At 45.5% G+C, this 71839-nt stretch overlaps 1 protein-coding gene across 2 annotated transcripts; it reads right to left on the bottom strand.

Moving 5' to 3' along the window:
* Positions 1–3675: 3675 nt before the first annotated feature.
* Positions 3676–23143, bottom strand: LOC123594053 (ubiquitin-conjugating enzyme E2 variant 2-like). 2 transcript variants are annotated; one of them, XM_045470637.1, is made up of 3 exons: positions 22659–23143; positions 11900–11904; positions 3676–3687 (listed from the first exon to the last, which is right to left on the bottom strand). In XM_045470637.1, the coding sequence occupies exon 1, from the start codon at positions 23121–23123 to the stop codon at positions 22686–22688; it is 438 nt and encodes a 145-aa protein (XP_045326593.1). In that variant the 5' UTR covers positions 23124–23143; the 3' UTR covers positions 3676–3687; positions 11900–11904; positions 22659–22685. The 2 variants fall into 2 exon arrangements, 1 of the variants encoding a protein (XP_045326593.1); XR_006710652.1 differs by lacking the exon at positions 11900–11904 and having other exon boundaries at positions 22391–23143.
* Positions 23144–71839: the final 48696 nt, after the last annotated feature.

Genomic DNA, 71839 nt, shown 5'->3' on the forward strand with positions numbered 1-71839 from the left:
TGTAGAGCCTACTTTAAAAAAAAAAAAAAAAAAAAAAAAGAGTTACACATTGATATATGTAGCTCTGGGTCATTTGAAAAGTTAATATATTAGCATTTTACTTCTTCATGTACTACAAAGTATTTATTCAACTATTGATGTGCGTGTAGATTATTTCCGATTTTATCCGATTACAAACAGTGCAATTTTTATGCTAAAAATTCTTTAGCATCTCTTTGCAGCCAATTGTGTATTATTACCTTTACACTATATTCCTATTAGTGGAATTGCTGAGTCTATTTCTGTCCCAGTGTCCCAATCTCATAGTTTATATAGCTTTATAATGAGGAGGGATATCTCATAAGGGAGATCTCCTTTCCCTGATGGTCTCCTTCAAAATGGCTGTGGGGGCACGTGGGTGGCACAGTAGATTGAGTGTCCAACTCTTGATTTCAGCTCACGTTATGACCTCAGGCTCATGGGCTGAGCCCTGCTGGGGCTCTGTGCTGACAGTGTGGAACCTGCTTGGGATTCTCTCTGCCCCTCCCCTGCTTGCTTGTGCGCATGTGCGCTCTCTCTCTCTCTCTCCTCTCTCTCTCTCTCTCTCTCTCTGAAAATAAATAAGCTTAATAAGTTTTGGTACTGTATACTGCCATGACAATTTTGGAATCAAGCTTTCTACGTTCTGCAAAAGCAAAACAAATGAGAGAAACACAAGCTAAATCAATCAAACTCCCTGTGATAACAGCAATAAACATGTTGGGATTTTTTTTTTTTTTTTTTTTTTTTGAGAGAGGGCACAAGTGAGAGAGGCAGAGGGAGAGAATCCCAGGAGGGGTGGGGGGGTAGAGAGAGGAAGAGAGGGAGAGAGAAGTAGGGCTCACTTGAAGCGGGGCTCGTGTTACCTGAAGCGGGGCTTGAGTTCACCCGATATGGGATAGGGATATGGGATATGGGACTCGTGCTCACCGGAGGAGGGAGTCAAACTCATGATCACGACCTGAGCCGAAGTCAGATGCTTAATGACTGAGCCATCCAGGTGCCCGGGAATTTATTTGAATTATAGGAAACGAATTATTTTGGGTTTTCCCCCTTTTTTGTTAATTAATTATATTTATTTATTTCATCTTAAAAATCATTTTAATGTTTATTTTTGAGAGAGACAGAGAGAGAGAGCATAATTTGGAGTGACGTGTCACTTCTGATACGAGGCAGTTAAGAGTTGGTATGTCTTATCCACATGCTCTGTCTTTATCTTCTGATTGGATACAGCAGTTCTTTTTTTTTTTTTTAAATATTTTTCAACGTTTATTCATTTTTGGGACAGAGAGAGACAGAGCATGGACGGGGGAGGGGCAGAGAGAGAGGGAGACACAGAATCGGAAACAGGCTCCAGGCTCTGAGCCGTCAGCCCAGAGCCTGACACGGGGCTCGAACTCACGGACCGCGAGATCGTGACCTGGCCGAAGTCGGACGCTTAACCGACTGCGCCACCCAGGCGCCCCTGGATACAGCAGTTCTAATAGAAGATCACAGATCACAAGGACCTTGAAAATAGAAAGAGATTGGATCTTTGGAAGGTCATGTGGAAAGCTTTTGTTATCCCCCCTTTCCCCACCCCCAGCTTTATTGAAACATGATGGACATACAACATTGCATAAATTTAAGGTGCACAACATGTTGATTTAATATGCTTACATTTTGCAAAATGGTCACCACGATAGGGTTAGCTAACACCTCCATCCCATCACGTAATTACCATTTTGTTTTTGTGGTGAGAACATTCAAGATCTTCTCTCTTAACGGGGCATCTGGATGCTTCAGTCGGTGAAGCATCTGACTCTTGATTTTAACTCCGGTCATGATCTCACTGTGAGTTAGAGCCCTATGTCGGACTCTGTGCTGGTAGCACAGAGCCTGCTTGGAATTCTCTCCCTGCCTCTCCCCTGCTTGTGTGTGCGCTCTCTCTCAAAATAAACAAACTTAAAAATTTTTTTCATGTTTTTTAAGTAATCTCTACATCCAGTGTGGGTCTTGAACCTACAACCCCCAGATCAAGAGTCACATGCTCCATCCGCTGAGCCATCCAGATGCCCCTCCAATTTTTTTTTTTTTTTTTAATTTTTTTTTTTTTCAACGTTTATTTATTTTTGGGACAGAGAGAGACAGAGCATGAACGGGGGAGGGGCAGAGAGAGAGGGAGACACAGAATTGGAAACAGGCTCCAGGCTCTGAGCCATCAGCCCAGAGCCTGATGTGGGGCTCGAACTCACGGACCGCGAGATCGTGACCTGGCTGAAGTCGGACGCTTAACCGACTGCGCCACCCAGGCGCCCTGTCATTTCTGATTCTGTTTCTGGCGACTGCTTTCTTTTTCTGATTATGGATCATTTTGGCCTGCTTCTTTGTATCTGTAGTCATTTTTGATCGAATGCTGAACATTGTGGTTTTTACATTGTGGAGGGCTAGGTCTTGCGTTTCTTTAAAAAAGTATTGGGTGTCAAATGTCCATGGACGGATGAATGGATAAAGAAGACGTGGCATGTATATACAATGGAGTATTACTTGGCCATCAAAAAAAATGAAACCTTGCCATTTGCAATTACGTGGATGGAACTGGAGGGTATTATGCTAAGGGAAATTAGTCAGTCGGAGAAAGACAAATATCATATGACTTCACTGATGTAGACCTTAAGACACAGAACAGATGACGACCAGGGAAAGGAAACACAAATAATATAAAAACAGGGAGGGGGACAAAACATAAGAGACTCTTAAATACAGAGAACAAACTGAGGGTTCGCGGAGGGTGTGTGTGTGTGTGGGGGGGATGGGCTAAATGGGTCAGGGGCATGAAGGAATCTACTCCTGAAATCATTGGGGCACCATATGCTAACTAACTTGGATGTAAATTAAAGAAACTGTTGGGTAGAACTAACTGGAATTAAAATAAAAACAAATAAAAGTGTTGGTGGTTGGGGGGGTGGGGAGGGCGTCTGGGCAGCTGAGTCAGTTGAGCATCTGACTCTTGATTTCTGCTCAGGTCATGAGCCCAGAGCCGTGGGATTCAGCCCCACGTTGGGCTTCGTACTGACTGTGGAGCCTGCTTGGGATTCTCTCTCTCTGATCCTCATGAGGCTTATCTGCAGTTTTATGTGGGTGAATTTCGAAAGCCTTTACTCTAGGGCTAGTTTACTCTCTCTGCTAAAGTATGCTCTTCTGAGGTCAGCACTTAAGCCGTGGATATTCCACGGGAAATTTCTTTAGCTGGTCAGCATTTAAACATCTCAGTCCTGTGTGATCTCTGGGAATTATTCAGATTCCAGCTCCAATTTCTCTTGTGCGCGACATCAAGTATTTTCACCCTATCCACGTGTAACTTAGTGTTCAACGCCAGATTCAATGGCCCCCCGAAGTTTGATTTTGGAGCGATTCCTCTACGCATCCCCCTCTTCCCTGATACTCTGCTCCACAAGTTATGACCGTCTGCGTCTTCCTGAACACTATCTGTCTCTTTAGCAACACCTCCCTGCTATGCTTGGGAATCCGCATCACAGTCTGGAAATTGCCTGTAGGCAGAATACTGGATTGACTATAAGACTCACTTATGCTTTATTAAAAGTTTTTGACGTTTGAGTAATCTCTACACCCTCTGTGGGGCTCGAACTCACTCACGACCCCAAGATCAAGAGTTGCACGCTGTTCCGACTGAGCCAGCCAAGCGTCCCTGTTCATCTTACGTTCCTATGGCAGTGTACTGCCTGGTTTCCAATGTCCAAAAATTAGTGTCTCCTATATTTTGACCAGTTTTGTAGTTGTTTACGGTGGGGGAGGGTATGTAGAGCCCCAGTCATTCCACTATGGCTGGAAGGTTATTCCCCCGTCTTTGCGTCTCTAAAGCCACATTTCTTCATGAAGAGCTTGGATAGAAAGACCAACACTTTTCCAGTAACTCAGATATGGTGTCTACCAGGAGAAAAGCATTGTTAACTATAGCTTTCCTGTATTACGCAGAAAGGTAAGTTTGGAGATTGTGAAAGTGATGAGAGATTTGCTTGGAGACTTTGGAACAGTTCCAAGGGTCATTAGGGTAAAGAGAGAGCATCTAATATAATAAATGCCATTGATATTCTGCCCCATATCCTCCTGGTTTGCTTGAGTCACTTGAAGCTATGGACATTGCAAACAAGCAACTAGCTTCCCACCGCTAGTGGGAACAGATATATATCTGGGTGTTTTGTCAAGGGCTTTCCCTGGCACAGCAAAACTTGCTCATCTCCGTGCAGGCTCAACCTGTACAGGATAGTTGGTGGTCCTAGGGACAGCTCTCAACCAAGGGGTGGGGAATAGGAGTGCTCGATATATTCGTCAGCACCCTCAATCCCCAATGGGACCACTTTTTAAAAACGTTTGTTTATTTTGAGACAGAGAGAGAGAGTGAGCAAATGGGGGAAGGGGAGAGAGAGGGAGAGAGTGAGAGTGAGAATCCCAGGCAGGCTCCGTGCTGTCAGCAAAGAGTCCAATGAGGGGCCTCATCTCATGAACTGGGAGATCATGACCAAAGCCAAAATCAAGAATCAGACGCTTAACCGACTGAGCCACCCACGTGCTCCGAGGCTGCATATGATTTTTAAAAACCAGTTGGAATCAGGGTAAAATTGTCAGTGTAGAAGGACGAAGCATAAAATATCAAGCATTGTAAGTCCAACCACCCTAGGGATAGCCTGATACACGCTCAAGAGTGAGCAAGGTTACACAAAGTTCTGCCAACCGGTAGAATCTCTTACGCTTCCCTGACACTTTTTTTTCTGATTTCAAGTTGAACGTCACACATGTTCTTTACTTTAATTCAAGACTATGGGCTGTTGGGGCTGACTGTGGCGTGACTATTAATAGTGTGGTCAATGTTTTTTGGGGAAGTCATCTTATAATTAATTGTGTGTGACATAAGAAGAAAAATGAAGCCTAAGTCTAGTTTTGATACTTAGAAAAAAAAATCAGCTGCTATTTAAAAAAAAATGTTTTAATGTTTATTTACTTTTGAGGGACACACACATACACACACACACACACACACACACACACACACACAGTGTGAGCGGGGGAGGGGCAGAGACAGAGGGAGACACAGAATCTGAAGCAGGCTCCAGGCTCTGAGCTGTCAGTGAAGAGCCCGATGTGGGGCTCGAACTCACGAGCCGTGAGATCGTGACCTGAGCCGAAGCCGGATGCCTAACCGACTGAGCCACCCAGGCGCCCCTTTTCTTTATTTAAAAAAAAAAATTTTTTTTAATGTTTATTTATTTTTGAGAGAGAGAGAGAGAGAAATTAGCTGCTGTTATAGGTAGTGCAAATTTCTGCAAAAGGGAGTCATGCCCTAGGAAAATAAGGTGTTTTGTTAAAGGGTAGCATGTCCAAAACTTTGTAAATTCAGATTTTTAGAAGATCAATTGTGACTGCTTTGTTCTTTCTTTCTTTAACCCCATAAGGTTGAATAAATACTGCGTTCAAACTAAGGAGTTATTACTTATTATGCAGACATTAGTTGAAATGTCATCTCATATTTTTATTTTTATTTATTTAAATGTTTATTTATTTATTTTGGGAGAGAGAGGACCAGAGAGAGAGAGGGAGACAGGACACAGGGCCCAACGTGGGGTTTGAGCGCACGAACTGGGAGATCGTAACCTGAGCCCAAATCAGGAGTTGGCCGCTTAACCGACTGAGCCACCCAGGTGCCCCGAAGTGTCGTCTTAACGTTTTTAAAGAGCTTTAGAATTTTCGGAGCATTTTTTCATTTTACTCTTTTTGTGACTTCCTAAGAACATGTAGATTGTAAACATGTTCAAGTAAGTAGACCAGGACGATTATAAACAACAGAGTAAGAATGCAGGATGCTGCGGGGCGCCTGGGTGGCGCAGTCGGTTAGGCGTCCGACTTCAGCCAGGTCACGATCTCGCGGTCCGTGAGTTCGAGCCCCGCGTCGGGCTCTGGGCTGATGGCTCAGGGCCTGGAGCCTGTTTCCGATTCTGTGTCTCCCTCTCTCTCTCTCTGCCCCTCCCCCGTTCATGCTCTGTCTCTCTCTGTCCCAAAAAATAAATAAATAAATAAATAAACGTTGAAAGAGCTATTTCATGGATTCAGGACATCACAGTTAGGTCCTTAGTCCATTTAAAAAAAAAAAAAAAAAAAGGGGCGCCTGGGTGGCGCAGTCGGTTAAGCGTCCGACTTCAGCCAGGTCACGATCTCGCGGTCCGTGAGTTCGAGCCCCGCGTCGGGCTCTGGGCTGATGGCTCAGAGCCTGGAGCCTGTTTCCGATTCTGTGTCTCCCTCTCTCTCTGCCCCTCCCCCGTTCATGCTCTGTCTCTCTCTGTCCCCAAAATAAATAAACGTTGAAAAAAAAAAATTTAAAAAAAAAAAAAAAAAAAAAAAAGAATGCAGGATGCTGTGAGAGTAATTCCCGCCCCAGACCGGGTAGAAATCCCATTCGGTTGAGGGAGGAGTGTCATTTGGAGAGAAAATGAGGGGGTTAGAGATAACTGAGTCCGTAAGGGACAGTGGGCCCTGGCTCTCAATCTCTGGGATGGGTCTGGGGTGGGAGGAAGGGATACATGCCTGTGATGGGATGTGAGGGTGAAAGAAAATATGTCACCCATGTCAACTGTGGCCTGGAGACTGCAAACCTTTGAGTAGCTTCTCATTTAGCAAGGCGCCAGAGCAGAGGATACTGATGGTGACCCAGGTCCCCCGGGCAGATGTACCTGATGTCGGCCTCACAGGGGCCCTGCCCGTTGTGAGGAGAGCGGCTGCGTGTTCCTAACCTCGGAAAGTCTGGGAGCGCACTAGTGGGCCTGAGGAGTCTGGTGTCAAGATGGCGAAGGATCGGGATTATGTGTTGGTCGTCAGAGGCCATGATGAGATCCTGGGCTTTAGCAACGAATGCCGGAACTGAATGACAAAGGCCAGACGAGCACGTTAAATTCCAATTCATTCTGGTAAACGGCAGGACCTGTGTATTTGGAAACCCTGATCCTGTTGAAGCCTGATCTGTAGTGAGTCACCCAGGAAGAACCTAGCTTATTTCTGAGGAGAAAGGGGATGTGAGTGTCCATCTGGAAATGGCCGAATTACCTTGGATTGGGCAAGATGACGCTTTCTACTGCTGACGGCCTTGGGGGCTCCATAGCTAAATTAAATATAGTTAAAGAGAAAGAAAGGAAGTTTCGTTTAGTTATTTGAAAGTCCTTTGAAAGTCCTTTGAAAGTGTAACGATTTTAGACAAGATGTATTTAAAACACATTGATTATTTACAGGATTTCTATAGTGATGACTGCAACAGTGAAAAAGTTTCCTATGTAATTAATGAGTTATCTAACTTCCAGCAGGATATTTGCACATTATATTTAGAAGTCACATGTTTCCATACTCACATTTGGGGACTGTGAGTTTCATATGTACTACCTTTGTGCAGTTAGGTCACAGATTTCCCTATCTCACGGAAAAAAGATTTGCTGCTCTTGGAGGGGTGTAGACGGCATCTGTCTATCTGTCTGTATTTTCCTCTCCATCGTTACCTCTGTCTCTGTCTCTGTCTCTGTGTCTACTTCTGTCTCTCACTCCTGCCCTTCTTTCTGTCAAGAGTTCTTGGAGTCTCTCAATGAGCTCCATCCCTGGTGTTCCCAATATATTTTATTTCTTCTTTTAGCTCATCTGCTTTGGTTCCTGTCGTTTGCAACTGAAATTCTGGACTAATTAAAAGAGTCTCGCAAAGGGCGGGGGGGGGGGGGTGGCGCAGGCTGGCTCGGTAGAACGTGTGACTCTTGATCTCGGGGCTGTAAGTCCGAGTCTCAGGTTGGGTGTAGAGATTACCTTAAAATAAAGTGTTAAAAGGAGTCCACTTAAAAAAACAAAAACTTACAAGTCTTTTATGAATGAAAAACTACAGTACTTTACATTATGTTCTAGAAGAAGATCTGAATATAAATGGAGAGATAGAGCAAGATTCAGAAAACTAGAAATTATTCACAGGCATAGTGGTCATCAGAGTTCAGCAACATGGGGCGCTTGGAGGCGGGGGGGCTCGGTCGGGTGAGCATCAGACTCTTGGTTTCAGCTCAGGTCATGATCTCCCAGGTTGACACACCGAACTCCGAGTCAGGCTCTGCGCTGACACACCCTAAGGTGACCGTCCGATGAGTCATGCCCTTGAATAATCACTTTCCTTTGAGTGTGGGTGGAATCTGTGACTTGCTCCCAGCCAATAGAATAATGAAGCAACCTGCTATATCATGAGGGAGCCACATAGCAAAAAACACTAGGAGGTGGGAGCAGCCCGTGACCAACAGCCACCAACAAAGCAGGGACCTCAGCCCTACCGACTCAAAATGCTGAATTTTGCCAACAACCAAGTGATCTTGGACAAGGACCCGGAGACCCAGATGATCATGCAACCCTGGCCAATACCTTGATCGAAGTTTTGGGAGACCCTTGGGACAGGAGCCAGTTACGCCGGCCCAGTCTTCTGACCCAGGGAAATCGTGAGAGAACAAATGTAGGTTGCTTTAAGGTGCTACATTTGTGCTAAGTTGTTACACAGCACTAGAAAGCTAACAGGCCAGGGGCAGCCGGATGGCTCAGTTCGTTGAGTGTCTCATTCTCGGTTTCAGCTCAGGTCGTGATCTCATGGTTTGTGAGTTCGAGCGCAGAGCCTGCTTGGGATTCTCTCTCTCCCTCTCTCTCTGCCTCTCCCCTGCTCACGCTCTGTCTCTCTCTCTCAAAATAAATAAATAGATAAAAACTGAAAAAAAAAAAAAAAAGTAGCAGGCTAACCATATTCCTGCTGGGATTAAAACCCTACAAACTACATTCCCCAAACTGCCTGTTTAGTTGGCTTTCTGTTGTGTTTTGCTGATGGGAAATCATGGCGGAAATTTTAAAGGCAGCGGACAAGTCCTTTCTTCCACTCTTGGAGGAAGTCTCTGACAAGAGCACCACCGGAGAAAAGAACTGAGAGTAACCAGAGAAGGCTCTGGGCATTAGTGCGAGTGTGGGATACTGGTTTCCTGCTCAGCCATAGTGCAGTTTCTTTTCCGTGGTTTCTTTCTTAAGTAGGTTTCACCCCCAGCGTGGAGCCCAACGCGGGGCTTGAACTCGCAACCCTGAGATCGTGACCTGAGCTGAGGCCGAGAGGCAGACCCTGAAAGGACCCAGCCACCCCGGCGCCCCCAAAGTGCGGTTTCAATGGCAGTGGCAATACTGTCTTCAGAAGCTCGACGGTGACCACAGGCTCATGGGCCCCAGCTCGGGCACAGGGGTGCTGTACTACTGATCTCTGACTAACACTCTACGCACAGTTCCTGCCTCGCCCTTTTTCTCTGGCCTCCTTCTTCCTTTTGCTCTTTCAGCCCTTCCAACACCCTTGGAAGAAATTCCTTGTGTTAAATTCCCTCTGCTTGAGCGTCCAGGATGGTTTCTGATTTTTCAACTGAGCACCGAGGGGCACAAAAACTGTAGTTATGCATCTTATTCTCTGGCCTCTCTTCGTGTTTGCTTTCCTTCCAGACCTTGGTGTTTCCTAAGTGTTCTGAGTTCTAGAAGATCTCTACTATCATTTCAATATATTCCTTTTGTATTTAAGTTAGCCGGAATCTATTTTTTTTTAAGTTTTTACATTTATTTTGAAAGCAAGAGCAGGAGAGAGAGAGAGAGAGAGAGAGAGACAGAGCACGAGCAGGGGCGGGGCAGAGAGAGAGAGGGAGACAGAATCCCAAGCAGGCTCTGCACGGTCAGCGCAGAGCCCGATGTGGGGCTCACACCCACAAACGGTGAGATCATGGCCTGAACCGAGATCAAGAGTTGGACACTGAACGGACGGGGAGCCACCCAGGCACCCCTAGCTGGAGTCTGTTTCTGTTGCTTGCAATCAAATATCCCAACTGTTCTAGAAATTGCAATAATGTAGAGTGTATCAATTTCTCTTGCTACAAGAAAATTACTAAGCCTTTACTTTTATTTATTTTAAAACTTTATTTTATTATTTTTTTAGTATGCTCTACACCCAACATGGGGCTCAAACTCATGACCCTGAGCTCAAGAGTTGTGTGCTCTTCTGACCGAGCCAGCCAGGCACCCCTGAAATTGCTACAACTGTAGCGGCTTAAAACAACATTGGTTTATTTCTTTTTTTTTTTTTTTCAACGTTTATTTATTTCTGGGACAGAGAGAGACAGAGCATGAACGGGGGAGGGGCAGAGAGAGAGGGAGACACAGAATCGGAAACAGGCTCCAGGCTCTGAGGCATCAGCCCAGAGCCCGACGCGGGGCTCGAACTCACGGACCGCGAGATCGTGACCTGGCTGAAGTCGGACACTTAACCGACTGCGCCACCCAGGCGCCCCTGGTTTATTTCTTTATAGCTCTACTGTTGAGAAATTCAACTTGGCCTTCACTGGGCTAAAATAAAGGTGTCAGCAGAGCTATATTCCTTTTTAGAGGCTCCGGGAGACAATCCATTTCCTTGCCTTTTTCAGCTTCTAGAGGCCACTGCATTCGTTTGCTCACGGTCTCCTTCCTCCGTCTTCAAAACCAGCAACATTGCACCTTTCTGACGCTTCTTCCAAAGTCCTAGCTCCCTCTGACTCTGGTTTTCTGCCTTCCTCTTTGACTTTTAAGGACCCTTAACGATTACTTTTGCCCTACCCAGATAATTCAGCAAAATCTATCTGAAGGTCAGCTGATTAGCGACCTTCATTTCCACCTACAACTTTAATTCCCCTTTGCCATGTAATATAACATATTAATAGGCTCCAGCATTAAGACATGGACATCTTTGGGGGGACATTAATCTGCCTACCGCATAGAACTGTCATTTCCCCCCAGAATTAACGCATAAATTTAACGCAACGTTAATTAGAATCTTGATAAGGTGATTCTGAATGTAATGTAAAAGAGATAATGTACAAGAATAACAAAGAAGTTTTTGGAAAGTAGGGATAATGAAGAAGGACTTGCTCTGCCAGACATAAAACACGTTCTAAAGCCAAAATAGTAAAAATACTTTGGCATTGACAGCCAAAGTAAAACCCTTCTAGGTCAAATACGAAATAAATTGCAGATGAATTAAATGGCTAAAGGTTAGAATAGCTTTGGAAGTAGTAGAAGTGGGGAAAAGTATTTTTAAAAGCCTGGAATCCAAGAAGGGAAAATATTGACATATTTGAATAGATGCAAATGTCACAGTTTTGTACATTGAAATATACCATAAACCGAGGTAAAAGTTAAGTGACAGGATGGGAGTGTATTTTAAATACATATATGAAAGGATTAATACCCATTGTGTGTGTGTGTGTGTGTGTGTGCGCGCGCGCGCGCGCCAAAGGAAAACAATGCAATTAAAATTGATTACAGGAAATATTCATTTATTGAAGAAGAAAATTCAATGTCCAATAAACGTGAGGACTAATGCTTTTTTGAAATCAGGGAAATGTAAAAAAAGCTATAATAATCTGTTTCTAAGAAGATTAGGGAAAAATATGTAAAATATCTAGTATTCACTAGGGTGGTGGAAATGAACCTCTATACCCTCTTCGGAATTGCATTTTTTTTTTTTTTTTTTTTTGGGATAGTCAATTTGGGAGTAATTTTGAAAATTAACACTACGTCCATATCTATAAATAGAAGTGATCTCCGGGTGCCTGGGTGACTCATGCGGTTAAGCATCCGACTCTTGACTTCGGCTCAGGTCGTGATCTCACGGTTAGTGAGTTCGAGTCCCACATAGGGCTCTGCGCTATCAGCACAGAGCCTGCTTGGGATTCTGTCCCCCTCTCTCTCTCTCTGCCCATCCTCAGCTTACTCTCTATTTCTCTCAAAGTAAATAAAAATAAACTTCAAAAAACAAATGCTCTCACATTTATAATACTCTATGTGTAATTACATTTGCTGAGGCACTTTAAAAAAAAAGTATGCGCATGATTATGTTGCAGTAAAAATTTAAAAACAGTCTAAGTGGCTATGGATAAGAGAAGGGTTAAAAATAACATGGTACATGCACTATTTGCATAGTTTTTAAAAATGTGGCAGATCTGGGGCACCTGCGTGGCTTAGTTGGTTAAGCTTCCCACTCTTGATTTCGGCTCGGGTCATGATCTCGCCGTTTGTGAGATTGAGCTCCCGAGTCGGGCTCCACCCCTGCTTGGGATTCTTTCTCTCTCAGTCTGCCCCTCCCTTTCTGGGACTCTCTCAAAATAAATAAATACGCTTAAAAAGAAATGTGTCAGATCTATATGCCCCAATATGCAAAAATCTCCAAGACATAATGTTAAGTGAAAGAAAAAGGTGCAACAGATATATCTAGAACTATCCCATATATGTAAAACAAAAATATATAATATCTGCATATAAGTAATAAATAACTTATAATGCAATAGATTGTGTATGAACTATGTGTTTGGAAGAGTACACACCATATTGATCTTTTTAAAAGAACCTTGTAAGCCTTTGATTCTTTGACTTTTCTTTTAAAATTTTAAGTTTTAAGCAATCCCTACAAACAACGAGGAGCTCAAAGTCACAACCCCGGGGATCACGAGTTGCATGGTCCACCAACCGAGCCAGGCAGGCACCTCTCTTTGACTATTTATAACAAATATGTGCTCATATATACATTTTTAAAGTAAACTGTACACCCCTCGTGGGGCTGGGACTCATGACTCCAAGATCAAGAATCACGCGATCTACCAATTGAGCCAGCCAGGCACCCCTCTTTGACATTGTATAATAAACATGTGTTCACCTATTACATGCGTGATTTAAAAAAAAAAAAAAAAAAAACATAATAAAAGTGTGGTTTTTCTTGATTAAAGAAAAACCCAGGATAGAGAAAATAGATAGGAAAAAAATGCCCCCAAATTAACAGAAGATTTTTTTGGGACAATAAGACCTTGACTGCATAGATAATCCTTTTATGCCATTTGTATGTATAGGTGTGAAAAGAAAGAGGAAGGAAAATGTTTCACGATACCTAACTTAAGTTCATTTCTGCTGGATGGTAACGGGTAAAGTGGTGAAAACAAAGACGTGCTTTAGGCTTTGAAGTCCAAAGACCTTCGTCTATACCCTTGTTATTATATCTTACTCTCTTTGAATTTAGTCCAATTATTTACCATCTTCAAGCGTTAGTTTTCTCATCTGTAAGGTGGATTGATAATGACACTACTTAATAGGGTCATTTTGAGGGTTAAATGAGCTAATGTATGTAATTAACTAGGGGCATTGCAGGTGCTCAATAACCATTCATTCCTTCCTCACGTGACAAACGTCAGGCTGCCTTAGACACTTTTGTGCTGCTCTTCCTGTATTTTCCTTAGGCTACGTTGCACTCCTCACATGTGTGTAATTATAATGACAGCTGAATTTTGTACAGTTTTAATGTTTACAAACATTTTCACATACTATTCTTTGCTATACATCTTGAATCCTTGTACAGATCTGGGTCGATCTTTTTTTTTTTTTGAAAGAGAGAGCGCGCACGAGAGAGAGATAGAGAGATAGTGAGAGAGTGGGGAACAGGGCACAGGATGAGAGAGAGAGAGAGAGAGAGCGCATCCCAAGTTGACCCCACGTTCAGCACCGAGCCCGATGTGGGGCTCGATCTCACAACCCTGGGATCGTGACCTGAGCCGAAATCCAGAGTGGAATGCTCAACCAGCTGAGCTACCCAGGCGACCCCCAATTGGGTCAATCTTATTTTTAGCTTCCTTCCACTTGGGTGCTCAGGAGCAAAGAGGGTGGTATGTATATCTCTAAGAATGTTTCTACAAGAAGAAAATTCTAGCGCTCCCTCAGTCCCCTCATTTTACAGCGTTACAGAGTGCTTACGTGTTCTAAGGGCCGTGGTGTCAGTGAGCTTTGGCTGCATCGCAAGTACCCTAAATCTTAGTGGCTCCAAGTAGCCATTTATCTGGCTCTTCAGCGCGATGGCAGTTTTTATGACCTGAAGCAGTGCAGCTTTTCTGGACTGGGCTCCCTGCTGTGCCTGGAACCCTGGCTGGAATGGCTGGCGTAGCTAGATCGATCGCCTGTCTACACGGCCTCTTCACCTCCAGTAAACTGGTCCAGGTCTATTCACTTAGTGGTGTCACCTTCCAAAAGCAGCAAGACTTACAACTCACATGAGGTCACTTCAGTTGCCGTCTCGTAGCCAAAGCGAATCTTGAGAACAGCTACGATTTTAAGGGCGGGGCAATTTTTGATGGTTGAAGCTGAAACGGGGAAAAGCGACGGTCCGGGGTTTTTTTGCAGTCTATCCTGATACATAGCTAATTAGTGGCTATGCTTTGAAGAGAAGTCAAATCTGATGAGTGTCGAGCCAGCAATTCCACTTTCGGGAATATAGCCAAAGAAAATGAAAACACCACGTTAAAGGGATATCTGCAGCCCCAGATTCACAGCGGCGTTATTTACGATAGCCAAGTCATGAAAGCAACGTAGAGGTCCATCGATGGATGAATGGATCAGCAAAATGTGAGATAGGGATACATACATCATTCAGCCATCCCGACGTTTGCAACAGCATGGATGGTCCTTGAGGGCATTATGCTAAGTGAAATAAGTCAGACAGAGAAAGACAAATACTGTGTTCTCACCTACACATGGTATTTGAAAAAAAAAAAAAAAACACACCAAAAAACTCGTTGAGGGACACCTGGGTGGCTCATTGGGTTAAGCCTCCCACTCTTGGTTCCAGGTCAGGTCATGATCCCACGGTTCATGAGATCGAGCCCCGCATTGGGCTCTGCGAGGACAGCACGGAACCTGCTTGGGATGCTCTCTCCCTCTCTCTCTCTGACTCTCCCCTGCTCATGCTTGCTCTCTCTCAAAATAAATAAATAAACTTAAAAATATATATATACATAGCTTATTAGCTATAAAAAAAACCAAAAACAAACACAACACCTCGTAGAAAAAGAGATCAGACTTGTTACCAGAGGCAGGTGGTGGGAAATGCAGGAATTGAAAGAAAGGGGCAAGCGGTACAAACTTCCAATACTAGGTTTCTCACCAAACAAACAAACCCCAGATGACTGATGAATCTAGACCCAGTGCCATCTATTTTTGTAACAACAAATACCGAAATCTGAATGCATTCTTAATTTGCTCTTGTCCTCTTAATGCCCTTAGAAATGCACGAGTTTCACAGGTGCCTGGGTGGCTCAGTTGGCTCAGGTCCTGATCTCACGGTTTGTGAGTTCAAGCCCCGCTTCGGGCTCTGTGCTGACAGCTCGGAGCCTGGAGCCTGCTTGGGATTCTGTGCCTCCTTCTCTCTCTTCCCCTCCCCCACTTGTGCTCTGTCTCTTTCTGTCTCTCAGAAATAAATAAATGTAAAAAAAAAAAAATGCACGAGTTTCAGTCAAAAGACTAAACGGGAGATTTTCTTTCCATAGGATTTACTAATCATGGAGTTAGCCGTCTCAGAGAAGTAGAATGACTTCTTTGTGACATTCTTAAACAGGGACAGTAAAACTTGTCTTCTATAGACCGAATCTAGGACAAAATTGTTGAAAAAGATGAGGGGGTGATGACAATATACATAAGGCCTTTAATGTCCCTGAGTCAGTCACGAATGGAAAGTTTAAAAAAAAAAAAAAAAAAAAAAAACCAACCCACAATACTTGAAAAAGTCCGCCTCAGGCAATCTCAAAATGTTTGACATTTCATTTATTGGAAAAATGTAGCTTTTTGTAATTAAAAAAGTTTTGAAACTGAAAGTGACTTTAAGACCTGTTCAAATCAGGTCAGCGAGGCTGCTGCTGATATCTAGGTTTTTATCCTAACGTTGAGGGCTTGGAGGCTGTGGTTTTGGATAGGGTACCGCAGAGGGAAAATGCACATTTTTAGATTGTGATGATGCATAGGGTTGCCGAAGCCTAGGGGATCCAAAAGAAGTTTTATTCGTGTCCTACTTTTACATGGCAACCCTGAAAGAAATAAGCCCTATTAAGGTAGTGTTTTAAAAAAAATTTTTAGGGGCGCCTGGGTGGCGCAGTCGGTTAAGCGTCTGACTTCAGCCAGGTCACGATCTCGCGGTCCGTGAGTTCGAGCCCCGCGTCGGGCTCTGGGCTGATGGCTCAGAGCCTGGAGCCTGTTTCCGATTCTGTGTCTCCCTCTCTCTCTGCCCCTCCCCCGTTCATACTCTGTCTCTCTCTGTCCCAAAAATAAATAAACGTTGAAAAAAAAATTAAAAAAAAATTTTTTTTTTTAATGGGTATTTATTTTTGCGATTGAGAGAGAGACAGAGCGTGAGCAGGGGAGGGGCAGGGAGAGAGGGAGACACAGCATCCGAAGCAGGCTCTGGGCGCTGAGCTGTCAGCACAGAGCCCGAAGCGGGGCTTGAATTCACCAAAGGGGAGATCGTGATTACGGTAGCATTTTGTTGGAAGTAAACCTTATTTGATTTGTCAGCTCTGTCAACAGCATCTTGACTGCCGTGGTCGCCTAGTGTCCACGGGATCGAGATGAGCTTCCGACAGCAGCGTGAAGGCAAGAAAAGGATTAATTACGCCAGCGCGGTCCTCCCCGCCCCTCCCTTCCCCTCCCGTGTCTAGGTTCAGCGCATCCCTTATTTGTGTCCACACTAGTGGATGCTGGGATGGTCCAATCACTGCGGATAGTTCGCTCTAGATACATAGCCTATGCCACAGCAATTGCGAAGGAAAGGTGGTCTACTTCTGGAACCGCCTCTGAGTGATTATCGGACCATAGCTGTATTGTATTTGCACAGCTCTGCAGTCTTCAGCCTCCTTCAACGCGAGCTCTCCCTGTTCTCGTAGCTTCCTGCGGCCCGCCTGCTCTAGGGCCAGGGGAGGAGTGTGCCAGCTCTTTTCATGTGCCAGGGAAGGCACTTGCCACTAAGGGTTCTTCACAAATAAATCTTTTGCACGCTCAGTTTCAGGTAGACTTTCTTCTTTGGAGGGAAAGTAACTGACTCCCGTCCGCTTAAATGATAAAGGCCTTCATTGGGAAGGTACGACGTAGCTCACCGAACCAGAAAAAAGGCTGAACTGGCAAGCCTTAGAAAAGACGAAAAAAGGCTGAACTGGCAAGCCTTAGAAAAGACGGGAACCGGGGACACTCCAGGAATCAGGCGGCAGGAATTAAGGCGAATCCTTGCAAATTCCAGAGCGGGGAGGGGATCGTATTGGTCTGGCTTGTATCAAATTGGCCAGGACAGGGGCGCCTGGGTGGCGCAGTCGGTTAAGCGTCCGACTTCAGCCAGGTCACGATCTCGCGGTCCGTGAGTTCGAGCCCGGCGTCAGGCTCTGGGCTGATGGCTCGGAGCCTGGAGCCTGTTTCCGATTCTGTGTCTCCCTCTCTCTCTGCCCCTCCCCCGTTCATGCTCTGTCTCTCTCTGTCCCAAAAATAAAAATAAACGTTGAAAAAAAAAAAAATTAAAAAAAAAAAAAATTGGCCAGGACAAGGGCAGGCCATCTTGATCGACACTCCACAGAGACCGTAGGTGGTGTGGGAGGGGGTGATCGCCCAAGGAAATTGGAGGTCCTTCCCTCTAAGTGAGGGGGCAGGGGGCTGCCTGGCTGGTTGCCTCAGTGGGGAGAGCGTGCGACTCTTGATCTCTTGGGGTCATGACTTCAAGCCCCGCTTGGAGTGTAGAGATTACAAAAAACATAGATTAAATAAATGTGGCAGGAGGGCACAGCAGACGTCCCTAGGAAACCTAGGTACCACAGTGCTCTGGTCAAGCACCCTCTCTGGGTGAGGAAGTACCGGGATTGGTTTTGTAACGTTCCATCCCTGAACCTCATGGAACTGCTCTTGAGTAGAGAAAGGGGTAACATGAGGCAGGGATAAATGAGGGACCTTCAGGGAGGCGGACCGCAGGTACCCCTGGGAGGGGAAGGAGAGGACCTGTCTGGGCTAGATGCCGTGCATGAAGTCTCACAAACTTTCTGATCAGGTCCCAAGAAAAAGCCCAGGGCAGAAACTGTCTGTGGCCACCCCCTCGGGTCCCCTCTCACTCTGGAAAACTTTACCCTCTCCCTCGAACTCTATCGCGTTGCTCACTCGCTGTTGTGTGCGAGGTTCATTCTTCGACTCGGTGAGACAGGGACCCGTGTCTCCGCCACCCTCCTGTAACACTCTGGGCCACATTTATCTGGATTTTGGAGCCGGTATGCCTGGATTTGGAGCCCGGTGCTGTCGTTTCGTAGCTTTGTGAGCTTGAGACGTAACCTGTCCGGATCTTGGTTTTCTTATTTGAAAAATGGAAATCATACAAACATTTTCATCACAGTGTTGTTATGATGATTAAATACATCATATAAATAGATGGGTGTCTAACATCTCTACTTCCTGGCTATAATTAGGGAGAGATCATGCATTGTTGTGTTGTCTGAGATCTTTAATTATGGTTTAAAATATTCATTATTCTTGGGGCGCCTGGGTGAGTGTCTGACTCATGATTTTGGCTCAGGTCACGATCCCTGGATTGTGGGACTGAGCCCCACATTAGGCTCCGTGCTGAGTGCAGAGCCTGCTTACGATTTTCTCTCTCTCTCTCTCTCTCTCCCCCCCCCCGCCCCTCTCCTCTCTGCTCTTGCATACGTGCTCTCTCTCTAATTTTAAAAAAGAAAGGCAAAAAATTATGCTTATTGAAGCTATGAAGTGGCCTTCCTCTCCTGGCTTCCCAGGTCATAATATTCCTGCTGGATTTTCACCACGTCAGTTTTCTTTGCTGCTGTAATAAATGAGCACACGTTTACTGGCTTAAATATATGTTTATTTCTTGCAGGTCTGGAGGTCAGGGTCTCATTCCTTTTGGAGGCTTTAGGGGAGAATCTATTCCTTGCCTTTTCAGTTTCTAGAGGTTGCCTGCATTCCTTGGCTCCTGGCCGCTTCTTCTGTGTTCAAAGCCAGCAATCCTCTCTGTTTTCTGGCATCGCATGACTTCCCTTTCCCTTATAGGGACCTCCTCCCTCTTTCCCTTACAAGGACCCTTACATTACCTTGAGCCTGCCTGGATAGTGCAGGATAATCTCTCCATCTCAAGATTTTTTTCCTGTAAAGACTTTATTTATTTTTTAAATTTTGATTCTTTATTTAAAAAAAATTTTTAATCTCTATTTATTTTTGAGAGAGAGAGACAGAGCATGGGGCGGGGGAGGGGCAGAGAGAGGGAGACACAGAATCCGAAGCAGCCTCCAAGCTGTCGGGACAGAGCCTGACGCGGGGCTCGAACCCACAGACTGCAAGATCATGACCTGAGCTAAAGCGGACGCTTAACTGACTGAGCCACCCAGGTGCCCCAAGACTTTATTTATTTATTTATTTTTTTAAGTAATCTCTACACCCACCGTGGGGCTTGAATTTACTACCTTGAGATCAGGGGTGGCCTGCTCTCCCGACTGAGCCCGTCAGACACCCTTCCACCTCAAGATCCTTAACGTAATCACATCTGCAAAGTTCCTTTTGCTTTGCAGCTTCTGCGGATTAGGACAGGGACATCTTTTGCGGGGACATCTTTTTGCAAGCACTTAGTAAACAGGTGCTACATTATAAATTTCTAATTAGTTCTTATCAAGAATGGTTAAGCCTGTTCACCGAAGTCGACATGGCTCCTTTGTTGACCTCTTCTATCAGATAGATCTTGGCTAGAGTTTGAAATGCCAAGATTTGAAATGCCAAAGCGGATTAAGAAAAGGATCCGCTTCCAAATATAGTATTGGCAAGTTTGACACCTTTGAATTAAGGAAGTGTAATCCTTGGGGTTTGGCCCGGGGGGGGGGGGGGGGGGGGGGGGCGGGGGGGGGAAGGCTTGTGTATTCTGTGTCAGGTTCTAATTAACAGACTCTTCTCTGTAGCTTACCTGTGAATGGCTTTGTGTCTCCCGCAGTGCAGTGGTTCTGGATGGGGGGGGGGGGGTGATTCTGCTTCCCTCCCTCACCCGGAGGCTATTTTGATTGTCAATGACAGGGTGGGTGGACATTTGGTGGGCAGAGGCCAGGGATGCCGCTAAACAGCCTACAATACAGGGAACAGCCCCCCACACCCCGCAAGAAAGAACGTTCCACCCCAAATGTCCCTAGTGTTGAGGCCGAGAAACCCTGCTTTAGTGAGTATTCCAATTTTGTCCCTTGACTATTTTTTTCCCCTTGATTATTTGATTCGTTCTGAGACAGTACCTTACAGATTACAGGAAAGGTTGTTTTAGCCAATTGAACTTAGATTTTACCGAACCACGTTTTCCTATCATTAAGCAAGTATAATTTTGTCTGTTACAAAAAATAACCTATACTTTGTGATGATTCTTTTAGAAACGTCATGATATAAGACTAAAACATATGCTGGAAATAAGAAAGAAATTCATTTTAGACTCAGTGTTTCAGCTTTTTTTTTTTTTTTGTAACTCTTTCGTAACATTGATTTAAATAAAACATTTATTTTCCTTTCTGTGGGAGGGGAGCCCGACTATAACTGCACATGTTTTCTCAGTGGAGGGTTTGTGAATCCTTTAATGAACTTTCCGATTTTCTGCATCAATCTGTCATGTGACTCCCTGATTTTGTAAAGGCAGCCTCTATTTTGGAGTTTTCTTGTGAGGCTATAGATTCAGTACCTGACCGAAACACACGGGGCTGTGCAACGTCTCTCTCCGAGCCCTCAAGGACCAGGGGGAAGAACGAGCTCTCTTTCCCCGAATGACGAAGGTGATGTTAATCCAGAGCTGTGACTTTTCTCCTGGCAGCTGGTGATGGCAGTAGCAGGCAGGGATGGAGATGTTTTGCCAAGCAGCCCCAGCCAGAACGCTGGGCTCCTGCCGGGATCTTGGTCTGTCTGGACAGGTGGCCGTGGTGGGTCCTTGTAGCCGCAGAGGGCTGCTCTTGCTGGTGTTGTCCCGGTGAAATTCCACCTTCGCTTTCTCTCAAGTTTAGTTGTCAAGGGCTGCCTGAAGTCCTTTTTGAACAACGTCTTGTGTAAGTGAACGAATACGGAAATAATATTCCCGGGGCTGGCTACACGCTACTGCATTTGAAAACCTATTGAATTGCAGGCACGGTATTCCCAGGACTGAGGTCCAAAAGGTAGTAAGAGCGAGTCCTTGGGCTGGAGAGGTTTCAAAACACACAAATCAAGGATTTCAGCATAATGTACGACGAGCGGCCTCGTAACCCAGTGCTATCAACGCCGGGGGATCAGCTTAACCCAGCCAGAGGGGTAAGAAAGCCTTTCCCGAGGAGATGGCATCCGGCCTGAGTTGAAAGGAATAAATAAGAATTAGCCAGGTGAAGAAAGATAAAAAGAGTGTTCCAGGGGCGCCTGACTGCTTTAGTCGGCAGAGCGTCTGACCCTGCATCCTGGGGCTGTGACTTCTAGCCCTGTGTCCCCATGTTGAGCATACAGATTACTTAAAAAAAAAAAAGGAAAGAAAAGAAAAAGAAAAAGGGTGTTCCAGACAGGCGGCACAGGATGCGTAAAGATCTATGGGTGGGACACATCATGACATTTGTTTTATTGCTGGATCGCAACACGGAAGCCAGGGCGACTGGAGAGTTAAGTAGCGACCAAATCGAGGAAGTGCTAAAACATAAAGATGCTTTGGTATTAAAGACGTCAGTGGTATATGCAGCGGACTCATCTGGGGGTCTCGTTTTCAACCGATTCCCTGGGTCCATCTGCAGAGATTTCTCCACACCCCGCCAGCTAGTGGACCTCGTGTTGGAGTTGAGTGAATCTTGTTCCTCAGTTCAAAGCACGTTGACATCTGTCTGGGCAAAGTTCTTCCCTTTGATGCTTGCCTGTCTGTCTTCTTACTGTTTACCAATTTCCCCCCCTTTGCCCCTGATCCTCACTGCCATTCCACTTCAACTCTGCTCCCCTCTGTATTCGTGGATCTTTATTTGAAAAGGAGTAGCGTGTTTAGAAACATACTCATTTTTTTTTCCTGAGGACACGTTCCACATTTTATTTACATTTTAAGACTAACTTTAATCTCAAAATCACATATCCATACACCTGATTCCTTTTTTTTGTTGATTTCACTTAAATGCATGGTTTGCCAAACAAAGACTGTAAACAGATATTTACCATGTCTGTTACATGGAACACACAGGAACGGCTTTTAACAGATACTCATCGGCCTCCCCCACGACATTTTTTTTATCATAAATACAGGTATCAAAACAACCCTGAACTTATTTTTCATATTTCTCGCAGTCAGCACCCACACCGCTTCAAAAATTAACACAATTTGTGACAAGATTCATTGTACCTGCCACTTTAGACCATTTCAACTTGAAGCTCTTTCGCTAAGCAAGATGGATAAAGCATGCCATTTCGGTTTTTCCTTCTTGAGATTTTTTGACTTTTCAGAAACATACATGCTTCCACAGCATCTGACTCTTCTCTCCATGCTTTCATCTTGTAAACCTGAATTCTATTTTGAGTACTCCAGGTTTATGCTTAAATGACAGTGCCTTAACAAGAGAAAAAAATGGTGCCGCATTTTTCCTCCTGTAAGCTGAAAACGTAACGGTGTACATACATTCAATATATTCTTACAAATGTCCAGGTCATGTTTACCAGCTGGAATTCTTTTACTTAATGTGTGGGTATTTTGCATTGTGATATTTAATCAAGACATGAACATGAGTAGAAGGGCTGTTGATTTAAGACAAGTTTGAGATCCACTAAAATTAATTGTTGTATGTTTGTCCTTCTGGTGGCTGTGGAAGCTTCATATTTTCTTTGGACATCGTTAGACATCTTAGCTCTTGAAGTACAACTTTAATGCTATATGAGTTTTGCCGTTTTGCTAACACTGCTATGCTCCGTGCATCCACCATTCCACTGGAATTATTAATTCCATTCATATTAATTTTGGTTACAAATCTAACTGATGGAGGAACTTCTGGGTATTTAGGACCACATTCTACTTTCAGGCTATATATTCTGTTTTCATAATTTGTCCTTGGTGGCCCAGTAATCATGCCTGTCCACCTTGTAAGGGTCATATCTTCATCATCTTCAAGGCCCCAGCTAACCGTACCATCGCCTACTCCTTTCTGTCCTTCTTCAGGGTCTTCCAACAAGTGAAAATTACGAGGAACTTTAACTCCTGGCGAGACCGCCATCTTCTCCTGCGGCCCGACGCCGAAACATACTCGTTTTAAATGTACAAAATGTTACTGTGCTCCACATCAGGTCTCTTGCAATTTTTGTTCAACTCTTTGTTTTTCTACCCTTGTCACCTTGCTCTATGGTACATCCCGTTCCTTGCTTGTTTCTTTTTTTATTTTTTAATTTTTTTTTTCAACGTTTATTTATTTTTGGGACAGAGAGAGACAGAGTATGAACGGGGGAGGGGCAGAGAGAGAGGGAGACACAGAATCGGAAACAGGCTCCAGGCTCTGAGCCATCAGCCCAGAGCCTGACGCGGGGTTCGAACTCACGGACCGCAAGATCGTGACCTGGCTGAAGTCGGACGCTTAACCGACTGCGCCACCCAGGCGCCCCAACCTTGCTTGTTTCTAACTGCAGTATGAGTGCACACATTTTGCTTATCCAAGGTATCACGGCTGTTACATTGTTTTTCCAAATCCTTCCATGGCAAACAGCTCTTTGATGAGCGTTCTCATTCACACCCCCTTACGGACCAAATAAACACTTTTCTGCCTCCCAAAGTCCTGATTCAATAGGTCTGAAGTGGGTCACAGATAATTTTTTAAAAATTTATTTAAGGGGTCCCGGATGGCTCTCTCGATTAAGCATCCAACTCTCTTGATCCCAGCACAGGTCACCATCTCACGGTTAGTGAGTTCGAGGCCCGTGTCTGGCTCTGTGCTGACAGCGTGGAGCCTGCTTGGGATTCTCTCTTCCCCCTCCCTCTGCCCCTCCTCAGTTCTCACTCTCTCTCAAAATAAATAAACATTTAAAAAATTATTTAAAAAAATTAAAAAAAAATTTTAAAGTAATCTCTATAGATGCCTGGGTGGCTCAGTTGGTTAAGCATTCGACTCTTAGTTTCAGCGCAGATCATTCTCTCGTGGTTTGAGCCCCTCATGTGGTTCTGGGCTGACAGTGCGAAGCCTGCTTGGGATTCACTCTCTCTCTTCCTATCTCTCTGCCCCTCCCCTGCTCTTGTGCATGCGCGCACGCTCTCTCTCTCTCTCTCTCTCTCTCTCTCAAAAGAAGTAAACTTAAAAAAAAAAAAGTAATCTCTATACCCAACATGCTGCTCGAACTCATGATCCTGACATCAAGAGTTGCGTGCTCTTCGGACTTTGTTTTGAGAAATTATATTCACCTCTTGTTTGATGCAGTTCCTAGAGAGATTGCCCCTGGATAAGGTATGAAGGTCAGCTTGGCTGTCGCCCCAGCTCTTTAGTGCTGCCCCAGGACAAGTAACAAAACGGTCGGAAGATCTCCCTCCCTTCAAAAAGGCAAGCTGGCGGACCTCCAGGGCTTGGCTGTAGAGTGAGGTCAGTCCACTCCTCAGATCAGGTAAACTGAAGCAGCTTGTGAGGCAGAGCAGTTCACAAGTCGGAAGACGAAGTCCGTCTGCAGCAGAAGGCTTGAAGCTGTGCAGCTAACACACTACTTGCCATCCCTTCTGGAATGGTCTGGCGCAGGCAATGAAGTTAAAATCAATCCCACAAGCACAAATAAGCGAAGCGAACCACTGGTGTTCAGAAACGTCTATCTTGTTGATTTTAAAGAGGCTCAAAACACTGTCGGGTCCGGAGAAAAGAGCCATGCCTAACTTTCGCAAGGATCTGAACCCCGTGTCTGAAACGAATCCGGTGTTATATGTCAAAAATACCTCAAGTGCAACACAGAAAACAGAGCCCCGCCCCGCCCTGTTGCGTCTTTCCCTTGAGGCACCTTGGACACCCTCTTCCACCTGCTTGAGCAGGGAGAAACCAAGAAGGAAGCATGGGGGAGAGAACACCGTAGTTCCCATCTCGGAAGTATTATCCATCCATGCCTCTGACAATATGTAAACAGATTCTGTGCATGAAATTCCTCAGAACACAATGACGCCCTCTCCTTGTATATTACATAAGTATGTACACTTCTTTAGTACGATTCAAGTGGAAACGTTCCTCTGCACGGAGCTGAGGCTTATGCCTCTTCAAGGTAAGCGCAGGGGGAGATTTCGGAGGTGCATGCACTCTAGGGAGTGTGGAGCAGCTAGCTCTTGCCTGACACAGCCCCAAGGAGGAGTATCAGCGCCCCCAGCAGGGGAAAATAGGGGATGCAATGAGTAAACAAACAACTGATCACCATTTCTTACGTATGCTACATGTTTCTCTGACTGCTGCCCTTGCACACAGCCTGGAACATATCCGCCCTCTATCCTCTTCCTTCTAATCTCCAGCTTGAAATTCTCCGCGACCCGGCTGATAGAGGTTTCTTCCGTGAAGTCTTACTTGATTCTTCCCATCCCCGTCCCCATCCTGATTTACCAACTGGCATCCTTCTCTCTCTGGCTCTGTCTCTCTCTCTCTTTTTTAATATTTCCTTATTTTTGAGAGAGAGGGAGCGTGAGAGTGCAGGAGGGGCAGGCAGAGAGGGGAACAGAGGATCCGAAGTGGGCTCTGTGTGGACAGCAGCGAGCCCAAGGTAGAGCCAAACTCAAAAACCGTGAGATCGTGACCCGCGCCGAAGTTGGATGCTCAACTGACTGAGCCACCCAGGCGACCCAGTGTCTGGCGTTTGGTGCCGTTATTTGTGTCTCTCATAGAAAGCCTGTGCCTTTCACTTTTGGGGGGAACATTTTTTTATTGTGGTAAAATACACGTAACATGAAATTTACCCTTTTAACCGTTTTTAGGTGGACAATTCGGTGGCGTTACGTGCATTCACAACAGCCACCACCACTTTCCATTTCCAGAACTTTTTCATCATCCCACACGGAAACTCTGTACCCATAAAACAATAACCACCACCCTCTACCCTTGGTCACCTCTATTCTACTTTCTACCTTTATGAATTTGCTTATCCCCGATACCTCGTACAAGTGAAATCATACAATTTTTTTTCCCCGGATCTGGCTTATTTACTTAGTATACTGCACTCAAGGTGCATCCGTGTTGTAGCATGTGTCAGAATTTCCTTCTTTTTTAAGGCTGAGTAGTATTCCGTTGTATGTGGATATCAAATTTTTATTTATTTGGTTATGTAAGTAAGCTTTATGCCCAGCGTGAGGCTCAAATACTCACAACCCCAAGATCAGGAGTCGACATGCTCCACTGACCGAGCCAGCCAGGGACCGCTTGTGTATATCACATTTCGTTTATCCGTTCATCTGTTGATGGATGTTTGGGTTGTTTCCACCTTTTGGCTGTTGTGAACAAAGCTGCTATGAACACGGGTGTGCAACTCTATCTGTTTGAGTCCCTGCTTTTAATTCTTTGGGGTGTATACTCAGAAGTAGGATGGCTGGAGCGTAGGGTGCTTACTTCCATGTTTAACTTTTTGAGCAAGCATCCTTCATTTTTTAGCCTACGTAGACAAAGGGAAAAAACAAGAGCCTGACTAATAATGTCTGTGATACCTGGCTAGAGCTCCCGGCTGACTTCCTGGAGCTCTATCTCCTGAGAATTCAGTCTGGTCGATCCAATCCAAACCCTTGCTGCTCTGAGCAGCGCATCTACTCCAAGAGGGGAGTGTGGGGGGGGACTCCGAGCAGAGGGGCATTTTATCACGTCTTCGGTAGTGTGATTCTCACCCCAGATCTCTGCTATTTTGTCTTCCCTGGCTCTTGGGTACCCTTGCATTTGTGGTATAGGGCTGCTTTTTTAGTTTCAACTGTTGATTTGTTCCCCTATTCCCAATGAGGAACACAGCACTTTCTGAAGAGGACGATACATCCTACCTTCCCCATCTGCAGTCCCCGCTTTGTATGTTCTCTTTCAGCTGCCGCTGAGTAATTGACCGTTGAACATTAACAGTTTGCCAGTTGCACCATAGGTAGCCTTGCTGGGCCCAAGACGGCTAGCGTTCACCAATCTGGCCCTTCTCTAGGCTGGGCACACAGCTAAACCGAATTTCTCAGCCACCCTTGCATCTAAGAGCGAGGCCATAACTGAGTTCTGGTCCGTGGAATTCGGGCAGAATGGATGTATGCCGCTTCTAGGCATAACCTACGTATCATTCCACCTAATGGTCTATGTATACCTCTCGTCAGCTGTTAGCTAGATGGCCCCAGGGGTACCGAAGCCACAGAAAGAAAGCACCGAGTCCCTGAGTCATCATTTGGAGGACAGCCGTCCGGGAGAGCTGCTCCGACAAGAATGTCCACTAGCCCTTGCAGGGAAGAAGAAAGACACCTGTGACCGCGTGAAGCCACTGAGATCACCTACTCGGAATACATTTGCATTTCCACTTTGACGACTCCACTTCACAAAGACCTAGACGAAGACCATGGGAAGCTGTTCCGTATAACCTTTTTTTTTTTTTTTCCCTGCAAGAATTTTAGCAGCACATGACCATTCGCTTTGCATTTTTTTTTTTTTTAATATGAAATTTATGGTCAGATTGGTTTCCATACAACACCCAGGGCTCATCCCAACTGGTGCCCTCCTCCATGCCCATCAGCCACTTTCCCCTCTCCCCCTCCACCCCCCCTCCACCCCCAGTTTATTCTCAGTCTTTAAGAGTCTCTTATGGTTTGCTTCCTTCCCTCTCTGTAAATCGCCCCCCCCCCCCCCCCATGGTCTTCTGTTAAGTTTCTCAGGATCCACATAAGAGTGAAAACATGGCATCTGTCTTTCTCTGCCTCACTTATTTCACTTAGCATAATCCCCTCCAGTTCCATCCACGTTGCTACAAAAGGCCAGATTTCATTCTTTCTCATTGCCACGTAGTATTCCATTGTATGTTCCGTTTAATCTTACTATCTTCCTTCATTCCTACTCCTATGTCTCGAATTAGGTGCGATCCTTTGGCTCACCACCCTCTTAGGCTTTTCTACTTTCCTGGACATTTTTTTTTTTTTTTTTTTCTGGGGGAAAGAAGGCAACCCTGTAGCAGATTCTTTCTGAAAGAGTCTTACGCCCAGCACTAATCCATTCTTGGGCTGCAAAGTACTTCCCAAAATTCTTCCCGGAGGATTTAGGGACCATAAATAACTAAGACATCCAATAGATTGTGACATTTCCGTGGATTGACTAAGTATGCAGTAAGTAAGTTTGATCCTAGGGTACTCTTTTATTATTTATTTCATAATAGTTGGTTGAGTACCTGTCCTTTGTTTTTTGTTTTTTGTTTTAAATCGCCACTAGCCCCCCAGGCCCAAAAGGGTTAGCAGGAACTTGAGAGTGGGGATTTTGAATTCATCTTTATATCTCTAGTAATGCCCAACACGTTATCCTTCAGATTCAAGCTGTCAGTAATTGTCTGTTGAACTTGATGGGGCGGATCGCCGGAGTTTTATCCACATACCCATGGCCTCACTGATTCAGCGGCTTCCTCTAAACTACCAATACGTGAACTTACAGACAGGCTGATGTAGGATCCACTGCGTACTCTGGGCAACATTTTCTTTTTTTCTAAACTCTTGCCCAGAACCCAGCGTGAATTTTTCAGCCAACCTTATCGAGATACAATTTACGCACAATAAAACGCGTAGGTATAAAGTAAATAGTCTGATGAATATTGACAAATATTAACAGCCCTGAAACTTCTACATCAATAAAGATCTAAAACATTTTCACGACACCAGAAAGTTTCCTTATTCCCCTTGAAAGTCAACACTGCCATCCCTGTTCCCCCAGGGAACACATGAACTTTTTTTTTTTTTTTTTTTTTTTTTAGTTTATTTGTTTTGACAGAGAAAGAGCACAAGCAAGGGAGGGGCAGAGAGAGAGGGAGACCGAGAGAATCCCAAGCAGGCTCTGTGCTCCGCACTGAGCTCCACGCAGGGCTTGAACTCGCGACCGTGTGATAATGACCTGAGCCAAAATCGAAGGTCGGATGCTTAACCGACTGAGCCCCCCCGGGCGCCCCGAACTTTTTTCTGTAACCATAGATTAGTTCTCTGTGTTCTAAAACTTTATACAAATGTAAACTGTAGACTCTGTGCTCCTTTGTGTCTACCTTCTTTCACTCAGCACAGTGTTGGTGAGATTCATCCAGCTTAGTGTTAGTATGAGCAGTTCGTACCATTCGTGTTTACTGCTGGGCAGCGATCCGTTGTATGAACGCGGCACAATTTGTGTATCTATTCATGTGTTGATGGACGTAAGTGTAGTTTCTAGTTTTCGGATGTTAGGAGTAAAGCTGCTCTCACATCTTATATAAGTCTCATTCTTGTCATCACTTGGTATTGTGGTTGCTAGTATAAATTTACTTGTAACAAATGCTTCATTCTAGAAGGAGAGAGGGAGAGAGAGAAAGGGGTTGGGGAGGGAGAGAGAAGAGACAAGGAGCCGGGAGGAGGGGAGAGGGGAGAAAAGAGGCAAAGAGAGGAGAAGAAAAAAAAAAAAAGTGCAGTATTTAAGACATAGAGTCATAAATACAATCAGGTTTTCCCGGGTCTGCTCTGATCTCTTATCAACTAGGCTGCATTGCCTTTCAAGGGAGAAATATGAAGCCATATTCTTTCTGTTCTTGAGGGGGTGGCCTGAGCTGGACATTATGTAGAGTTTATTCTAGGAAGCCGGTGGTTTTTCAAGTATAATTTGGACAGGAAAAACTGCAATTCTAAAAGAATGATCTGCGTGTCAGGAACTGGTAATAATGTTGAAGTTCCTGGTCACGTTGTAAAACCTGGCTGTTTTGTGCTTGTGGGAGGAGACATCTTTTTTCTTTTGTTACTGCATGAAAACGAAGCCTTTATTCCTTGCAGGCGCGTTCAAACTAATGATCAGCAAAAGAGGCAAAAGCCAGTAGCTATGACAGATAATATGGGGAGAGAAGGGCAGGACATACATTCTTAAACTTCACTTTTACCTAAACAAGGACAAAGCTCATCTGGCTCAGTAGGAAAATACAATGAGTGTAATTATGAGGTATGATTCAGAGAACTAGTCTTTCTAGGGTAAAAGCGTGATCCTTCTGAGAATGATGAATTTGAATACGGAGAGCAAAAGAGGCATTCTAAGTAGCGAGACCAAAAAAAACGGATTTAAAAAAATTCATTGGAAATGACCACCGTTATGAAACTGTATTGAAACTGTTCTCCTTATTGAGACATAAGTTAAAAAAATTTTTTTTTAATGTTTATTTACTTTTGTGTGAGAGACGGCATGAGCAGGGGAGGGCAGAGACAGAGGGAAGCACAGAATCCGAAGCAGGCTCCAGGCTCCATGCTGAGAGCAGACAGCTCGTTGTGGGTCTCGAACCCATGAACCGCGAGATCATGACCTGAGCCGAAGTCAGACGCTTAACAGCCTGAGCCGCCCAGCCGCCCCGAGACGTAATTTTTTTTTAAGTTTGTGTATTTATTTTGACAGAGACAGAGACAGCACGAGTGGAGGAGGGACAGAGAGGGAGAGAGAGAATCCCAAGCAGGCTCCACACTGTCAGCGCAGAGCCCGACGTGGGGCTCATATCCACGAAGCTGTGAGAGTGTGACCTAAACCGAAACTTATAGGTGTAAGTGAACCGACTGAGCCACCCGGGTACCCCGAGACCTAGTTTGATGTCGCTCGTCTGCTCCCCGGTGCGGGACTCTGGATCATTAGTGCCCATCGGCTTTAAATCTAGAATACAGTGAATGAGAGAGGTGTCCCCAGCTTTGTCCCTTCGGGGTCCTTGCTGTGCATTCAGTGGGCAGCATCGCCCAGGGACAATCGGTCGGGAGTTCGCCTTAAAAGAGACATTTGTCTCACGAACCACTAATCAAGTCTTACCCAGCGCCCTGACCACCACGGCCGAGGCCGAGATGGTGAGCCAGCCCCCGCTCTGGTACGAATTTTATTAAGGCGCCTGTTGTCTGGAATACACGCAGTAAATGTGAGCTTCTTATCCTTCACTCACTCATTCACTCATTCATTTCTGTACTTAGTATTTATCGAGGTCCTGCTGTGGACCGGGTACATGTTCTAGGTGCTGGGCGTACATAGTAATGAATAAAGAGACAAGAATTTCTGCCTTCGCACCAGCAGGGGGAGACAGATAATAAAAATAATAAGCAGGCAAACGATAGAAAGTATTAGGAAATGGTGCATACGGAGAAGAAAAAAAGCAGGATAAAGGGAACGGGGGTTTTGGGGGCAGAGAGGGGGTGCCGCTGGGAGAATAATAAGCCGTTACTACTGTCACGTTTATTGAAGCCAGATTTCCCCTGGGCCAGAGAGCGGGATTTCTCTCACTACCATGACAACCTAGAACTATGTCACAGTGATTCTGGATGGTCCATTCCGCACTCTGGAGGAGGAGCCTGAATTGGGACGTCACTGTGTTCAGTGTAGGTGATGACATCACCGTCACGCATCTCAGTATCTCGTGGTTATCAGGTGATAGGCCAAGACCCGGAAATAAGGTACCAGGGCCACCGCATGCCGTGGAAATTTTGGAGCGAATCCTGCCACCGCCCCAGGGCACATACAGTGCATCTATTGACTGAGCGCCCGCTCTTTTTTCCTTTTCGTATAAATCGCATATCTTTCCTCAGGCCTAGAAATATCTGTTATGACACGGATTTATCCCTGGCATGGTATTTTCCTTTGTATGTGTTGTGATTTCTGAACAATTCTTATTTTACAAGATCTGGTTAATTTCCAAAATGTCACTGTGATGAAATAGTGTCACATGTAACTTTGGATATATCTGTGGTTTTGTCCTTAAGCTGATTTGCAGAAATGAGTTCGGAAGATAGGCAGACTTTTAACATTTTTTGATGCAAGTTACCAATTGCCCACTAGAAAGCGTGAATTTGGCCCCACCTGGCCAGCTGTGGATGAGAACGTTTATTTTCCTATATTCTTACCAATGTTTGTGACACCATCCTTTTTACTTCATTCGTTTTCTTTTTACTTTATTAATTTGAAGGGTGATACTTGGTATCTCATTAATGTTTTCAATTGCCCTATCTTGGATTGTGAGGTTTACTGGGATTTATAGGTTTCCTTTTGGAAATTGCTCATTTGTAACTGGGGTGTTTATCTCTTACTGATAGCTAAGAGCTCTTCCGATATTAAGGGTATCAGCCTTTTTTGGCCATATATGTTGCAAATATTTAACCAATTTAACAATGTGCTTTAATTTTATTGATAGAGTTTCTCAAAGATATTGATGCTTTGGCAAGTAAAATATCTTAGTTAAATTTATTATGGCTTTCTTCCTGTGCTTTTTTTTTTTTAATTTTTTTTTTTTTTTAACGTTTATTTATTTTTGAGACAGAGAGAGACAGAGCATGAATGGGGGAGGGTCAGAGAGAGAGAGGGAGACACAGAATCCGAAGCAGGCTCCAGGCTCTGAGCCATCAGCACAGAGCCCGATGCGGGGCTTGATCTCACGAACCGCGAGATCATGACGTGAGCCGAAGTCGGACGCTTAACCGACTGAGCCACCCAGGCGCCCCTTCCTGTGCTTTCTTGATAAGTGCTTCTTGTGCCCTCCCAAATTATTTAAATATTCATTCAAATTCTCTTCATTTTCTATATTTTTAACATTTAGCTAAATGGTGATATGTGGAATTTATTTTTGTGTCTGGATTTATATAGGACTCCTGCTTTCCTTTTTCTCAAATGCTTGTCTGATAGTCTCAGGACCATCTCTTTTTTAAGAAAAAAATTAAAAAAAAAATTTTTTTTTAACGTTTTATTTTATTTTTGAGACAGAGAGAGACAGAGCATGAACGGGGGAGGGTCAGTGAGAGGGAGACACAGAATCTGAGACAGGCTCCAGGCTCTGAGCTGTCAGCACAGAGCCTGACGCGGGGCTCGAACTCACGGACCGTGAGATCATGACCTGAGCCGAAGTCGGCCGCTTAACCGACTAAGCCACCCAGGCGCCCCAAGAAAAAAATTTTTAATGTTTTTATTTATTTTTGAGACAGAGAGAGACAGAGCATGAGCGGGGGAGGGGCAGAGATAGAGGGAGACACAGAATCCGAAACAGGCTCCAGGCTCCCAGCTGTCAGCACAGAGCCCGACGCGGGCCTCGAACTCACGGACCGCGGGCCTCGAACTCACGGACCGCGAGATCGTGACCTGAGCCGAGGTCGGCCGCTTAACTGACTGAGCCACCCAGGCGCCCCTAAACAAATTTTAAAAAAATCATAAGAAAAACAAGCTCCGTTAAAAAAGAAAAAAAGATTTCAAATGTGTGTAACGAAGACATTTTTGCTGGCAAGCATAAATGAAGTTGACGTGAGGTAACGTCATTGGGTGGGGTTGACTCTCAAGCCTTTTTTCCCCCCTGAAAACAAACGTAAATGCTGCATTTTCAAAATATAAGAGTCTTTCCCCTCGTGGACTTTTGGGCCCACTTCGACACCAGCCGAGTTGGCTCACTGAGCAGAACTCTCCTTGTAAGTTCTTTCCTCCTCTCTGTCTTTTCCCTGCTGGTCTCATTATTAAAAACATGCTACTGTCAGGGATAAATGATGTTCCTCACTAAGTCCGCTCAATAATAGCATTTTTTTCCTTTCCCTGTGTGTTTCCTCCAAATCTAACGATGAGCCATCTTGCCTTAGCGAAAAAAAGATCCCAAGCCTCTGTGACTCTTCCCGGGGTTGCGGGCTGGCAGGACTGGTGGTCTGAGTGATTGATCCATAACCTTTGGGCACGCAGGCAATTATAAGTTGCCCATAAGCTTTGCTGTGCCAGCAGCTCAAGTGAAAAACTTGGGGATCTAATTCTGGATCCGCCGAGCTCTCTTTGTGTGATGTCACATGAAATAAGGGGAAAGGGGAAGGAAGCAAGGAAGGAAGCTCCACTGCCCATCTCCCGATCCACTTACCTACCTACATCTAGTATATTTTTTCCTCACATGTATTTATTTAATTATTTATTTTTTTTTAAATTTTTTTTTCAACGTTTATTTATTTTTGGGACAGAGAGAGACAGAGCATGAACGGGGGAGGGGCAGAGAGAGAGGGAGACACAGAATCGGAAACAGGCTCCAGGCTCCGAGCCATCAGCCCAGAGCCCGACGCGGGGCTCGAACTCACGGACCGCGAGATCGTGACCTGGCTGAAGTCGGACGCTCAACCGACTGCGCCACCCAGGCGCCCCTCCTCACATGTATTTAAAGTGGAGATACGATTCACATGCCCAAATACCCATCCTTTGAAACGTATACGGTTCAGAGGCGCCTGGGTGGCTCCGTCATTAGAGAACAAGGAAAACTGTATTTTCACTTCTAATCGTCATGAAACGTGATACTGATTACTAATTTGTGCTTCTCTGCCCATGCCTAATTTTTTTTCCTACTTCTGACCTTCAACATTTCCTTCTAGAGCCTTTCCACTAATTTAGGAACACGGGGCAGAGAAAGCCAAGTTTCTGGTGTTCGAAGAAAAATGAAAGTCAGAAATAGCCCGTGTAAATCAAAGTCTCAATATTTCCTTTCCCACAATCCTGGGACTTGTCAATGATTTTTATTTTCGCTAATGAGGCAATAACTCACGAGCTGGTCCTCTTCTGTCAGGAGACAAATATTATGAAACAGAACTGTCATTTGTCTCTGAGCTCTGCTTTATGCAGGGGCGTATTGTGTGAGCTTGTAAGGAAAAAGGGCATTTTCTCAGCCAAGATAGAATGAGCTGTAATAGACTGATTACTAAATGGTCTATCGTAAAAATCTCCGTACTGGAAAAGAACATTAAAGGTCATATGGTTCAATCTCCGGTCTACAAATACGCTCATTCAAAGCTTAAGGGCCACGTGAACATGTTTTCAAAGCTGCTAAACACTATCATCATCTAATTGTATGACTGCTCTCTTCCCAAAATGTTCTATGACACATGGATTTTCAAATCGATTGTCTAGAATTTTGTGACATTGAGAGAAATTGCGGACGTCCTAGACTAGGTTATGATACTCTTAGGAAAATGATTGTTTTTCCAGAAGCAGAACTGGTTCACTTTTCTGTTTAGTTTAAGCTATTATTTACTGGCTGTAGGAGGAAAGCGTTGCTCCTAATTTCCTTGTGGTTGAGGGATGGTTAAATTAACGGCCCTCCAGGCATCACCTGTCCCTGTCTGCCCTTACGTAGTCCCCAACCCTCTCCACAGACACTAGGCTTTTGTCGTGTGACATCTTTTGACCAATGGGATGTTAGCGGATATGACACAAGCAGAAGCGAGTAAAGTGCTCGTGCATTGGCATTTGCTTACTCTCTTGTTGCTTTAATTTATTTTTATTTAAAAAATTTTTTTTAAATTCACATCCAAATTAGTTAGCATACATATATGTACCACATCTTCTTTATCCATTCATCCATCGATGGACATTTGGGCTCTTTCCATACTTGGGCTATTGTGGATAGTGCTGCTATAAACACGGGGGTGCATGTGTCCCTTCGAAACAGCACCCCTGTATCCCGTGGATAAATGCCTAGCAGTGCCATTGCTGGGTCGTAGGGTAGTTCTATTTTCAATTTTTTGAGAAACCATACTGTTTTCCAGAGTGGCTGCACCAGCGTGCATTCCCAACCTGTTGCTTTAATTAAAAAAAAATTTTTTTTTTAAATGTTTATTTATTTTTGAGAGAGACAGACTGAGAGAGAGAGACAGAGTGCGAGCTGGGGAGGAGCAGAGAGAGAGGAAGACACGGAATCCAAAGCAGGCTCCAGGCTCTGAGCTGTCCGCACAGAGCCCGACGCAGGGCTCGACCTCATGGACCACGAGATCATGACCGAACTAGTCACCCAGGTGCCCCTCTCTTGCTGCTTTTAGAACCCAGTTTTCATGTGAACAAGCCTAGGCCAGTCATCTAGAGACGAGAGGACCAGCGAATAGCCAACATCAACTGCCGACATGTGAGTGAGGCCATCTTGGACCGGCGAATAGCCAACAGCAACTGCCGACATGTGAGTGAGGCCATCTTGGACCAGCGAATAGCCAACAGCACCTGCCGACATGTGAGTGAGGCCATCTTGGACCATTCAGTCCCATTTGAGCCACCAGATAACTAAAACTGCTTGAGATGAGACCAGCAGAAGAACTACATAAGCTGAACTCAGCCCCGATTGCTGACCTACAGCATCCTAAGCAAATAAAATGGCTGTTGTTTTAAGTCACTTTGTTTTAGGGAGGTTTGTTTAGAAGCAATCCATAACTGCTGCCTTCCTGGTATATAGTGAAGCCACCTACTTCTCTGGGGTGAGATTTTTCAGTTACCGTGTGAGGAAGAGACCTTGTGAAGTCAATTGCCATTGGATATCCCTTAGGCAGTTACCGTTTACAATCAAAGCAGACATTTTGGGAGAGATTGTTACTTTTCTTTTGAGCAACAGAAGGCTGGTGTTTGCGGCCGTGTGACGTGAAGCACCCATCCCGTATCTTCATTTTTTTTAATTAATTAATTTATTTTTGAGAGAGAGAGAGAGAGATTGAGAGATGGAGAGTGAGCAGGAGAGGGGCAGGGAGAGAGAGAGAGAGAGAGAGAGAGAGAGAGAGAGGGAGAACCCCGAGCAGGGCTCCATCCCAGGAACTGTGAGATCACGACCTGAGCCGAAATCAAGGGTTGGATCCTTAACCGACTGATTGACCCAGGTGCCCCTCTGTATCTTCAAATATTTGTTTTCCAATCCATTGGATCGTCACCAGAATCACTCCTCTCTTGCAAATGCCCCAGCCCCTCGTGCCTTTTCCCCTCCTCATGTTTGCCTAGCCAGATTCTAACCCCGGTCACAGGCAATTGTCCTACTCTGCATCGGTGGTGGAGAAACTGAAGTTTGCTGGAGAAAATGCCACAGTCTCTGTTGAAGATTCTCGCTTTAAGTGTCCAGTAAGCCTTCAGTACTCCTGGCCGGTCCTACTCTATTGCTCTTGTAAACTCACTTTCCAAACGTGAAACAACTGTTTCACGCTTTCTTCTCTCGTCTTTCATCTCCAGTATCCCCTCCTTCCCCCAGCACCGAGTTTAGGTGCCAGGTTCAGTGATTCCTGACAATCGGATGTACTCTGTCACCACCACCATGATCCAGTTAGAGAACACTTCCATCATCCCAGAAAGTTCTTCCATGCCTTTTTATAGACATATGTTTTTTGTTTCTCTCGAGTACATACCTGGAATGGAATTGCAGGGTCGAATTTGCCGCCACATCCAAGCACTGATGAGTTTGGCCAGCATCGCCGTAGGCAGCTTTGCGGTGACTTTCTCTGGTAACTGATTTGCTGGCCATCCCAGGCCTGGGCCACCTCAGCGAGCTTCCCTGTCATCAGAGGGACCATACCCTCTCCAACAAGGTTGTGAATCTCTGAAACGGTGCCCTTCTCCCGGTTTGTTTCTTCCCTGGCTGCTCTCCCAAAGCCTTAGAGACGGTGGCTGCTTCCTTCACTGCTGTGCCCGTAGAGTTAGTTTCACTCTTCTTTGTAGTTAAGCCCCTGTTACTGGTGAATGATGACTTACACTGAATTTTCCGTCTGCAAATGATTGGTCTGGGTTTTGGGTTTTTGTCTCCTGAGTGGATCCTGATCTTTTCTACTGTACCTCAAGAACGTGTCCTGAAATACCCACCCCTCCCCGTTTCTATTGCTAGCAGCCAAGACCAAGCCCCCAACATTTTTTCTTGAACAAATGCAACAGCTTTCTATCTGGTGTCTCTACTTTTCTATTGTCCTGTCCCCAGACTTCTACAGTCCATTCGTAGAACAGCCATAGTGAGCCACCCCCCCCTTTTTTTATAGTAAGCTGCACACCCAATGTGGGGCTTGAACTCATCACCCTGAGATCAAGAGCCGCGTGGTCTACATACTGAGCCAGTGAGCTTTCAACGTAAATTCAATCATACTACTATACTGCTTAAAATCCTCCGATATGAACTTCTGGTTTTAGCTTAGAGATGGAGACAGCTGGCATGAGGGTCTCTCCCATCCACCCAACAGAAAACCTGGACAAAGTGGAAATGAGTGGTTTTTCTTGAGTGAGCCAGAAGACTGAGGTCATAGGACAACCACCTAGCCTGAAGGTGCCAAGTTCTTGCAGGGATATATGGGACCTGCGCGTTGGCTTATCCGGGGCCGAGGCCGTTCGACTCCACACGAGCTGGCCAGAGGATTCCGCCAACAGTTCTTAAGAAACTGCTCGAGGCCAAGTGTGGGCTGGTTTGAAGACGTCACCCTCTTGCAGGATTTTCCTCCACCAACCCCAGCACGCGCTCCTAGGGAAGTTCGGGGAGAATTGTGACAAAACTTCCCATCGGGCTGCTGGCTGGCAGAAGCTTACTGTCGGCCACAGGAGCCATTGCTGACGCTCTGCTCAGCCCGTCTTTCCTACTTCCCCGTGGAAAGTAGTTAGCTCAGGGCACTGGTGAAAACCCACCGTAGTTGAGAAGCCAGAAGAAAAAAAAGAAACTCTACCTCTGAAGGAAAACCGAGAATGTGTACTAGGTAGGGGCGCCTGGCTGGCTCAGAAGAGTATGTGACTCTTGATTTCTGGGTCCTGAGTTCGAGCGCCACACTGGGTGTAGAGATTACTAAATATATATATATATATATATATATATATATATGTCAATAAACTTGCCAAAAAAGAAGAATGTACATTAGGCGAAAACTACAGCTGGAGAGTCCAGAGCTCTTGTGAGACTCAGAGACTCTGCCTAAGACCGATGCTTAGTCAGACCAGCAGAGAATGCTCTTGTCTCCTGCCCCTCATCACAGGTCAACAGGCAACATGTCAAAATAACAGTACAATAGAGTGGGGGGCGTGTCGAGGGGGCATTTGCAAGAGACCCACACTTTCAGTGCCATGGCACACATGGGAAATCCAAGGCCAGAAGAGGAGACGTTGAGAAAGTAACTCGGGCAAACCAGCCCACATCAAGCATTTTCCAAATGACCTTACTTATCTTGCTCGTTGTTGTGTCTCTGGGACGTAACAGTCCGGGTGCTTTGTAAGTCCTCACCGAACGACGAGCGAATGACCCTCTCTTAGCTGCTGCATCCAGAGACCAACTGAGAGAACATCAGATTCATATCCTATCTCATTGAATGAAACGGTCGGAATCCGCTGATATTTAAATGCCAATTTGTTTCCATTTAAATGTATTCACATAAGCAATATTTAACTTATTATCATTTCTGTCTTTCATTCTTTTTTAACGAATGTAGTTTAACCCGTGTAAGTGAAATGAATAGGTGATGAAGTCCCACCGTGGTACCTCTTTCCTTTAAGCAGCGATCTATGCCCTAGAAACCCCGTCAGAATTGCAACCGTGCAAGCTACGGGCTGTTGGTTGCTGTATCTTCACCTGAAATGACTGGTTTTCAAAATTATTCAAATGAGGATTCGATCAAGGAGATGGCCTCATTCATAAACAGCTGGCTGAACATTAATGATGAATCAAAGCCAATCTGGAAAAAGCAAGCTCACTATTTTGGGGATCATAATAGACACAATCCCAGAATCTTCACTCATTTAAAAAATGTGCAGGGGTGGGGGACGTTGGGAGGGGAACCCAAATATCAACGAAATCCCTCATCTTTGTTATTATATTGTCTTACGGGGTAACCTTCAGCTCGCTGGGCATCTGTTTCTTATCTGTAAATTGGTAGAATTGGACCAGTGACCTCTAGGTCTTCAAGTTGCTAAAGAAAATCAAAGAAAAAAAATCTAGAATAGATAGCATTGCCGAACTGAGAATTCTACTACACTCCTCTCCACACACACACGTGCACGCGTGCACACCTTGTTGTCTTGGTGATAAAACAATTTCTTTTTTAAATGTTTATTTATTTTTGACAGAGAGAGACAGAGCGCGAGCAGGGGAGGGGCAGAGAGAGAGAGGGAGGCAAAGCATCCGAAGCAGGCTCCAGGCTCTGAGCTGTCAGCACGGAGTCCGATGAGGGGCTGGAACTCAAGAACTCCGAGATCATGACCTGAGCTGAAGTAGGAAGCTTAACTGACTGAGCCACCACAGCGCCCCAGGTGATTTTTTTTTTTTAATTTTTTTTTTTCAACGTTTATTTATTTTTGGGACAGAGAGAGACAGAGCATGAACGGGGGAGGGGCAGAGAGAGAGGGAGACACAGAATCGGAAACAGGCTCCAGGCTCTGAGCCATCAGCCCAGAGCCCGACGCGGGGCTTGAACTCACGGACCGCGAGATCGTGACCTGGCTGAAGTCGGACGCTTAACCGACTGCGCCACCCAGGCGCCCCCAGGTGATTTTTTTAAAAATATACCTGACTCTGAAGAAAAGGCTACATTAGCTTCTTATTTCAACTAGCTTCTATGTACTTTTGGTTTAGTTATTTTTTAAGGATTTTATTTGTAAGGAATCTCTACACCCAACATGGGGCTCAAACTTATAACCCCGAGATCAACAGTCACATGCTCTACCAACTGAACCAGCCAGGTGCCCCTACGGTTTGGATTTTAAAACCTTATCTTGTTTCTTGACTGATTGATAAATATGTTCACCGAGTAAAACACACATCTGTGGAACACTTCCTGTGTGCCAAGCGTTAGTTTCAGTCATGGATGGCATGTAGTCCCCGACCTCACGAAATTCGGGATGGAGTGGGGATGGGGTAGGGAGGGTAATCTAACAAACTAGCATAATAATGTGTTTGAAAATTTGGTAGAGTGATAGAATGTTGCCTAGTAAGAAAAATAAATAATTTTAGAAACAATGTGTAAGAATCCAAATGATCTTTTCATTTGTTATTACTAAAGACTTAACTCGTAGATGGGTGCCTGGTTCGCTCAGTCAGAAGAACTGGGTGACTCTTAATCTTGAGGTGCTGAGTTCGAGCCCCAAACTGGGTGTAAAGATTACTTAAAAATAAAGTCTTAAAAAAAAAAAAAAAGGACAACTTATAGAGATCACTGATAATGTAGAATATATTTATTTAAGGGTTGAGAGTTTTATTTTTTTTAACTTTATTAACGCACAAATATAATTTGTTTATGTGCTGATTTTATTTTCCTTTTCAATTTAGTTATTCTTTAAATTAAAATGTACCTGCCCGTGATTAAAAGCAGTGGTTCTCAAAGTGTGGTCTGCTGACCCCTAGGAATCCCCAGGATACTTTCCGGGTGCCCATGGGGTCAAAATAGTAACACTAAGACTTTATTTGTACTTTTCTCTGTGTTGCCAGTGCATCCATGGTACAAAAGCAAACGTGGGCAAAACTTCTGACTTCTTAACACAAATTAAGGAACTGACACCAAACTGTACTGATAGTCATTATATTCTTCCGTTGCCAAAAAAAGGCAGTCGCACCTCAAAGGTCCTTGAACATGCAGTAAACATGGTTAATTTTATTAGATTTCGATCCTCGAACGTGTATCTTTTTTTTGAACACATACCTTTTTAATAGCCCGTGTAACGAAACGGATAGTGTGCCAAAGGATGGGGGCTGTCCCAAGGAAAACGACTTGTGGGATTGTTCGGGTTCTAAATTGAATTGGCTGCTTGGTTCAGGGAGTGCCATTTTTACTTCAAAGAATGACGGGAGACAAACTACGGTATTTCTGATGTGGATATTTGGGAGACATTTTCTCAACAATGAATGAAGTCAGCCTGTCACTATAGGAGACTCAGCTGACAGTATTTGTTGCCAATAAAAACTTAGTAACTCGCCTTCTTGTTCTTTTTCAACATGTCCGTGTCTCCTGAATGTTAAGGAATTTGTGAGGTGGACCCAAAGACCTTTGGAATTTGTTGAAAGACCACCCAGTTTCCCTGAGAAACAAAGTAAAGAAATCTATTTGTGATTACTTGCACATTCCTGTCATTGGTAACCAAGTTTTGCAGGCAGTTAAATGCGTCGTGAGTTTACCCACATATTTTGTGTCTTTTCTTGGAGGGATTTCAGTTGTGTAAGGCAATTGAGCTCATTAGAGAAGAGATCCCTTCCTTACCGTCTGCCATGATCTATTCTACTATTTCACTAGGAGGCTCATATCTGTAACCGCAGAAGACATTTACGTGTATACACAGCGTGGTCAAAGTATGGGAATAGATCGTATGAGAACGGGCGGAACTGTTGGCAGACACACTTAAAAAAACCCCACATAGTACGTTTGTAAAGTTAGTTTAAAAGAGTTTTCTAGTGTAGAACATTTACGATCTTTAAAAAATGATATATTTTCTCATCACATAAATAACACATACTCGTCTTACAAAATTTGGCAAGAAAGAAAATCGTAAAAAAGATAATGAAAATTCTCCATAATCTCACTATCCAAAATTCACCACAGTTAATGATTTGGTGGGTTTTCTGCCAGGCTTTTTTCTCACCAGAGTCTGGACGAGCTAGAAGGGACCTCAGAGACCATCTAGTCCAACCTACTCATTTTACAGATGAAGAGAATCCATTAAAAGGTTGACGCTCTTTCTGGTTTTCTTTCAAGTCGTTTCAGCAAGAACCGTACACTTATGGAAAAACCCCGGGTTGTATCTTGGGTGAGAGCCAGACAAAGAGCCTGATGTAACCTAGTTGGCTTCTCAGGCCTTCTTACTTTGATCATTGCCTGGGATGATGTGACATTTGGAGCTGCAGCAGTCATTTTGTGACCTAAGGTGACAAGCCTGAGGATCAAAAGCTCAGACACTGAAGGTGACAAGACTGGCACGATAGAAAGAACATGGGTCTTTACTGATATAATTGAGCTGCCAGACTAACCCTAGAAAGGCACATCCTCAAATGTCTTGGTGAGGAGAGTAAATACTTGACTTGTTTAAGTTCCTTTAAGTTGGGTATTCTGTTACTCAGAGCCCCCCAAATCCAAATTCATAAGCCCTGTGACCTGGAACACATACAAGTATTAACTATTCTCTGCCTAGGTGGCTCCATTGGTGAAATAGAGGTAATACACACACACACACACACACACACACACACACACACGTTACAAAATTATACACAATCATTTGTATTCTATTTCTGCCCTATAACATTGTATAGTGAGATTCTCCTCTGTTCTTCAAAATTCTTCTAAAAGCACAACCTTTGATGGCCACAGAGATGTTTGTCCTAAGTTTTTCTCCAAATGCCCTTACTCTTGAGCATTTACATTGCCAGTAAATTTTCTTTTGCAAAAGGAAAGGCTGCAGTGAATCCTCCTTGTACGTGACGTTATGTACCTTCGATTCCTTTTTGAGGATGAATTTCTAGAAGCAGAAATCCTGTGTCACAGGTTTAAGGCTTATGATATCAATTGCCACGTTGGCTCCCCTCTGTCTCTCACAGACTCAACTTTGCTTTAAAAGTGTACGTGAGTGGCACCTGGCTGGCTCAGTTGGTAGAGCCTGGGACTCCTGATCTCCGGGTTGTGAGTTCAAGCCCCAGATTGGGCGTAGAACTTAAAGGAAAATAAAATAAAATAAAGTAAAATTAAATTAAATTAAGTGGGAGCACCTGGGTGGCTCCATTAGTTATGCGTCCAACTTCAGCTCATGTCATGATCTTTCGGTTTGCGAGTTTGAGCCCTGCACCGCACTGGTGGCGTGGAGCCTGCTTGGGATTCTCTCCCCACCCCCCCCACCCCCCCGCTCCACCCCCCGCTCCTTCCCCACGTGTGATCTCTCTCTCTCAAAATAAATGAGTAAACTTTAAAAATAAAGTGAAAAGTGTACATTAGTGGGGAATATTCTCTTTAATAAGTAATGCATTTACATAGTTCTAAATTCAAAAGTAGGGTCATGTGGGTGGCTCAGCTGGGTGAGTGTCTGACTCTTGATTTGGGCTCAGGTCATGATCCTAGGGTCATGGGATCGGGCCCCACATCAGGTTCCGTGTTGAACGCGGAGCCTGCTTGGGATTCTGTCTCTCCCCCTCTGCCTTTCTCCCCCGTTTGTGTGTGCACGCTTGCTCTCTAAAATAAGAAGAATCAATTTATTTTTTTAATTTTTTTTAATGTTTATTTATTTTTGAGACAGAGAGAGACAGAGCATGAACGGGGGCGGGTCAGAGAGAGGGAGACACAGAATCCGAAACAGGCTCCAGGCTCTGAGCTGTCAGCACAGAGCCCCACGCGGGGCTCGAACTCACAGACCGCGAGATCATGACCTGAGCCAAAGTCAGCCGCTTGACCGACTGAGCCACCCAGGCGCCCCAAAAAGAATCAATTTAAAAGTATACCCTGGAAAAATTTCCTCCCATTTCTTTTCCCTAGCCACCCAGTTCCTCTCTCCGAGGTTTCTGGGAAAAACGCCCAAATATATTCTAAGCATATATGGGGCCCTGGCAGGAAACAGATCTTACAGTCAAATTAATCAATTTGAGGAAAGACATTGTTTACAAAGTAAAGAGGGGTGTTGGGGAGCCCACTAGTAACGGGACTCGGAGGACTAACGGGGTGGGGAGGGGCAGGAAGTGACCCTCGAGGCAGAAAGGCTGTGTGGCGAGGACTGCCTTGACCTTCAGTGGAGACACAGCTAGCCTGTGGCAATCCCGCAGGGAGGCGCTGGGTGAATAAACCCCCTGAGTTCACTGGTCTCCTGTTGGGGCCCCATTCTGGTGGAAACCAGACGGCCAGGGAGCCCACTCCTGGCATTTCCTTTCAGATCAGGAAGCCTGATTTCGTGGCAGTACCTCCTGTTCTCAAGGTTGGTATACAGAGAATGGCTACACTGAATTTCTCAAAGCAAGTGTTGCGCTTACCGCTGATGCCTTCTTTCTTCCTTTAATGAAGGAAGTGTCCTGTGGGCCCTCCCGGGGAAAAGTCGGGGGACGAGGCTCTCCAGTTACTTCTATTAATCCGTTCCTACGTTCTCCCTCCCTCCCGCAGGAGAGTACCTCAGTGACATTAGGTTCTTTTCCATCCAGCCTTGTAATCCACTCTGGGGGTCCACTCCCACCGATCCCAGTTATTGTGCCTAGGATTCTTTAGAAAAGAGAGCCCGATTCAACGCTTGAATCCAAGTGCTTTATTCACCGTGCAATTTGCCTGTGACTGTCCAGGTTTTAACACTGATTGTCCCACATCCCTGCAGCCCTAGGCAAACCTGGCTGATCTGTTACCCTGAGCAAGAGGTCAAATCCCAGGGCAGCAGCGATGAGGGAAAAGGGAAAGAAAGCAAGGCACGGAAGCAAGGACCAAGGGAAAGCGAACGCAAGGTGGCGTATTAACAAACTGGCCAGACCTTCGAGAGAAAAATACAGCCGATCGCTTGGTCGTGCGACTTCTCTCCAGACAGCCTGTGCCAAACCACGGCTCCGGGGCTCGAACTCACAAACCGCCAGATCGTGACCTGAGCTGAAGCCAGACGCTCAACCGACTGAGCCACCAGGCACCCTCCACCATCTTTATATAATCACTATCATTGCACGGCAATCAAACTCCACCGTCACTTGCTCTCACAAAACCTTGCCCTTTCATGTACACTGTGTGATAATTCGAATGATTGCGACGTCGCTGAATCCATAAAGATTACCAGCGTCCCAAGGAAGGGCTCTATGCACACTTCGAATTTGTGATCCATCGTATCCCAGAATGCCATTTTAGCGTTCTGTGTCTTAGGTCCAATTCTGGTACCAAATACTGGATCATGCAGGGTCCCAGCATAAACCATACGGCACATTTCAGCCAGTTAATTGAGGTGAGTTAATAAAAGGGCCATTTAATGGGCACCCGGGCGGCTCAGTCCGTTAAGTGCTCGACTTGGGCTTGGGTCATGATGGCACCGTTTGTGAGCTTGAGCCCCACATCGGGGTCTGTGCTGGCAGCTCAGAGCCTGGAGCCCGCTTTGGATTCTGTGTCTCCCTCTCTCTCTGCCCTTCTTCTCCTCACACTCTGTCTCTCTCAAAAATAAACAAACATTAGGGGCGCCTGGGTGGCGCAGTCGGTTAAGCGTCTGACTTCAGCCAGGTCACGATCTCGCGGTCCGGGAGTTCGAGCCCCGCGTCGGGCTCTGGGCTGATGGCTCAGAGCCTGGAGCCTGCTTCCGATTCTGTGTCTCCCTCTCTCTCTGCCCCTCCCCCGTTCATGCTCTGTCTCTCTCTGTCCCAAAAATAAATAAACGTTGAAAAAAAGATTAAAAAAAAAATAATAAACAAACATTAAAAAAATATATATTAAGAAAAGAAAGGGGCCATTTACCAAGTGGAGGTAGGGCTCAGAGAAGAGATGGTGTGATACTCCAGGGCTAGCAACAGCATGAGGGAGCAAAGGGAGGGAAGAATTACCAGAACCAGGTGAGAATAACTGTATGGAAAGGGACACTAGACAATTTTTATGGCCTTTGGTAGAAGGATATGGCAACTCACAGTCCAGCAGAAGAGGAGTAAATACCCTGTCCTTACTCTCCTCCCACCTTCCAATCTCAAGATGACGTTGTTCAGTTTCGGGGGCACAGAGCAGAATATGGATAGGTAGGGAGTAGACTGGATGGCCAAATGGAAACATCCAGCACAACTCTAAATCCTGTACTTGTTATCGCTATATCTGAAGACACTGGCCCACATCTATTGTTTGTAGTATCTAAATAACGGGAAGTCTAGGAAAATGCCACTGTTATTTTATTTTATAGCCATCATTTCATAAGTCGCGTTGAGATTCCCCAGTACAGATGACTCTCACCATAGAGTTTCGAGGGCAGTGTTACATCTACTACATTTTTAAAGCATATATATTTCATACACTTTTGATATATTAAATTAAACAATTTAGTTAAAAATTGTGATATTAAATGGGGTGCCCGGGTGGCTCAGTCGGTTAAGTGTCCAACTCTTGATTGCGGGTGAGGTCACGATCTCCCGGTTCGTGAGTCTGAGCCCCGAGTCGGGCTCTGTGCTGATGGTGCGGAGCCTGCTTGGGATTCTCTCTCTCCCTCCCTTCCTCTCTGCCCCTCCCCTACTCGTTCTCTCCCTCCCTCTCTGTCTCTCTCAAAATAAATAAACTTAAAAAAAAAAAGAGAGACCTATTTTGGACATGTTAGTTTGCTACCCATGTGGAGATGTCTAGCATCTTGGTGCTTGAAGTCTGGCGTTCAGAATAGACGGCAGGTTTGGGGGTTCCTGGCCGGCTCAGTCAGTGGAGCGTGGGACTCGATCTTGGGGTTGTGAGTTTGAGTCCCGCGCTGGATGTAGAGATTACTTAAATAAATAAACACTTAAACTTAAAAAAAAAAAAAAAAAAAAAGAACAGGTTTGGAGATACAAATGTAAGAGTGACGAGTGAACAGGCAGTTTAATGCGATGGGACAGGATGAGTTACGCAGGCAAGTAGTGTAACATAGAAAAGCCCAGAGGCTCTGCCGTTAAAGACCAGAAAGAAGAGGCAGAATCAGAAAAGGAGAGTGAAAAGGGCCGGAGCGGTAGGCGGGGGGAGTTTGGTTTTCTTGAAGCAGGTTTGAGAGAGTGGAGCAGGCAGAAATCCAATTAAAGATTAAGGATATTCAGTAGAAAAAAGGACGTGCAGATAACGAGTATACACAATTCTTTCGGCAAAGTTTACTGTGAATGGAACAAAGAAATAGAGCTATACATTGTTTAATCTTTTCTTTTTTCTCTCTCTATAAATGCAGTGTTTAAAGAGTGATACCTTTTATGACACTTAAAAGAATTTTTTTTTTTAATTTTTTTTTTCAACGTTTATTTATTTTTGGGACAGAGAGAGACAGAGCATGAACGGGGGAGGGGCAGAGAGAGAGGGAGACACAGAATCGGAAACAGGCTCCAGGCTCTGAGCCATCAGCCCAGAGCCCGACGTGGGGCTCGAACTCCCGGACTGCGAGATCCTGACCTGGCTGAAGTTGGACGCTTAACCGACTACACCACCCAGGCGCCCCGACACTTAAAAGAATTTTAAAAGCTTAAAAGGGGGTTACCTGGGCGGCTCAATCCGTCAAGCGTCTGATCTTGATTTCAACTCAGGTCATGATCTCACAGTTGTGAGAACACAGTTGTGTTCATCTGTGCTGATCGTAGAGCCTGCCTGGGATTCTCTCTCTCCCTCTCTCTGCCCCTCCCCAGCCCACACGCGGGCTCTCTCTCTCTCTCTCTCTCTCTCTCTCTCTCTGAAATTAAATAAAACTTTTTAAAAAGGGCCTCAAGGGTATTTTTCATAATGGAAAGTATTTATAATTTCCTATTATTTCGCTGGCAGCCCTTCTGGTCTGGGGAACCTAGGCTGAGGTTGGCTCATTGCGGGTGACTCCGTTCACGTGTCTGCTTATGTCTCTATGTCGTGTGAGGCAGGGGATGGTTTGACCACATGTCTCATTATTCAGCGGACTAGCCTGGGCTCATTCACTTGGTTGTAGTTAGAGAGTACCCGAGAGCAACACACAAATACTTTTCAAGTCTTTGCTGGTGTCACATTTGCTATCGTTCCATTAGCAAAGCAAGCCACGTGGGCAAGCCAAGCGTCAGTGTCGAGGGCACGGAGAGAGGAAGGAAATTATTCCAATTCTTTTTGCAAACAATCCCCTACAACTATTAGTGAATCTCTAATGATGTGAATTCATCCTTTGAGTTGCTCCCCTTAGAAACCTCAATGTTGTTTTCTACCTCTTTTTCTTCTCCTCGTGTCAGATGGAAATTCTTTAATTAGCTAAGTGAAAATGTATTTGGTGGGAAATCATTTTCTCTCAGTACATCAATAATCCAAACACGAATATAAACTTTGATTACAGACCCATTACTATTTTAATTAATTGCATTCAGAAACTGGAAAGAAAGAACATAATTGGCAGACGAAAATATAAAATTTATTTAAATTCCTTACAACAAAATGTGGCTACATATCCCGGTAATACGTTTCATTTTATTTGTTTTCTTACAAATATGCAGAGGTAATCACCGATAAGTGGTGATATTTAAACACTTAGAAAAAATATTAAGTGGTACTCCTGCCTTAGATGATTGTGTATATGCTTCTTATCTGAAGTTGGCAGCGGCTGAAATTAAGTGGTTTTCCAAATGACTGCTTTGTCAGTCCGTTTTCTTTCAGCTAATTGACTGATTTCTGTCATTGCTGCCTCCCCAGGGGGTCACTTGCACTCACTCGGAGTACTGACAGTCCCGTGTGGTGCTAAAGCTTCCCACAACCATCCGTCGCATCCGTGGATACAACCCTGTTAGGGGCCTTTAATTAATTATTAAAATTTTATTTTAATTCCGGTGCCGTCGACATACGGTGTTATAGTTTCAGGTGTACAAGGTAGCGATTCAGCAATTCCGTATATTTAATGCTCCGCGCTCCTAGTGATAAGTGTACTCTTTCGCCCCATCGTCCATTTCACCCACCCCCCAGTGACCTCCTGTCTTTTGACCGTCAGTTTGTTCTCTGCAGCTAAAAGCCTGTTTTTTGGTTTGTCTCCTCTTTCCCCCCTTTGTTCAGGGTTTTGTTTCTTAAAGTCCACACATGAGTCAAGTCATACGGTGTTCGTCTTTCTCTGACTGGCTTATTTCGCCTAGCATATGTTCTCCAGCTCCAATCACGTTGTTGCAAATGGCACGATTTCATTCTGTTTACGGCTGGGTAATATTCCGTTATATTTATATATAGCACATCTTCTCTATCCATTCCTCTCCTGATGGGCACTTGGGCGGCTTCCATGATCTGGCTGTTGTAAGGAATGAATGGTGCAATAAACATAGGCGTTCACATGTCCCTTCGAGTTGGTGTTTTCGTGTTCTTTGAGCACGTACCCAGTAGTGCAATTACCGAATCGCAAGGTGGTTCTATTTTTAACCTTTTGAGGAACCCCCTAACTGTTCTCCGCAGTGGCTGCACCAGTTTGCTTTCCCGGCAACAGTGCAAGAGGGTTCCCGTTTCTCCGCATCCTCGCCAAACACTTGTTTCCCGTGTTGTTGATTTTAGCCATTCTGACAGGTCTCAGGTGGTATCTCTTGGTAGTCTTGATCTGCATTTCCCCAGTGCTGAGCGACGCGGAGCGTTTTTTCACGTGTCTCTTGGCCCTCTGTACGTCTTCTCTGGAGAAATGTCTGTTTGTGTCTTCTGTCTAGGGGGCCTTTCAGAAAACACTGAGCAGGGATCCTTTCCTACCCAGAGAGCTGCACGAGGACACGAGCATGGCCTTCTAGAGGCATCTTATTGGTCTCCGTTCAAATCAGCTTTGTTAACAACCTGGGCCTTAGCTGATTCATCTGAAAGCCGGGGGATTACCTTTAAAGTCTTCCTTCAACCTGCGGCATTCTGAGTCCAGGGGGGCTCGGTTGGTGCGATGGAATCAGCACTCTACTAACCGTAGAAACGGAGGAGGGGCCCTGAACACCCCCCCCCCCCGTTCTGATAAATACAGGAGGCAGAAGCAATCACGAGTTTACCTTCTGCCGACACAAATCCCAAGTTCAAGTGACACAAGTAACAGCAGGGTAGGACTCCAAAACTTCACCAAAGAGTTACAATCATCTGTGGCTGCTGTTGGTTGCATAACTGAACCCTACATCCTTTTTCACGTTAGAAAATGTCTGTGCAGCATCACCTGGCGGCTGAAATGACTGTCCCCCTGCTCTCTGCAGTTCATCGGGGTGACCAGATCGGGAGGGAGCGTCCACCACTTTCTGGGTCCCAGATGGCCGAGAAGCTGTACGGGTCCCAGGTGCGGGCAGTCCTCCGTGTAACGTGCACATGCACGGGGCCACGCCTCGCGGGCAAATGATCCAGAAGGCTTCCTGGGTCTCAGGTGCCGCGGGAAACCTGCTTGCCTGGCTAAGCGCTCGCTCCCCTTCCTACCGCCGACCTGTGTCAGGACCCCAGGCCTCCCTGGCTCAACCCCAGCTGGCACCCACGTCACTCAGGCTGCTCATCTTGAAAGTAAATGCCTCATCTCCAGGTACATTCTGTGTCCCCTTCTGTTTGCTTTTTCTCCACAGGCCTCAGGGCTTCCGTGTTGAGTAAACACTTTGTCAGTCTAGTGTCGCCCTCAGAGAGTTTAGAATAGATCTGGGAGTCCCAAGTCTCATGGTCCTTAGAGCTGAGCCCTCGACTTTGCTCTGAAATACCCCCATCTCTTCCTTCCTCCCTCTCTGCCTCCCATTCTTAGAACCACCAAGAGCCAAGGGCCCTCCAGTTCCCCGACTGCCATGCAAAACAGCCTTTTTTCCTGACCGCATAGGACGTCTGTGGTATCGTTGTTCAAAACTCTCGGGGCGCCTGCGTGGCTCAGTCGGATGGGCAGCCGACTGCGCCTCAGGTCATGATCTTGCAGTCTGTGAGTTCGAGCCCTGCGTCGGGCTCTGTGCTTCCGATTCTGGGCCTCCCCCTCTCTCTCTGCCCCTTCCCTGCTTGGTCTTTGGCTCTCTCTCTCTCAGACATAATAAACATTAAAAAAAAAATTTTTTTTTTAAACTCTCGCCACGAGCCGCTGAACAACTGCGGCCCTCACGGGGGCAGGGGGCTCTATCAGCAGCCCTTTAAGCTGCAAGTAGAGGAAATCCCGCCTTACGGCAGCTTAAATAACAAAGAGAGCGTATTTTGTTTCCCTCAAAGCAGAAAGTCTGAATGTAGGTGGTTGCTTGCCTTCATCCGGGATCTCAAGGACTTTGGAGCCAGCAAGTCTGTCATCATTGGAGCCTTTCCTTCTGTTTGACCCCCTACGGTTTTCATTCCGGCTTTGTTGAGATAGAATTGACAGAGCGTTGTGTAAGTTTAAGGCGCACAACGTGTCGACTCGATAGGCTTCCGTATTCTGAAACGATTACCACGGTAGGGTTAGTTCACCTCGCACAATTATCATTGCTTTTCTTTCTGGGGTGAGAACATGTAAGATTTATTCTCAGCAACTTTTAACTATGTAATACGGTATGGTTAACTGCAGTCTCCAGGCTGTACGTTAGCTCCTTAGAACGTGTTCATCTCATAATTGACAGTTGGTATCCTTGGCTGACACCTTCACCGCCCTGGCCCGGACCTGCCCCCGGCACACCGGCATCCCACCCTCGGCTTCTCCGAGGACGACCTTTTCGGATTTCACCCAGGAGCGATGGCATACGGGATTTTCTTCGTACGGCTCTGAAGATCCAACCGTGTTGTTGCAAATGGCAGAACTGCCTATATTCTCGTGGCCGAATAATTACCCGTTGGATACGTGTGCTGCCCTCTTCTTCACTCGTCCGCAGAAGGACAACGAGCTTGTTTACATCTCTCAGCTCTTCGTAAACGATGCTGCCCCGAACGTGGGGGTGCAGGTATCTCTTTGAGACCCTGATTTTATTTCCTTTGGATATGCACTCGAAGGGGGGATTGCTAGATCACGCGTAATAGTCTTTTTAGTTTTTTGAGGCCCCTCCATACCGTTTTCCACGGTGGCTGCGTTAATTTCCATTTCTGCCAATGGCGCCCAGGACTTCGTGTTTCCCCACATCCTTGCCAACGCTTGTTGTCTCTTGTCTTTCTGATAATTGCCACTCTGACGGGCGTGAGGTGACAGTCTCCCGGTGGTTTTGATTTGCACCTCCCTGACGATTAGTGGTGTGGCGCATCTTTCCGTATATCTGTGGGACGTGTATCTCTTCCTTGGAAAAATGTCTCCTCGGTGCCTCTGGCCGGTTTTCAATGGGATTGTTTGTTTTTGTTTTGTTTTGTGCTTGCTTTTGAGTCGCATGAATTCCTTACATATTTTGGACGTCAGCCCTTTATCAGATATGTTGTTGGCAAGTATTTTCTCCCATTCTGGAGGTTGCCTTCTCATTTTGTTGATTCTAGGCCTACTGATTTATTTTTGCTTTGGTTGACTGTGCTCCTATTCAAAATATTGCTGCCAATGGGGCGCCTGGGTGGCTCAGTCGGTTGAGCGCCCAACTCCGGCTCAGGTCACGATCTCACAGTTCATGAGTTCGAGCCCCGCATCGGGCTCTCTGCTGACCGCTCAGAGCTGGGAGCCTGCTTGAGATTCTGTGTCTCCCCCTCTCTGCCACTCCTCCGCTCGTGCTCTGTCTCTCTCTCAAAAGTAAACATTAAAAAAAAACTGCTGCCAAGACCAATTCCAATGAGATTTTTCCCTATTTTTTCCTTCTAGGAGTTGTATGGTTTCAAGTCTTAAGTCTAAGTCTTCATTTTGAGTTAACTTCTGGGGGTGGTGTAAAATAGGACTCCATTTTCATTCTTTTTGTGTGATTATCCACTTTCCCCAACACCACTTATCGAGGAGACTATCCTTTCTCCATTGAATGTTCTTGGTTCCCTTTTCAGATATGAATTGTCCATATATGCTTGGGTTCATTTCTGGGCTCTTGATTACGTTCCATTGGCTTAAGTGTCTATCTTTATGCTAGTACCGTACTGTTTTCATAATTATACTTTTGTACTTGATGGTCAGGAAGTGTGATGCCTCCAACTTTATTTTTTTTCTTGGGATTGCTTTGGCTACTTGGAATCTTCTTGGGTTCCCTATGAATCTTAGAATTGCCTTCTCTATTTCTGTGAAAAATGCCAGTGCACTTTTGATAGATAATGACGTTGAGGCTGGAGATATTTTCTGGCTCATATGGTCATTTTAACAATGTTAATTTTTCCAGTCATGAGCACAGAATATCTGTCCTTTTATTTGTTTCTTCTTCAACTTCTTTCATCAAGGACTCAGTTTTCAGAGCACAAATCTTCCACTTCCTTGGTTGAATTTCTTTGTAAATATTTTTATTGTTTTTGATACTCTTATGAATGAGATTGTGTTAATTCTTTTTCAGATAGTAGGCTGTTCATGTTTTGACGTGAAACTGATTTCTCTATGTTGATGTTCTATGCGCAACTTTACTGAATTAGTTCATTAGTTCTAACAGGTTGTTGTTGTTTTTTTTTTTTTTTCTGGTGGAGTCTTAACAATTTTCTCTATATAAGATCGCATCGCTTGCAAACACAGCCATTTTTACTTCTTTCTTTCTTACTTGCATGCCTTTTATTTCTTGCTTAATTGCTCTGATTAGGGCTTTCAGTATTGTGTTGAATAGGAGAGGTAAGAGGGGCCCCCCTTATCTTGTTCCCAATCTTAGAAAAAGAGTGTTTGGGGGCGCCTGGGTGGCTCAGTGAAGCATCTGACTTCGGCTCAGGTCATGATCTCATGGTTCGTGAGTTCGAGCCCCGCATCAGGCTCTGGGCTGACAGCCTGGAGCCCGCTTCAGATTCTGTGTCTCCCTCTGTCTGCCCCTCTGCTGTTTGCACTCTGTCTCTCGCATTGTCTCAAAAGCAAATAAACATTAAAAAAAATAAAAATAAATTAAAAAATAGTTTTCAGTCTTTCACCATTGAGTGTGACCTTAGCTGTGGGCTTGTCATATATGCCTTTACTATGTTGAGGTACTTCATTTTGTACCCAGTTCATTAAGCATTTTTATCATAATAGAACTTAGATTTTGTTAAATGCTTTTTTGTGCATCTATTGAGATGATGCTGAGATCTTTTTGTTTTCTTGTTTTTTTTTTTAAGTTTTTTGAAGTTTATTCTTGAGAGAGAGAAAGAGAGACTGTAAGCGGAGGAGGAACACAGGGAGAGGCAGACACAGAATCCGAAGCAGGCTCCAGGCTCCGAGCTGTCAGCACAGAGCCCAACGCGGGGCTCGAACTCACGAACCGCGAGATCAAGAGCTGAGCTGAAGTTGGACGCTCAACCGACTGAGCCACCCAGGTACCCCCTCCTTTTCTTGTTCATTAAGTTTTTATTTTAATTCAAGTATAGTTGATTTTGAACTTTGACTCCTTTAGTGTGGTGCCTCATGTTGATTGATTTGCATACTTTGAACCATCTTTGCATCCCAGGGATGAATTCCACTTGGCGGTGATGTGTGATCCTTTTCATGTGCTGTTGAATTTGGTCTCCTAATATGTTTTTTTTAAATGCTTCCAATAATTTTATCTTTTAATGCTTATAACAATTTTATTTTTTTTTACTGATTTTATTTTTTAAAATGGACATCCAATTAGTTAGCATATACAGTCTCCCAATATTTTGGTGAGAATGTTTGCATCTATATTTATCAGATACTGGTCTGTGGTTTTGTTTTCTTGTAGTGTCCTTATCTGGCTTTGGAATCAGAGTAATGTTGGTCTTGCAAAATTAGTTTGGTAATGGAAATTCCTCTTCAATTTTTGGAAGAGTTTGTGAAGGAATGGCATTCATTCTTCTTTAAATGTTTGGTGTCATTCCCCAGGGAAACCATTTGATCCTGGGCTTTTCTTTGTTGGGAGATTTTTGGTTATTGATTCAATTTCCTTCCTCATTATTTTGCTCTGTTTATGTTTTCTATTTCTTCACGATTTCGTTTTGGAAGTTGTATGTTTCTAGGAATTTATCCCTTCCTTCTTGCTTGTTTAGTTGGTTGGCATGTAATTATTATTATTATTTTTTTTTTTTCAAAGTTTATTTTATTTATTTTTGGGACAGAGAGAGACAGAGCATGAATGGGGGAGGGGCAGAGAGAGAGGGAGACACAGAATCCGAAACAGGCTCCAGGCTCTGAGCTGTCAGCACAGAGCCCGACGTGGGGCCCGAACTCATGGACTGCGAGATCATGACCTGAGCCGAAGTCAGACGCTCAACCGACTGAGCCACCAAGGCGCCCTGTGTTTGGCAGAATTCTTAAGCTTGGATGCCTTCTCTTGATCTTGCAAAGTGCCGGGCTTGTGCGCTGCTAGCCTCCCTTTTGCCTTCCCAGGGACAGTGCTAAAGCTCAAGTTTGTGGGCTCTCCCTGCCCACACATTTAGGCAGGCTTTCTTGCACATGCTCACTAGCATCTGCAAAGCTTGCTTTAGATGATCAGAAGCATGGAGAGGGAGCTGGTCACAGGGTCACAGGGGATAAGGCACAGAGCACAGGGCTCATTGCAGGGATCTGTGGGTGAAGTGTTCTGAGCTGCACATGGGTGGGCTTCTGGATGGAAGCCTTGATGCAGTGATTAGGATCTGCATCCTTTAATGCCCTCTGAGTGTCCCGTCAGCTGTTCTCCCAGTCTCTTCCCTCCCCCAGCCATGCAGGTCACAATTCTGTGCTCTTGATGGGGCGTGGGAGAAGAATACATCTCTTTGGCAGCATCCTGCATAGTTGGAGAAACTGGGTACTTATTCACATACTTCCCGTGGGAGAAATCACGGATTGGGAAGGTCTCCTTGGTATTGAGCTATGCCACCCAAGGGGTGCCTGTGTGGCTCAGTCGGTTGAGTGTCCGCTTCGGCTCAGGTCATGATCTCATGGTTCGTGGGTTCGAGCCCTGCATTGGGCTCTGTGCTGACAGCTTGGAGCTTGGAGCCTACTTCAGATTCTGTGTCTCCATATCTCTCTCTCTCTCTCTCTCTCTCTCTCTCTGCCCCTCCCCTGCTTGTGTGCTTGTTCTCTCTCTCTCTCTTTCTCAAAAATAAATAAACATTTTAAACCTGGCTCTGAGCTCCGCCACCTGGAGAAGGGGGACACGGGTAAAGTCAAACTATTCCTTTTACCCTCTCCAATGTGTCCAAAGTCGTATTTTTTTTCTCCAATGGTGTGCTGGAAAGTCTCTTCTGGAAACCTGAACTTGCACAAAGGCTCTCTTGTCCGTGAGTGATTATCTGAGACTGTGTTCTCCAAGGGCTTCTGGACCATGGCCAAGATGGAACGAGTTCATGGGCCCCTGCAGAGTCCACAGCTGAGACCAAGGTCTGTGTACTCATTACCTGATGCATGGATGGGTGATACTTCTCCCGAGTCCCTTGGCACACCGTGCCGAATCACACAGCTCCCACAAAGGCCCTTTTGTCCGTGGAAGGATTCCAAATTGTTGTTGTTAAAGTGGGGATATGAACGAAGGACATCTTATTCAGCCATGATATCACTTGTGACTTTTTATGGTTTTAAGATGGCCGTCTCAGTTCCGTATTTTCAGCAGACCCAATGTAGTACGTACGGAATATCCAAAAGTTAATAGTTCCCAAAACATGGTTTCCCAAAACTGAGTGGCCAGGGCAAGCTTCTTAACTCTCCGAGATTCATCACTTTAGTCAACAAATATTTGTTGCTATGTGCAGAGCCCTTTGCTAAGGAAAGCTTAGCAAACCAGTGACAGTTGCTGTAGTCAAGAAGCATACGTTGTAATTGCATGTTTCACACTAATCCGATACCCAAGTAAATAAGCGTGTGATTATAAATTGTGACAAATGATATGAAAGGGAAGAAAACAATTTATGTAAGAACCATAGTATCATCTGTAAAACGGGATTAGACACTATCTGTCTCAAGAATTAAAGGAGATAATGCATGAAAATCATTTTGCATAGCATTTGGTGTTCAAGAAGTGCTCAACGAACATGAGCGATTTGGGTGTTAATCTATTTTTGTCACGTAATTCCAAACTATAAGTATCGTATATATCAAAGTATTGCTGATTTATAATGATAAATCATTCTTAACAATTTATGGCCCGTTATTATGATTTACTACCGTTAATTCACCAACTTGTTATTCTACCCTTGTATAACTAAGAAGTGAGGATACGTAGCTTCTATGTCCCAATACAAACATAGATGGTTTGTTCCTGTGCACACGAATCACAGGGTTCTATGAACTCTATTGCTGTCAGAATTGACAAACAAACTATGTGATCTTATTTGCCTTATTTTCTGCCAAAACACTAAGAATTGATATTATTTAGATCATGCAAAAACCAGACTGACATCTAAATCATCCTTGCCAGTATTTATAGTCAATTATTTACTTAGGTCTGTTTTCCTTTTTCAAGCCATCCCGCCGAGTCTTACTATGTCGATTCACTTCAACTCGATGCCAATCTTTTCTCCACTTGGAACGCATTCTTGGCACACGGCACCGGGAGGGAGATTACCCTCCCTGGTAGCCTCTGTGCCGTTCTGAGAGTCTCGTTGTGTGACTGGGAGGGACCGGAGTGCCTGTCTCTGAGGACGAAAGGATGGAGTGTTCCCCTCCAGCATGTGGCACGGGGTTGACCACGGCCTTGTGCTGGGACGTGTCTCTGGGCTCTTCTGCCGTTGCCCTGTGTTCATCAAATTGCGGGCAATGAGGCAGGTCCTAGAGTCATGTGATGTGGAATTTTAGGCCTGAGTGGGCTTTAAAGTCCATCCTGTCAACTCTCCAAAGTCCACTTAGATCCCTTCTATGTTATGTTCATATCAAGTGACCATTCAAATATATCTTTCCCCTTGGAAGAGCTATGGCTCCGTCTGTGTGGAGAGAACTTCATGAGGAATTTTAGGTGCTGCCTTACTTAAATGGGATCTGCCTGTACTTGAAGGACCTTTATCAACCGTGAAGTAGAATTTCAATTTAGGGAAAGATTCTCCTGCCGTGTCATAAAACTGATGATAGGACTATATCTCCTAGAGAATAATAATTAATAAGAATAATATGAATAGTAATAATAGTAATACAGTCAAATAATAATAATAATAATAATAATAATAATAGCTAAATTTATTAAAACTTTAATAGCTGTCAGTCCTGCACAGTAAAAGGTAAGCCCTTTACCTACGGACTCATGTAATTCTGGCAATACCTGCCTGTGGGATGTACCGCTATTCCCAGATGGGGAGACTGAAGCTTAGAGAAGTTGCGAGTGTCCAAGAGACTGTTATGGAGGCCACATGGTTGCTGATTCCCCCTTCCCACAAAATAATGTTGCATCTGTATGGACTTCTTTAGAGTTTACAAACTTCTTTGGCATATGTTATTTCCATTCGCTCTTTCCCCTCACGGGCTGGTGAGAGGCTTCTCGAAACATATCTCGCCTGCCATCTATTTTTGCACCTTTCATCTGAGAAACTGGAAAGCCTTATCCATACAACATTACCCACGTCCTGGAAACAAGGGACTGGAGGGTGGGCCCAAATGTGGCCTCCATGGTTTGTTCTGGGCCATCGGAAGTTTCTCCAGGTAAATGGCGGTTTGGGTAAAGAAGCAGATTGTCCAATATTCCCCGGAAGCCCGTGATTAGACACCTAGCATCCGCTGCTGCCTCCAGGCCCCCCTCTCCTCCCTGGAGTCACAGCGAAGCCAGGCAGAGCCAGGAGCTGGGAGGGTCCTTCCCGGCCACAAGAGGCCGGCAAGCCGCAGTCAACGACCTCCGAGCTGGGGCCAGAGCGGGTTGCTTCTCACATTAGGACAGTGATGAAGACATGAGCGTTCCAAACGAGGAAAATGATGCTAGGGTGTTTCTAGGAGAAAAGACCTACCATTTCAATGTGTCACCACTGAGATGCCTGTGGTGTTCAAGGCCTCCCAAGACTTCCCTGAAAGGCAGTCCTACGCAAATGAAACAAGTAGAGAAAGGGTGTCTTTGGGATGTCTGTCCACATCTTCCCAAAGCCCGTGTGTTCCCGTGGATGGAACTAGAAGGTATGATGCTAAGTGAAAGAGGTCAATCAGAGAAAGACAAATACCAAATGATTTCCCTCAGATGTGCAATTTAAGAAACACAACAGATGAACGTCGGGGAAGGGAAGGAAAAATAAAATAAGATAAAAACAGGGAGGGAGGCAAACCCTAAGAGACTCTTAAGAATAGAGGACAAACTGGGGCGCCTGGGTGGCGCAGTTGGTTAAGCGTCCGACTTCAGCCAGGTCACGATCTCGCGGTCCGTGAGTTCGAGCCCCGCGTCAGGCTCTGGGCTGATGGCTCAGAGCCTGGAGCCTGTTTCCGATTCTGTGTCTCCCTCTCTCTCTGCCCCTCCCCCATTCATGCTCTGTCTCTCTCTGTCCCAAAAATAAATAAACATTGAAAAAAAAAATTAAAAAAAAAAAAAGAATAGAGGACAAACTGAGGGTTGATGGAGGGAGGTGGGTGGGGAATGGGCTAGATGGGTGACGGGGACGAAGGAGGGCGCTTAGGATGAGCGCTGGGTGTTGTATGTAAGTGACGAATCACCGATTGCTACTGCTGAAGCCATTACTACACCACGTGTTAACTAACAGGAATGAATTTAAATTAGATACATTAAAATAAATAAAGTTAAAATAAAATTTAAAATAAAAATAAAAATAAATAAAGTAAAATAAAAATAAGAGAAAATAGCAGGAGGGAAAAAAAGCTCACGTGTTCCCTTTCAGCATAGTGCTTCCCTTCCTCCCCATCCCTGTTTGAAATAAAAAACAACTTTAAGTGTTCTTCCTCCCTCCTCTCTAGTTGTTTGATTTCCCAGAAGCGATCAGGACTGTCTGGCTCTTTCCTCACTGCTCTTGTGGCCAGCTGCCCCGGCCTGTCCTATTTCTCATGCTTGCTTCTCTCGTCCCCCCGCGTCGCACTTCCTAGAGGGAACAGAGGAGGGCTGCCATGCCCGGAGCAGGGGAGGGCACGTGGGTGAGGGCTTTACCCAGGCCAGCACCGTGGTGCACTGCTCTGGGGTCCCAACCAGCTAGTTGGAGGGGCCCCTTTTCAATGTTTGTTCTTGGAATTTTATTTAAAAATTTTTTAAATGTTTATTTCTTTTTGAGAGAGAGACACAGAGGCAGAGCGAGAGTGGGGGAGAGGCAGAGAGAGGGAGACACAGAATCCGAAGCAGGCTCCAGGCTCTGAGCTGTCAGCACAGAGCCCGATATGGGGCTCGAACTCATGAACCTCGAGATCATGACCTGAGCTGAAGTCGGAGGCTCAACCGACTGAACCAGCCAGGTGCCCCTGGAATTTTAGTTTTTTTTTAAATGTTTATTTGTTTATTTCGAGAGGGGTGGGCAGGGGCAGAGAGAGAGGGAGATAGAGTCCCACGTAGGCTATGAGCTGTTAAGCGCGGAACCTGAAGCGGGGCTCCACCCCATGAACCCCGAGATCATGGCCTGAGCTGAAATCAAGAGTCAGAGTTTAACTGACTGAGCCACCCAGGTGTCCCTGTTCTTGGAATTTTAAAGGATATTTTCTTTGGGAATTCATGCTTAGAACACGTATACTAAAGTATTTCATGTATAGAGCCACAATGTACGCAATTGACTTTCAAATGGTTATATATATATATATATATACATATACGTATATATATGTATGTATACGTATGTAGTAAAATCTTGGTTTGAGAGCATGATTCATTCCAGAAACGAATTATGTAACCCAAAGTGCTTGTATATCAAAGCGAATTTCCCCATAAGACGTAATGGAAACTCAGATGATTCGTTCCACAACCCAAAAATATTCATATAAAAATGATTATGATAGTGTAATATAAAAATAGTAAAGAAAATATAAAATATAAAGAAAAAAATTAACCCGCACTTACCTTTTGAAAACCTTCATGGCTGGTGTGAGGGTGACAAGAGAGAGGAGGGTTACTGTGCAGGACCACTTTCACTATCACGAAGGGAATCACTGCTATCTGTTGGCTCAGTGGCATCTTTTTGTTTTTGTGCAGCTTTAGCAAGGAACCTATCCAATGACACTTGCTTTTACCTCCTCTTGAGCATTTCGCATTGTGACATTGCATTGATGATCACCCACAATCCCAGAGAGAGAGAGAGAGAGAGAGAGAGAGAGAGACGAACCATTGGCTCAGTTGTCATCACGTGACATTGGGCATCACGTACTACTCGCATCGCAAGATATCGCTCGTTTATGAAGTTAAAATTTATTAGAAATGTTTGCTCGTCTTGCGGAACACTCACAGAGCAAGTTACTCGAAATCCAAAGTTTTACTGTGTGTGTGTGTGTGTGTGTGTGTGTGTCTGTGTATGCACACACTGTAGTCCACGTATATACAGTCAGCGACTTGTGGTGGTTCTGCTTAGGGTTTTTCAACTTTACGATGGTGAAAAAGCAATATGTGTTCAGCAGAAACTGTACTTTGATTTTTGAGTTTGGATCTTTTCCAGGCTGGCAACATGCAGGATGATACTCTCTCGTGGTGCTGGACAACAGCAGCCACGAATTCATGAGGACTAACGAGCAGTGCACTTAGAACCATTTTGGTTTTCACTTTCAGTACAGAATTCAGGATATTACATGGGATGTTCGACACTTCATTATAAAACAACTTCGTGTCAGATTATTTCGCCCAACTGTAGACTAATGTTGAGTGTTCTCAACGGGTTAAAGTTGGGCTCGGCTGAGTTGTGATGGTCAATACGTCAGGTGTAGTACACGCAGTTTTGACTTATGATATGTAAAAAAAAATTTTTTTAACGTTTTATTTATTTTTGAGACAGGGAGAGACAGAACGTGAACAGGGGAGGGTCAGAGAAAGAGGGAGACGCGGAATCTGAGACAGGCTCCAGGCTCTGAGCTGTCAGCACAGAGCCCAACGTGGGGCTCGAACTCACGGACCATGAGATGTGACCTGAGCCGAAGTCGGCCGCTTAACCGACTGAGCCACCCAGGCGCCCCGACTTATGATATTTTAATCTGAGAACAGGTTTATCGAGATGTAAGCCCACCGTGAGTTGAGGAAGATCTCCATATACACGTATATACCAAATCATTTGAGAGTAATGGAGACACACACACACACACACACACACACACACACACACACACACACAAACAATGAGAGCACAAATGATACAGCAAATGAGGCAAGCTGTTAACAGTAAATGACTCTGGATAAAGGGTCACCCATTCTTTATTTTTTGTGTTTTTTAATTTGTATTTTAGAGAGAGCATGGGGGAGACGGGCAGAGGGAGAGAGAGATCATCTTAAGCAGGCTCCACACCCAGCGAGGAGCCTCACTTGGGGCTTGATCTCATGATTATGAGATCAAGACCTGAGCCCCAATCAAGAGTCGGAAGCCCAACCCAGTGAGCCGTACAGGTGCCCGAAGGGTCACGTGTTCTATGCATGACGCATGTTCTTGCAATTCTTCTGTTCCTCGAAACCACCTCGAAACCAAAGGTTACATGTAAAATCTTAAACCCCTTTTTTCTAAAATGAAGTTTTGTGGGCAATCATCTACTTTTCAAACTACGCTGCCCGCTCTTCCAGGAAGTGTGGCCTCAGCGCGATCTTGACCCTGCCGTGTCCGTGTCCGAGGGAGGGAGGAAGGAGAGGCTCAGAAGAACCTCTCGTAGCCCCGCCCCTCCCGCCTGGGCCCTCCCCGTCTCCCTTCTCACCCGTTCAGCAGGTCACTCCTCAGGAAATGGGCACCCTCCCTCCCCCATTCTGTCTCCAGACAGGTAGACCGGGATGGGGCCTTTGCCCTTCCAGCGTGTTCTTTATCTCTTCTTGCCAGGTGTCTGCTTTGACCGCCTCCCGAGGCGGCGCGCAGCAAACGCAGCGCGGAGCCCCTGGGAAAGGGCTCCAGAGAAGCAGTCGGTCCCACCTCTTTCTTCAGTCCCTTCGCTCTGTGCTGTTACCTTCCGGGAGAGTGACAAAGGAGAGCTAACCCACGCAGGAAAGTGGAGCGGGGTGTGGGCAATCAAATAGCTATGTCGTGGGTTAGGAGATTACAGGGAACGCCTTGCAAAGCAGCACACTGCTTTCTGGCCTTGCTGAACACAGCAGCCATGCCTCGCTTACCAGGTTAACGTCCCTCTAGGGGTTCGGTCCTGCCTTTGTTCATACGTTCCTTAGGCCGTGTTGTTTTCCCGCACGTTTTCTATACGTTCTTACCGGCAGGTAGCCCACTGACGTACCGCGCGATGTTTCTCTCCGTGCATGTTCGATCAAGACGGGAGCTGGAGAGCAGCTCAGGGAGACTTCCCTTAGCCTCCCCCTCGCCTCTCTTGACTCGCACGTCAAGAGTCCTGGGTAATCCTCTCTGCCGTCCTCTCCTTTGCTGCACGAGGCGGAGAGCCGCACCCGCGGCGGAGGCTGGGGCCTGCCTGTGGAGCCGTGTGTGCGTGCCCCTGTTGGACGTGGCCTTGCACGCCCTCCCATTCGAGGGTGCCCTTTATTTCTCCGATTCCTCCATCTGGGCTGGCCTGTGTCCCGGGACCCTGACCCAAGCAGAGGTTTGAAAGCCCACGTGCTAGGACTCACCCTCTGGCTGCTCTTGGAGCCCCCATCCCGCCACGTGAGCCAGCCCGAGCTGGCCCGCTGGACGATGAGAGGCACACGCGTGGCCACGTCCTCTCCCTTGTCCAGGCCGGCGCGCAGCCAGTTGCCAGACGTGTGAGCGAGGCCGTCCTGGGCTGCCTTTCTCCTGCTGAGCCACCCCTGGCCCTCCACAGGGGTCAGGGCAGTGGCCCCGGGCAAAAAGAGCCGCCCCACCAGCCCACAGAAGAGTGAGAAGTGACGCTCTGTTGCCTGAAGACGCGCAGTTCTACCAAGGCTTGGCCTGCGGTGAGAGCCACCTGTCCCAGGGCCCGTCCCCAGCCGGCAGGAGTGCTGTGTTTGCCCTTGGAGGCCCTTACGGCCTCGCCCAGCACTGACAGCTAGCTTGGTTACCCGTACACACGGCTTCCCTCGCAGCCAGCTGGGCCCCGGCCACTTGTCACTTGCTGAAATAAAGGACAGGAGAGTGGCGCGGCGTGGCGTGGCGTGGGACCGTATGACTAATTTATTGCTGAAAGTTCTACTGGTGACCTAGGACGCTTCCTCTCTACGGCTGGCGAATCATTGCACTGAAAGGAGCAATTCTTCCTCGTAAGCTGCTCTTCTCTTTAAGAAACCGAACAGTTAAGCGTGTACGTGGCCTGCTTGTCTCGATGACAGGTTCTGTCTAGAGGGTGATATCTTTATCAAGAAGTAGTCAAGATGTAGATGAGTACCAGAGGGATTACTGGAAAAATACCCCTCTGCTGTATACTTCATAATAGCAACGGCCCCATCTGTCTCCAGAGACGGAAGGAGGTAGCAGCCCGAGAGGGCTTTGTAGTTCTGTGAATAAAGGTTTATTACTTTTCTCTACCTTCCATCAATCAGCTCAATGTTAGGAGAACTAAAAAGGAAAAAGCAAACCTAATCTTTGTGTCTGCTCATAAAAGAGGACGGGCAGAATATTCCCTCCTTCCTGACCTTGAAAGTAACTTTTTCAAAGTTGGGTAAAACCGGGGAACGTTATCTGATTAGCCCTGGAAACCGGAAGAGAGAATCCGTAGCTTTTAACCTCAGCTTTGACATTGGTCCGGCTGTCACGGTTCAAGTCAGGGAACATTTATGGCGCCTACTCTGTGCAGGCAGCAAGGCCGACGATGCGGAGAACACAGACGGGCCAGGCGCGGGGTCTGCCCTGTCTAGACTCACCAAATAGCAGGGAGTGAGCATCGCACAACTATGATACGCCCCAGAAGATGTTAGAGAACCGACGAATGAACTAGCAGGGACGGTGCAGATCAATTCTGACTTTGGGGCTGGGAGAATTTACTAGAGTAGGTGGACTTGGTAAAAGAACTTGGCTTTCATGGGTGGCAACGGTGAAGAAGACAGCTGTCTGAGAGGTGGGAGACTGGGGCAGCTGCCTTGGATCGAGAGATGGAAGCCATATCTTTGGGAGGCCTTGGACTCCTTGCGCTCTTAAACGTTTTTGACAAAGGGGTGGGTGAAAGTGGTCAGAAAAGATACGAACTTCTGGTTATAAAAGAAGTCACGAGAATGTAATATGCAGCATGGTGACAATAGTTAATGATACTCCATATTTGAACGTTGCTAAGAAAGTATATCTTGAAGGTCCTCGTCCCAAGAAAAACAATTGTGTAACTCTTTGTGGCGAAGGATGTTAGCTAGACTTATTGTGGAGCCCCCTTGAGATTCTGTCTCCCTCTCTCTCTGCCCCTCCCCCACCTGCTCTCTATCTCTCAAAAATAGATAGAAATAAACTTAGAAACATAATAGAACAATTTAAAACTTATGGAAAAGCTGAAAGAGTAGAACAAAAAACTCCCACATATCCTTCCCTCGGTTTACTAATAGTTTGCCGTGGCTTCGTCATTATTTTGTCTCCTCCTCGTCCTTCCCCTCCTTTTTCTGTCTCTGTCTCCTCTGTCTCTCTCTTCTCCTTTTGTGATATTTATCTTGAGTCAATAGAGAGTAAATTGCAGATGGCATGCCCCTTTACCCCTAAATACTTCAGCAGTGTGTCTTTCCTAGGGATAAGGACGTTCACTTGCATAATCATGTTATAATGATCACCAATCATGATAATACAATTCTGTCATCTAACCAGCACACTTCATTCAATTATCGCCCATTCCTCCAGTAGTGACTTTTATGGCACTTCTTTTTCTACTTTAGGATCCAATTCATTTCATTTTCATATCTTTTTAGTTACTTTTATCCTGGAATGCTTTCTCAGCCTTTCTCTGATTATCATCACCTTGACATTTTTGAAAAGGAAAAACCAGATATTTTGTAGAATGTCCCTCAATTTGGGTCTGTCTGATGCTTCCTTATGATTGGATTCAGTTATGTGTTTTTTTGGTAGAAACACTGCATACACGATACTGTATCCTTCTTGGTGCATGATGTCAAGAGACACATGATGTCAGTTCCATTCTTGGTGCGAATGATGGTTTTTGAAGTCATTATTCCTTCTAGATTTATTAGGTAGCATTAGTATGTAAGAAGGAGCTTTTTCTATCTTTCTTTCTTTTCTTCTTTCTTTCTTTCTTTCTTTCTTTCTTTCATTCTTTCTATCTATCGTCAATACCGAATCATAGATTTTTTTGTTCTATTCAGTGGGTTATAATTCACTGCTATTTTGAAATATTTTGACATTAAAGTGTTCTACATTTAGCCAGTGGAATCCTCTTAAGGATGACTACTGGGTACTTTTGTTACACACTGTAATTTTCTGAGTACTTTTTAAATTTTCTGGCACACACACAAAATAATGTTTCATTTGCATCTTATACTTTGTATATCCTAGCCCTGAAATCAGTCCTTTGTCCAACGACCCTTGACTCCTTTTTTTAAAAAAAATTTTTAGTGTTCATTTATTTTTGAGACAGAGTGTGAGCGGGGGAGGGACACAGAGAGAGGGAGACAGAGAATCCGAAGCAGGCTCTGGGCTCTGAGCTGTCGGCACAGAGCCTGACGTGGTACTTGAACTCACGAACCATGAGACCATGACCTAGCTGAAGTCAGATGTTTAACCGACTGAGCCACCCAGGCGCCCCGACCCTTGACTCCTTTTAGTGGAAATGGGATTTAATGGGAAATTAAGATTTGGTGCTAGGTTGTCCCATTGCTCTTGTCGTGTGTTGCTTCCCATACGGTGGACAGACCTACAAAAGAATTGTGGTTAATTCCAACTCACTGTCAAAATATTCTTTCTAGTCTTTACTCAGTCCATGTTTACATCTCCCTTCTCCAACAGTGAGAAACCTGGCTCCCACTATCTACTCATTTGCTCAAGCCTATAACACACATCAAAGAATTTCAGAGTTGCAAACCGACACCATTAAGAAAAACAAAGTAAAACCCACGAATGAAAGTTCAAGATTTGTTTGGAGTTCTTTTTGTCTTTAAATTACAGATATGTTGTCAGAGTACTGTGTTCAAAAGTTAGCGTATCTTTTCACCTCTGTATTCAGTTAGGACACATCGATAGCTTGACATCAGCCATGAAGGAAATACTCACACTATGAACACCGGCAAATGCTACACATCATCAGGACTCCCCCCCCCCCCCCGGCCCCGCCCCCAGAGTGTCATTTGTCAAACATGTTCCAGTACACTACTCCTACAATTCTCCCATTTGCTCGTGCCAAAAACCCAGCAGTTATCTTTGATAACTTTTTTCTTAACTTTCATGTCTACTCCATCAAATTATGTCCATAATCTGACCACTTATCTTATGGGCTGAATGGTTGTATCTCCCCAAAGTTCAAATGCTGAAGCCCTAACCCCCAAAGTGATAGCATTAGAAAGTAGAGCCTTTGGGGGCACCTGGGTGGCTCAGTCGGTTAAGCGACCGACTTCGGCTCAGGTCGTGATGTCGCGGTCCCCTGAGTTCGAGCCCCGCGTCGGGCTGTGTGCTGACAGCTCAGAGCCTGGAGCCTGTTTCCGATTCTGTGTCTCCCTCTCTCTCTGCCCCTCCCCCGTTCATGCTCTGTCTCTCTCTGTCTCAAAAATAAATAAACGTTAAAAAGTTTTTAATAAAAACAAACAAACAAAAAAAGAAAGTAGAGCCTTTGGGAGGAAATCGTGTTTGGATGAGATCATGAGACTACAGTCCTTATAATGGGATTAGTGTCCTTATAAGAAGAGGAAGAGACACCAGAGGGCTCTGCTTTTACAAAGAAGAGGCCACGTGAGCACACAGTGAGATGGTGAACCATCAGCCAAGAGAAGGCCCCCACCAAGAACGGAATCTGCCAGCCCCTCCACCCATAGTGAACTCCCCAGCCTCCAGAACTGTGAGAGATAAATGTGTATGGTTGAAGCCGCCCATCTATGGTGTTTGGTGACAACTGCCCTCGTTAAGACAACTTCTCGCAGGGGGCGCCTGGGTGGCTCAGTCGCTTAAGCATCCCACTCCAGCTCAGGTCCTGACCTCACGGGAGTGTGAGTTCGAGCCCCGCCTCGGGCCCATCAGCACGATCACGTTGCGCCACTCTCCTGCTCCAAATTCCCCCACAGGTTTCCTCCCACTGAAACTAACATGTAGTCTTCTTACCGTGGCTTACAAGACCCTGTATTATCTTGGCTCACTCACCTCATGACCTTATCTCCTACCATTTCCCCCCTCCCTCTCCACACCAACTGCTGCACTCACATTCACCATTTGGGTGTTCTTCAAACACTCCTGCGCGGGGGTGTGTGTGGGGGGGTGATTTCTCCCTCAGGGACGTGGCTCTTGCTGCTACCTATGCCAGAGACACCTTTTGGGGGACAGTGGATCCAGCCCTCTCCCTCGCTACTTTCAGGGCTCTGTTCACATGTCACTTCCTCCGAGAGGCATTCCCTTAAAATCGCGTCTCAACTTGGCAGTCCTTATTGCCTTCCCTCTCAAGCCCCTAGGCCTGCTACGTTTTCCCCCAAAACGTTCATCATCATCTTATCCTCTCCGTAATGCCTCCATTAATTATTTTCACGTTCCCCGCCGCGTTCCACGCCGCCACAACAGCAGCTGGCACGTGGCATTTAATAAATATTTGTTCAATAAGTGAACAAACGAATTCTACACTTCTACGCTCCAATCTTAATGTGGAACCTCACGTTGCTGAGAAATCCTTCTACTTAATTACTGTTTATCTTCTTAATGATTACCTGAGACATTTACTGGTTGCTTGAAATCGTCCTCCCTTTTAGCCGAGGAGTCACAGAGAGCGTTTACTTTGCTTTTTTGGCTTCCCAGAATCTTCAGAAAACCCTTCCTGTGCTCCCGTCTCCCCAACGTCTAAGGCAGAAACTTGCTTGTGCAGCATCTTCAGAAGAAGATCTCTGAGTGGATGCGGTCTCCCGGGCTCACCATGAAGTGTGAGCACAGTGCTTTCAAGCAGATTAGGAAAAAGCCCTGGCCGATATAATGATACGGTTTCCCGGTTTCCTAAGAAGGTAATGCCCAGCCAGCAGTTTCCATACACTGTCAACCTTCTCCTTCCCTCCTGCCTGCCTGCCTTGGAGGAGGCACCGTCTCCAAGGGCTTTGATCAAGGTTGATGTCTCCACCCAGGCACTTCCTCCCATCAGGGGCCATGGCACCCGCCACACCCATTACTCTCATTCTCTCCCAAATCCTAATCTTCTGTTTGCTTCCTCCCCTCTGAGTAGAAGTACGTTTGCGTTGCTGTCATTCTAAGGAAGGTCTTGCCATTGTCCCTATCCCTCCAAAACCTGAAAAACAGACGCCTTTTCCTGTTCCGTTCCTTGATTTCCCGCTAAGCTTTGGAGAGCAGATTCCATCTCAAACCCTGTTCCACCTGCAGTAGCCCTTCTACTTCTCCAAGTCAGCGGCCCGTTATCCTCCCTTCATTCTCTTTGACCTTTGTGCAGACCTGGGGCCCCCAGTGGCTCCCCCATTCTTCTTCTTAAATACTTCATCCGGTGGCTTCCAGAACACCCCTTGCATCCGGTTTCCTCGTTATCCCTTTGGTTGTTGCTTGCATTTTCCCGACGCTTCCCTCTCCTCCAGATCTTTGGATATTGGAATTGCCCATCATTTTGCCTTCAGGTGTTCCCTCTTTTTACTCTGAACAGCCTCTAACGAACTGCATCGCTTCCTGTGTCACTAACTCCCACGACCTAGCCAATAGTATCAAATCTACATTCTTGCTCACTTTCTTTTTTTTTTTTTTTAATTTTTTTTTTTCAACGTTTATTTATTTTTGGGACAGAGAGAGACAGAGCATGAACGGGGGAGGGGCAGAGAGAGAGGGAGACACAGAATCGGAAACAGGCTCCAGGCTCTGAGCCATCAGCCCAGAGCCCGACGCGGGGCTCGAACCCACGGACCGCGAGATCGTGACCTGGCTGAAGTCGGACGCTTAACTGACTGCGCCACCCAGGCGCCCCATTGCTCACTTTCTTAAGTGTAGACCATGTTTCTTATTTCGGCACAGATCTACCACATGTATCTCAGACTTCACCTTTCTGTATCCGTCAGGGTTTTAGCAGAGCTAGAAGCACTAGGAAGTCACATATGTGTGATCGCACATATATGTGATTTCCTACAGGGACTTGACCTTTTGTTTTTGTCTTTTTTTTTTTTAATGTTAATTTATTTTTGAGACAGAGAGAGAGACAGAGCATGAACGGGGGAGGGTCAGAGAGAGAGGGAGACACAGAATCGGAAGCAGGCTCCAGGCTCTGAGCTGTCAGCACAGAGCCCGATGCGGGGCTCGAACTCACAGACTCTGAGATCATGACCTGAGCCGAAGTCGGACGCTCAACCAGCTGAGCCACCCAGGCGCGCCGGGACGTGACCTTTTGTAGTTATAGAAGTTGGTAAATTATTTCTGTAAGGCTGTGGTCTCCACACTAGATTAGCTTCAAGTCAGCAGGGTGGGCAACTGGGAAGGGAAGGTAGCTATAAATTGGGGTGGATCAAGGACAAATAGGAATCCATGAGAAAGGACTGGAGCCCCTGTCAGTCTCTCATGGCCTGTGCCTGTGACTTGGATGATGTAGGGGTCCTACAGGAGAAGAGAGCATCTTTGCTCTGGGGCTGATCATGACCCTGGTCCAGCAGTCAGAGGAGCCGAAAGCGGAGAAGGTGAAAGGGAGGAGTAGCTGCTGACCCGCATGACCAGATGAGCCAACAGATAAGTGACAGTGTGCACGAACTGCAACATCCCCTGGTGTCCCCGCACCAACCTTGTGAATCTCGCCCCAAATGTCGCCTGAGACCAGTCCTACCCAAAAACATTTAGAGAAAGGAATTCTGGCAAATAAGGATTAGCCGAGGCAAGTTGACACGTTAGAAGGCCACCCTCCTTTTCAAAATTAGATTCACTATCTTCCTATGTCTTTCTCCTCAGAAAAAAATGCTCTTCTGACCCCCTCCCTATCTCAATACCATTCTCCTACTTGTCTAATAACTTAAGAACCGCTGACTCATTTCTACCTTTTTTCTCACAACCCTGCCCACTCCCCCTCATCGTACATTCAGTTAGTCACCAAGTCTTGCTAATCCTAAGTCATTAATTTTTTTCACATTTATCCTCTTCATGCAATCCCATATCTTAACCATGTCTCGTCTGGCCCGTGGATCAGAAGCACTGGTCCACATGCCTCCAAGTTGTTCCCTACCCCCTTCATCTTCCACATAGTCACCAGGATGAACTTTCCAAAATTGAGATCTAATTATGTCATTTGATTTCTTAAAAAAAAAAAAGTTTTTTTAATGTTTATTTAGTTTTGGGGGAGAGAGAGAGAGAGCGCGCGAGCAAGCGGGGGAGGGGGGGCAGAGAGAGAGAGAGAGAGAGAGAGAGAGAGAGAGAGAGAGGGAGACACAGATCCCAAAGCAGGGTCCAGGCTCTGAGCTGTCAGCACAGAGCCCGACACAGGTTCAAACTCACGAA

The sequence above is a fragment of the Leopardus geoffroyi genome, chromosome X, assembly GCF_018350155.1.
Source record: "Leopardus geoffroyi isolate Oge1 chromosome X, O.geoffroyi_Oge1_pat1.0, whole genome shotgun sequence".
Lineage (NCBI taxonomy): Eukaryota > Metazoa > Chordata > Mammalia > Carnivora > Felidae > Leopardus > Leopardus geoffroyi.

Bases quoted from the DNA above. Each gene is read 5' to 3' on its own strand.
- LOC123594053 (XM_045470637.1), bottom strand. From the start codon at position 23,123: ATGGCGGTCTCGCCAGGAGTTAAAGTTCCTCGTAATTTTCACTTGTTG.